The sequence below is a fragment of the Haliotis rubra genome, unplaced genomic scaffold (genome assembly GCF_003918875.1).
Source record: "Haliotis rubra isolate DU_JTF1 unplaced genomic scaffold, ASM391887v1 Scf180, whole genome shotgun sequence".
In the NCBI taxonomy this organism is placed as follows: domain Eukaryota; kingdom Metazoa; phylum Mollusca; class Gastropoda; order Lepetellida; family Haliotidae; genus Haliotis; species Haliotis rubra.
Genome location: NW_025765781.1, coordinates 1091118 through 1163206, shown reverse-complemented (window position 1 = coordinate 1163206; position 72089 = coordinate 1091118). Strand labels below are relative to the sequence as shown.

At 39.9% G+C, this 72089-nt stretch overlaps 1 protein-coding gene across 1 annotated transcript; it reads right to left on the bottom strand.

The window, feature by feature from the left end:
• Positions 1-15838: 15838 nt before the first annotated feature.
• On the bottom strand, positions 15839-48611 carry LOC124273429. The gene is made up of 3 exons (XM_046708697.1): positions 48474-48611; positions 19062-19253; positions 15839-17092 (listed from the first exon to the last, which is right to left on the bottom strand). Exons 1-3 carry the CDS (start codon positions 48544-48546, stop codon positions 16830-16832), a joined length of 528 nt encoding a protein of 175 aa, XP_046564653.1. The 5' UTR covers positions 48547-48611; the 3' UTR covers positions 15839-16829.
• Between the last annotated feature and the right edge of the window lie 23478 nt (positions 48612-72089).

The window sequence follows — 72089 nt, the reverse complement described above, 5'->3', positions numbered from 1 at the left end:
ACTCTGTTGTTATCCCTGTTCCCAAGCCTGGTAAAGATCCATCTCGCCCTGTTTCATACAGACCAATGGCCTTAACGTCTAACCTGTGTAAAATCATGGAAAGGTTGGTCAAAAATCGTTTCATTTTCTACTTAGAATCAAATGAATTATTAACGAGGCTACAGTGTGGGTTTTAGGAAAACTCGTTCTTGCATAGATGACCCAGTTCGACTACAAAATGAAGCACAAAAAGCACTAGGAAACCAAGAGTATATGTTGTGTGTATTTTTAGACATTGAAAAGGCATATGATATGTTATGGAGAAATGGACTTTTTTAGAACTGCAAAGTTTGGGGGTAAAGGGATGAATGCTACAGTGGATAAAGTCCATACAAGTTCGTATTGGGCAATACGTGTCTGACATGCGAATTATTGTAAATGGCACTCCACAGTATTATAAGCCCTTTGCGGTCCATGCAGGTAGCAAAGGTACTGTAAGTCCCCATGGTCCCTAGTATGGTGATCTACCTTCAGTTGTTGGCGATCTACAGCCCAATTTTACTAGTATTGTCCAGAAATAATTTTCTACTTTTAAAAATATATGTTAGCCAGTTTTAATTCAATCTGTGATAATCTAGTGGTTTTACTGTCCTTCGTTGACAGGGTTTTATATATTATATGTATGTATTAGTCACGATATGGCAGACATATTGCCGATGTGACTCTAAATCTTAACTCACTCACTATAAGCCCTTTGCTCTTTAATATAATGATCAATGATTTCTTTTCTGAACTTCCGTTAAACATTGATGCATCACAATTTGCAGATGATGGTGCTTGTTGGAGACGTTTAGGAAACATTGAGTTTGTTCACAAATCTATTCAATTAGCTGGAAATTCTAAAGATCTTTGGTGTTCAAAGTGGGGGTTTAAGGTATCAAATTCTAAATCAGTTGCTATGTTCTTCACAAGAGGTAAAGTTCCCCCAAATCTGAAGCTACACATTGGTGGTCAGGACATAAAATTTGTTTCTGAATTTAATTTTTTGGGTGTAATCTTTGATCAAAACTCACTTGGTCAAACCACATCAACTACATTTCATCAAAAGTACTAAAGCTCTCAATTTACTGAACAGCGTGTCTGCCACAAAGTGGGGTGCTGATAAATCATCCTTGCTTCTTTTGTACAATAAGGTGGGGTAGCCTAGTGGTTAAAGCGTTGCCTCGTCACGCCGAAGACCCGGGTTCGAATCCCCACATGGGTAAAATGTGTGAAGCCCATTTCAGGTGTCCCCTGCCGTGATGTTGCTGAAATATTGCTAAAAGCGACGTAAAACTAAACTCAGTCAGTCTTTTGTACAAAGCACTAATTTTGTCTAGATTAGAATATGGCTGTCAAGTTTTCATGAATGCTGCAAAATGTCATTTGGCTAAACTTGATAGTGTTTAAGCCAAAGGATATGCACTGGTGCCTTTCCTACTACTCCAGTTTCTGCCCTGCAGGTGGAATGCTCAGAACCTCCTTTGCAATATCACCGTCTTAAAAGGCACCCATGAAGGGCCACCTCCTCGTGGTGGGTGCTGGGTCACGCTAAGCGCCTTTCAACCCCCCGTTGTGGACCCGGGGGGATATTTGGTCCACCAACCCGTTTGCCGTGGGTTGCGCCCCTGTGTCGGTGGAGGAAGGGAGTCTGGTGGTTGAGGGCACTGGTTCCAGGAACAGTGTTCCTTTGCCCAATACACCACTTCGACCCTTACTTAGCCTAGACGGGTGGTAGAATGGGCCCGGTTCTACCAATCGGCTGGTCATGTCGAGCCCTGTGCATTAAATTGTATCTGCACAAAATTTATATTATGTATTACATTTTTGACTTTAGGTCTTGACGCATTTTTGTTTATAAATCATCACTTGATTTTGAAATATGTACTATTAAATTGCCTAGAGTCTTATGCCCAGAAGGCGATGGCTCATGGGCCAATCTGGTAGATTGATTACTTGTCTAATCTTTCTGCTTGAGTATATCATCCCAGTATCCTTGGTGCTACAAGTCGGAGGTCCACTTGTATATAGCACCGTCTTTTATGACACTCCGTGGTGGGTGGGGAGCTGGGTTGACGAATCTTTTATACATTAACATGGAACCTGAAACCCCCCTTCGAAAAAAACGTCAGCTTGATAATGATCAAAGCACAAATGATAGTTATAGACCATTGACGCAGGTAGACTACTGGCCAAGATTTCTAGTGATAGAATCTCCAGACAAAAAGCCAATTAAACTCAATCCGTTTGCTGTATCTAAAGCAGTGTATGGTATTGCAGGAGACGTTAAAAATATCAAGCGAATGAGATCTGGGTCGTTGCTCATTGAATGTAGTAAACGACATCAAGCAGCTAACCTGCAGTCAATTGATACGTTGGCTGGATTCCCTGTTTCAGTGTCAATCCATCGTACACTGAATTCAAGTAAAGGCATAATCAGGGATCGGGATCATCTTTTGGAGGACATGACGGAGCTTGACATCATGCTTGAACTCAAAGATCAAGGTGTTACGTACGTGAAACGTTTTACGAGGCGTAAGAATTCAGAAGTGATTCCAACAAACACATATTTGTTTTCATTTGTCTCTCCAACGGCACCAAAATCAATCAAAGCCGGGTATTGCAATCTTCAAGTTGAATTGTATATTCCAAATCCATTGAGGTGTTTTAAATGCCAGAAATTTGGTCATGGGATAAATTCTTGTTCAAACCCTATAACTTGTGCTCATTGTGGGGAGCAATCTCATGTCACAGAAGACTGTACAAACAACTTTAAAAAATGTGTCAATTGTTCAGGACAGCATTCCTCCTCATCAAAAGATTGCCCGGTATGGAAGAGGGAAATGGAAGTCAATAAAATAAAACATTCTCAAAACATCAGCTATGCTGAAGCTAAGAAACTTGTTCCATCTGTTTACCCAAGTAACTCTTATGCTTCTGTTATTAAAAGAACACTCACGACCACAGCCTCAGTTGAATGTCAAACAGAGCTGACATGGATAAAATCTTCTACTCCTGAACCCATCCCAAATCAAGACTTGTTGACACGAGGAGAATCTGCTACCCAGACTGCAGACGTGTTACAAGCTACAGTGACGTCCTCTCAACCTCAGTCTATGCCTTCTTCACAGAAGGATTCTGCTTGTCCAAAGACTCAACCAGATAAAGGGACGTCCTCCGGTACAACCGTTCATTCAAAATCCAAATCAGATTCGTGTCCATCTAAATCTGTCCATGGAACGCAAGTTACGCAAACTGTGAAAGGAAATACAAAACTAAATAGAATCAACCATAGCGATAGAATCGCTAAAGGTTCAAAAGATGACATCCAGCTTTGTAACAAGTATGGGTCTCTCGAAGATATGGATACGTCCGAACTTATCCATCATCGGTCAGGGAGTTCATCGCCTTCTAAATCAAGGCGTGGTAGATCACCAGTAAGTGCACCCAAATCATGAATCATTCACAAAATATATTACAGTGGAATTGTAGAGGGTTAAGGACTAACTTTAATGAATTGCAGCTTTTATTCCAAGATTTGTCACCACGAGCATTTTGTCTGCAGGAAACATATCTGAAACAGACAGATACGTTTAATCTACGTCAGTACGTTGCATATCATTCCTTCTCACCTCCGGGTGATAGAGCCACTGGTGGATCATCAATCCTTGTTAAGCAGAATGTTATTCACAGCCCTGTCCCACTTACAACTAATCTTCAAGCCATTGCAGTGAAACTTACACTTCATGTTGTCTTTACATTATGCTCACTGTACATTCCGCCTTCTTCAACACTTCACCTGACTGATCTTCAAGCTCTCTATGATCAACTTCCGAAACCCTGCATTATCATGGGTGATCTTAATGGCCATAATCCGCTCTGGGGTGGTACAAATACTAACACTAAAGGCAAAATACTGGAAGATTTTATCTCAAATAATGACATGTGCATATTTAATGATGATTCAAGCACGTATCTGCATCCTGCAACAGGCACCTACTCTTCTCTGGATTTGTCTCTTTCCGACTCAAATCTACTTAATGAATTTGATTGGTCAGTACACAACGACCTCTGTGGCAGTGATCACTTTCCCACGACACTATCAGAAACTTATCCAACTGATTCTCCATCTATTACAAGATGGAATTTTTCGAAGGCAGACTGGCCTTTATTTCAAACTTTATGCACATCTAAACTAAGACCCGAATGTTTCAGTGATATTGCTGATCCTATTCAGGTATTTTCTGACGTTTTAAATGTAATAGCTGATGAGTGTATACCAAAGTCCTCTACAACTCCACATGTGCGAAAGCCATGGTTTAATGCAGACTGTAAAAATGCTAGAAAAGCGAGGAAAAAGGCAGAGAAATATTTCCGCCATCACCCAACTGTCCACAACTTAAATCAATTTAAAATGCGCAATGCGAACGCACGTCGCACCTTCAAACAAAATAAACGGCAATCTTGGAGGAACTATGTCTCCAAAATTAACTCACGTACGTCAATGTCTAAGGTATGGAACATGGTTCAAAGAATTAAAGGCAAAGGATCAAAATCTGCTGTTCACCATCTTAAAGATGGTGATAATTTAATTACTGACAAGTCTCAAATTGCAGATAAACTTGGCAAAACTCTTGCCAAAAATTCTTCATCGGCAAATTATGTCCCTGAGTTTCAGAGATATCAGAAACAACAGGAAAAGACCAAAGTTAATTTTGAATCAAATAATGGTGAAGACTATAATGAACTGTTTTCATTACATGAACTATATACAGCTCTTGAGCAAGCTCATGACACTGCAGCGGGTGATGACAACATTCATTACCAGCTACTGAAACACTTGCCTGAGCCATGTCTGATCACACTTTTAGATTTATTTGACCAAAATATGGACGTCGGGAAATTTCCCTCCCTCGTGGCGTAATGCCATTGTAGTCCCCATTCCAAAACCTGGCAAGGATCATACAGATCCGTCGAATTACAGACCAATATCTCTAACTAGCTGTGTCTGTAAAACCATGGAACGTATGGTGAATAATAGATTGACTTGGTATCTTGAAACCAATAACCTTATAACAAATATTCAATGTGGTTTCAGGAAAAATCGTAGTACCATTGATCATTTGGTACGTTTAGAATCCTTTGTATAAAATGCAATAGTTAATAAACAACATGCTGTATCGATTTTCTTTGATCTTGAGAAAACATACGATACCACCTGGAAGCATGGCATTTTGAAGGATTTACATGATTTTGGTTTGAGGGGTCGTTTACCTCTTTTTATATCACAGTTTTTAAAAGACAGACAATTTCAAGTCCGAGTGGGTTCAACCCTGTCTGACCATTATAATCAGGATCAGGGTGTACCACAAGGCAGTATTTTGTCTGTTACATTGTTTAGCATCAAGATAAACAGTTTATCCAAGGTTTTAAATGATTCAATTGATGGATCACTTTTTGTGGATGATTTTAATATTTCTTGTCGCGGTAAGAATATGCATACCATTGAACGGCAATTACAGTTGTGTTTAAATAAAATAAATAAATGGTGTCTTGAAAACCGCTTTAAATTTTCCAAGTCAAAAACCAATTGTCTACACTTTTGTAGAAAATATAAGCCTCATAAGGATCCAGAACTATCTTTAAATGGCACGCCAATCAAAGTTGTAAAGGAGGCCAAGTTCTTGGGCCTTATTTTTGACTCACATTTAACTTTTTTGCCGCATATTAAATTACTTAAAGCCAAATGCCTGAAGGCACTGGATTTATTGAAAGTTGTTTCAAACTCAAAGTGGGGAGGGGATCAAACTACCCTCCTCCACCTATATCGATCATTGGTTCGCTCAAAGCTTGATTATGGTTCTATCGTATATGGTGGCGCCTGCAAAAGCAACCTAAAATTACTTGATTCTGTCCACCACCAAGGTCTACGACTTTGTCTTGGGTCCTTTAGAACCTCTCCTGTCGACAGTATCTACGTCGAGGCTGATGAGCCATCTCTTAAACAACGCCGTATAAAATTGTCCTTGCAATATATAACAAAACTTTATTCTAACGAGTCTAATCCTGCATTTAACTGCGTCTTTACTCCTCTCTATGAGGATTTGTACAACAAAAAGCCTTCTCTTGTTCCGCCTCTTGGTTTAAGAATTAAGCCATTTCTGTTTGCTGCCGGCATTGAGCTGGAAAATATAGCTCCTTCCCGTCTTCTTTCTTCTCCTCCTTGGCAATTGGTGAGGCCTGAAGTTGACCTCACTCTGGCAAGGTTTAAGAAATCTGAAACTAATGACTTACAATATAAACAAGAATATAATCAATTAAAAAATAAATATAATACATACAAATCCTTGTTTACAGATGGGTCCAAGGATGGTGGCGCGGTGGCATGTGCCACTGTCATTGGATCCAGAACAATCTCCTCTCGTTTACCAGATAACAGCTCTATTTTTACAGCTGAAGCAAACGCCATATTAACAGCCTTAAAATATATTAAAAAACACCCCAAATATCAACAATATATCATCCTTTCTGACTCTCTTTCTTGCCTTCAGGCTATTAAAAATATTTCTTGTAAACATCCACTTTTATTAGAAATTATTGAATTATATAATGAGCTTGCTACCGGCCAGTGCGACATCGTCTTTTGTTGGTTACCCAGCCATGTTGGCATTTCTGGGAATACGATGGCCGATCTTGCTGCTAAGGCAGCACTTAACAAATCTGTGACACCACTTCTTATTCCATACTCTGATTACAAAGCTAGCATTAGAACTTTCATCCGTGATCTGATGCAGAAGAAGTGGGACACCCAAGTAGGTATTAATAAATTGCATGAATTAAAACCCAATATCGGTTACACTTACTTGGGTTGTCAGTCCAGATTTGAAGAGGTCATCATGCGACGATGTCGTATTGGCCATACAAGGTATACTCACAAATATTTGTTAAATGGTGAAGATCCTCCGTTTTGTATCCCTTGTGATGAGAGAGTCACAGTCAAGCATCTCCTGCTTGACTGTGTTGAATTCTCCATCATAAGGGATAAATATTTCAATGTTAAAACTGTTAAGGATCTTTTTAATCCTGTTCATCTTCATTTAATTCTTGGTTTTTTAAAAGAAATTGATTTCATTAATGAATTTTGATTAATATCTTCTGTATATAGCTGTGTTTTAATGATTGGTAGTTTGATTAGTAACTTAGATTGTTAGTGGCTGTACTCTCAAGGGGGTTGAAGTATTGTAAAATTATTGTCCCCCTGAGAGGGTACGTAAGTCCCAAAACTTCGAAAGTAAATTTAAACTTACCAGGATTTTTAAACGTAGCATTTTTGTCATTTTAATTGTAGCTAACATTTCTTACAATCGCCAGCAGCTGAAGGGATGGTGTAAATCCAACTAGGGTCCATGCAGGTAGCCAAGGTACTGTAAGTCCCCATGGTCCCTAGTATGGTGATCGACCTTCAGTTGTTGGCGATCTATAGCCTGTTTTTATCTTGTATTGTCCTAATAGTGCTATTAGTTTTAACCTTCCACACTAGTTTTAAATCTAATTGTGATATTCTAGTTGTTTTACTGCCCTTCGTTGGCAGGTGTTTTATATTATACACATATTACATTTCAATATCAAATGTTCTCGTCACGATATGGCTGAAATATTGCCGATGTGACGTTAAATAATAACTCACTCACTCACCGTCTTAAAGTTGCCCTTAAGTACTATTTATCCTTCACAGCTTCATCTAGGTATCAACCAGCAACTGATATATTGTGTGATTGTGTGGAATATGTCATGTGTGATTGGAATCATGGAAAACCACCGTTTGGAGTACTTGTACAACAATTTGCATTACAGTACAAGTTGAACAATATTCAGTTGAATGCTGCTCGATCTCTCCCTAAACACGGTCCCTGGGACTTTAACACTACCTTCGATTTCTCAGGAGTTATCGGAGCGTGTAAACAAACAAATGTCACCAAGTGTTATTAAAATCCTAACCCAAGATTACATTCACACCAAATATAGCAATTTTACTCAAATTTACACTGATGCTTCAAAGGATCTCAGAACTGGTCATGTCGGTGGAGCTTTTTATATTCCCGATCTTGGTTTATCCAAACGATTTAGATTGACTGATCATCTGTCTGTATTTGCAGCAGAACTGACAGCCATACTTAAAGCTTTAAAATGGGTAAAAGATAATGAACACGAAGCAATAATGTTTACTGATTCGTTGTCAGGTGTACAAGGTCCACGCAGTAACATACTTTATGACATCTTGTATCTTGATACTGTTTAAACTCCATGTACATCAGCTGTGATATTGTTTGGATTCCTGCACATGTTGGTGTAGCTGGAAACGAAGTAGTTAACACACTTGCTAAGATGGCTTGCAACAGACCACAGCCAGATATTCATTCAATTAAGCCCATTCCAAGAGATTACTGGTTTGTCATTTCATCTTCAATAAATGCATGTTGGCAAAATAAATGGGATAATGAAACTACAGGTAGACACATGTACTCTACTTGTCCTGTAGTAAACAAACATTTTAAAATTCGTCGGCGTTGTCGCAGAGATGAAGTTGTTTTAACTCGCCTCAGGCTGGGACATTGTGGATTAAAGGCATATAGAAGTATTTTAGATAAAGACCTATCTCCTCTGTGTGAAAGCTGTAACTTACACTGCCCAGAAACAGTTCAGCACTACCTCACTGAATGTCCAGCTCATGAAAACCCACGTAAGGCTCTTAAAGAAACTGTGCTTAACAAAACCCAAAATACTTTTACAATGAACGCAATACTTGGCGATAATTTAATGTATGGTTGCATACAAAGAGCTGTTTTAGACTTTCTCGTTAAAACGGGTAAGTACGACGTAATTTATCTGAACAAAAATATAACAGTTTGTTAAGTGTTGGGCGCATATAGGCCTTTTAAGGCCCAAAGTCGCCCTAAAACCTTCTCTACTCTAGATCAGTTTTTCAAGTCACTCTGATTCGGTGTTGTAGATGAAATCAAAAGTCTCATGGATCCTAAGTACCTCAAGGGGAGGGGAATCACCACGATACACGCTGTTGGCCAAGTGACAGCAAGTATACCAACCATCATCGAACGACTTCGCGAGTTGCACGACGTCACCATTGTTGTTCACGACACTGAGTGTAGTTCTGCTGTTGGAGCTGCCCTTGTGGTGAGGTAGTGAAAGAGTTGAGTTTAGTTTTACGCCGATTGCAGCACTATTCCAGCAATATCATGTCGGAAACACCAGAAATGGGCTTCACACATTGTACCCATGTTGGGAATCGAACCCAGGCCGTCCGCGTGACGGGCGAACCCATTAACCACTAGGCTACCCCCCTCGTTAAGTAATAATAGAAAGTGTGTTTGTATATTAGACGGTATACACTGAAATCAGATTGTGAAAAGAGACACTGACTTTCCAACCCAAACTATAACATATGTTATATTTGGGATTGCACATTCTCAGTAAAGTACAAATTCTAGTACTTTTGTTGGGTTAGCCAAAGTCAGCCGTTTGGCTTCCACACCTTAACCGCGGTGGCTGAGCAGGTTTGGCGGCTGACTTGGTGTGTTGAAGATTAGGTGCCTAACTCGGAGGGTGTGTGTTCGAATCCCGGATGGGACTCAGCCCAACAAAAGTAGTAGAATTGGTACTTTAATAAGAAAGTGTAATCACAAATATAGCATATGTTACATTTGACCACTTTCTAAATGGCACTGTGTATTCACAACCAAAACTACTTTATCTGTCAGTCAAACATTCAATATTCTGGCAAATGACCATCAAAAATAAAAAGATAGGTCAATCTTGTATTGCCTGCGACGGTTTTCTGAACGGAGATATGAACTATAGAATTTTTAAAACAGTCATACTTTACAATGTTTAGACATTGATTTGAAACGACCTCAGTCTTGCGCTGTCCTGCAATTGTGAGAAAATTGTTTCCGTCTTATTGATTTGTTTTTGTGGGGTTTTTAATGCTACACTGAGCAATATTCTCTACGATACTAGGCACTATTTCTCCAGCTAAAAGTAGGTGATATTAAAAATAAAATATGGTCACAGAAATACAAGGAGGCATTATGAGATTGTAGGGATTGAGTGAGAATAAGAAAGTCTAATGTGGGTGACCTGTCAATTTTAGCAATATTATAAACATATCACGGCACCAGAACGTGGATTACCCACTGGGCATCCAAATCCCTAGACTAGATAAAAGTGGACGATACACATAATGATTTTGAAGTGAATTGTATCATTGACAACAGAAAAAAACAGGTGTTTGAAGAAGAGATGATTGAATGAGTTTAGTTTACAACGTTCCAGCAATATCAGGGCGGGTGGCACCAGAAATGGGCTATACACACTGTACAAAAAATGTATCCTTGAGATCTAGTGATCCAATATTTTCTCCAAAATTTGCCCTGTAAGGGCTAATTTCGAGAAACCTGGCCTCTGATTAACGGGTCCTATCATTGTCGTTTACCAAGGCGCTGTCTGTGCACCTTTTTCGTCCGTGCAAATCAAAGAAAGAAACACATTCAACAAAAATGTTGACCACCTCTCGCTTAGTTTTCAAGTCTGCAAATCACAGAACGAAACACATTCAACAAAACTGTTGGCCACCTGTGACAGTGTTTTACCAGTTTGAATCAAGACTGACATTGTAGATAATTCCCAATTTGATTACAAGAACAGCAATTACGCTGGAGCAGAGAGGTTATGTGTTACCGTGGATAGCGAAACTATATAATACCATTTGCCCAGAGCGGTTCAACGACCTTTCATTGAAATCTCAAAATCCAGATTGACCCTGTACCCAAGTGCACGAATCAGTTGCATGTGCCAAGTTTAATGCCGTGGATGAATTGGGGTGTTAGGTTATGATTTGGAAACCTTTTTTCTCACTTGCGGCTACATTACTCTCAGCTGGTCTGTCGCCCGAAGGTACGTCCACAACATTTATCTTTCTTGAGGCCTTTCCTTGGTTAGAGTACATATGGTGGAGATTGAGATCATGGAGTCTGGATGAAACAGTTCATTAAGTATCACCTTGAAAGGAAACGTTAACACATAAAGTTATGTCTTCTCGGAGCAAAAAGCCATCAGGAATCACTGTTTCAAGGTTGTGTTTGTCTGTCTTAGGGGAGGAAAAGTGATTGAACAGATTTATCACACAGGTAAGAAGATGGGAGAAATACCATTGACCCAGTAGTAAGCGACGTGGGCGTAACGCTTACCTTGGATAAGACAGTCCGTGTTCTCTATTACAATAATGGAGATGAGATATGGCAGAAGAGACTGGATGAAGATGAGGATCCCGAATGTCTGGACACTGCAGAATGGTTCAACCCTACGAGGTGTGTCCCACAAGTTTCCACCCTGACCATGATCGGATCTCTTAGTCACAACAAAACTGTTTGTGTATATGGAACAGTACTAAATTATGAAGAAGAAGCATGAAACGCATAAACTGCACAAACTAGAACTGTTTATATATTTCTGTCAAGCTCCACTACCCTCTCCTTTGCTCTCAAAGAGCTGCTCAAAGTGGACAAAACAGAGCGTGGAGCTGGGATCCAATATATTCATTTTAAAAGGTATACTCCCAAGCAAATCTCGAAGACATGACACAAACAATTGGTGATACTTAACCTCATATAGAGCAGTAAAACAGTGGGGTAGACAAATCACTGAAGATGAACCACGTTCTGATCGTCCCTGTAAAGTCAGCACCGAAGATAAAGTCAATGTTCTTCTTGACACAATAATGCAAGACAGGCGTGTGACTATTGGACAGTTAGCTACTGCACATGGCATCAGTAAAACGTCAGTAGAGCGAGTTATTCATCAATATTTGCAAATGAGTAAGGTGGGTACCCAGAATGTTATCAGAGAAACAAAAACGTAAAAGAGTCATGGTTAGTAAACAACTTCTTGATGACTATCGGATAGATGCCCATGATTTTTTGGCTCATCTGGTAATGCAGGATGAAACCCATGTTCAACATTTTGATCCTGAGACGAACATTATGCTGTGGAATCACTTGACCTCACCGACGCCGATAAATTTCAAAAGAACTCCCTACAGTGGCAAGTGTTACGAGAGTGTGTATTTTGTAATTTGTAATAACATTGGTTAGGTGATAATATTTATGAGTCACAATGTTTAAAGTTTTGAGTGTTGGTTGTGGGTCACATTTCGAGTCATATATGTTCAGTGGCAACAGTAATTTTGCGGCACGCCTTTATGATAGCGCTCCAGTGTTACCTCCCTTGACCGGATGTTTATGTGTTGACGTCGTCGTGTCGTATGTTCAACATGTTTTGAGAAAGATCTAAGTGTTTAATGATACAGCCATGCTTTGCTGGAAAGTTCGAGAATCTGTGTCAGTATATATAAAGGCTGGCTGTTGTGTGGTGCGAGGCAAGGACTGACACACGGACTAACACATGGATTTATCATATCACTGGAGTTGTGTTCGTCGTCGTCTGTTCATCAACATCGTCTGACCTACATTCCATGCTGACCGCTCTCTTTGTAAACTACCTTCAATTAGAATATCACTGTGAATGGCAAGACTCTGGTGAGTTAATATTTTATATTTGTGACCCATTACTTTAGATTTGTGACTCAACTGCATTGTACTAGAAATCTGTATTGTGATTCATTGTAGCTTGCTCATTGTTTGTTCAATATATTATTGAATATTTTAGACTTGTCTGTGTTATATTTTGCTGGTTCAAAGAGGGAATCTTAAACCTTTTTGTCACGGCAATTATTTAACCGTAACACAAGATTATGGCCTCCGTTGTCTGGGACTCGGAGCACAATTATCATAGACTATTTACAGAAGGGTGTCACCATAAATGGTGCATATTATGCAGATGAACTGCCTAGGTTACGTGGTAACATCAAAGACAAAGCAGGGGAGTCTGGATGCTTCAAGATAATGCTCCAGTTCATACTGCTCAAATAGCATTCAGCGCTGCACAGGGCTGTGGCTTTAAGATCCTCCCACTTCTGGCCCATTCTCCAGGTCCAGCCCCATCTAACTTCTTCCACTTCCTTTGATTCAAATCTGTCTCAAATTTGAGACAAATGAGCCCGTTACTACTGCCACGGAGGACTTTTTATGGTCACGTTGTTTTCGGATGGGTAACAAATGTAGGAGAAACGTTGGATCAAGTGTATCGAAGTCAAGGGTTACTATGTTGAAAAATAGGTAGAAAGATTTTCATACATATCGTATTTTCATGGTCAGGCCTGGTGCTTCTGGGACACCACTCGTACTCGTACTCGATGGTAGGTTTTCGACAAGACCCATGCTGTAGGCCCTTTGGATGATTGACAGGTTGCACTATGATCTGAAGAGTGAGTGAGTGAATTAATACTTAACGTCACATTGGCAATATTGCAGCCATATCGTGACGAGAACAATTATATCAATATTCGAATCAATAAATGTATAACGTAAAACCCTGTCATCGAAGGACAGTAAAAATACTAGATTATCACAGCTCTTAATTTAAAACTAGTACGCTATCATAAAAATACATCACAATAGACAACCATACAATATTAGATCAGGCTATAGATCACCAGCAACTGAAGGTTGATCACCATACTAAGGACCATGGGGACTTACAGTACCTTTGCTACCTACATGGACCCTAGTTGGATTTAGATAATCCCTTCAGCCTCTCTGGCGAATGTAGTCAAATTTAGCCAGAATTAAATCACAGATATTCTACGCTTTAAATCCTGGTTTGAAAAAAAGTTTGAAATTTACTTTGAGAGTTTTGGGACAATAATTTTACACTACTTTAATACCCCCCTTCAGGGTACAGCCACTAACAATCTAAGGTACTAACTTAAACTTCCAAATGAATCATTAAAAAATATTTTACGACAAACGGTATCAATCAAACTTTATCAATCAGTTCAAGTTTCTTTTAAAAACTTAATAATTAAATAATAATTAAGTTTGTTAAAAAGATCTTTTACCTTCTGAACACTGAAATATTTATCCCTTGTGATTGAAAAAGTCAAGCAGGACAGGCTATAGTCTGAAGAGGACTGTTTCCAGAAATGGTTTGATTTGGGACCAGAAGGAGACTCTGGTTCAAAACATATGTGCATCTTATAGTAACGGTAAAGACAATGACAAAGTTCTGTATACATAATTGGAACAAAACCAGTATGTGTACGTTCTCCAGTAAATATGGTCAGTAATAACGATACTGGACATCAAAAATTCAAAGATACTGATCTATGTGTACAGGGATGTCATGCATAACAACATGTGTAAGAAACTAGTTTTATAAAAGTTTCGTAAATTCAAAAAAAAAATGTGATTGCGATCTATATTCAGTTGGCCACACAAGGTAAACACCGTTAAGCCAGTGTTTGCAGCATTAATATTTCACATCAATACCTTTGAGGATAAACAACCGCCTCTGTGGTGTAGTGGTTAGAGTGTCCGTCCTTTGAATATATTCAACGCCATTAATAGAAAATAAAACGTTAAATCTCCATGACGAGTTTTATAGGGGCGATCTTATTCTTCTGTAAATTTGAATGATCCTGCTGATCACACAATGATCTATTTGACAATATAAACTAGTGATGCGGCGTCTTTGGGCTATTGTCATGAAGTCTGTTAGAAGTCAGCCGCCAGTACGTTTGAAAGTTTCACAGCAGTTATTAGCAGACTATTGAATAGGTACCAATCTTCACACGATCGACTAAGTTCAGGGCATCCCAGGTTAACGTCAAGTGTGCAGAATAGACTGATTTGAAACAAGAATCTACAAAATTGAGCTCAAAGGGGGATTCATATATTGCTGTAACATTTTCACCAGGCAACTAGATAACAAGTCACGGGTCAGGCGGTTTGAAATCCTCTTCATGAAGCTCCCCTATCTGCTCGCCCATCACAGATCAACGGTTTCCAGAGCTTTCGAGGACCCTAACTCCCAGCATGACTTCGAGTTTTTGTGTCTATTTAGCAACATAACTTGAAACAGTTATAAAGGGACATGTGCAAAGAGTATTGTTTTCTTTAATTTGTGAAGAGTATATAGGTGGAGTTAACTCTTATGAATGTGTGAAGAGAAGACGCAGTCAGTGTAAGGCTAATGTTAAAGTTAAAGACGGAGGAGTAGTCGGTCGTCTGCATGATCACACACATCATGCACCTGCTAGCATACAGGCTGGCCATCCCAAAAACGAAACGAAAAGCCTACCGTGACAGTGCCAAAAGACTTGCACGTGTTGTTGAAAATATATCTCTATGGTCATTTTGGAATTTTTAAGAGCCATCTCCCACAATCTGTCCTTTTAAGTGAAGTGAAGTGATATTTTTGAACTTTCTGAAAAATGTGTTCTAAATGAATCTGACGATTGATATGTTGTGTTGCATTATATAGTGCTATAAATATTAAATATATGAAGAAATTTAAAACTATTACGTTACCTTATGTGATTTTGTTATGATGGGGGGCAGTTGTCTGGGGAGCAATTAACCCAGGGGGCAGTTGTCGGGGGGCAGATAGCCAGGGGGCAGTTAGCCTAGACCCATTGATAGTGTTTTGAGATGTCAATGCACACTTGCGTTGTTCAGAGTCAAGAATTCTGAAGGTGGTCCCTTCTCCTTTGAAGATGTTATCAAATGATAATTTAGTCCCAAACCACAGACGATAATGCTCATCCAAGCTATGACTCAAGCTAATGGTTCCGTGTGCCTTAACAAAAATACCTTGACTTTGTTCATAAAGACTGAAAAGAGTTTATTCACTTTTGTAGGTTTTTCTTTCTACGAGATGGAACTACAGGAGACATAGAAACAATAACAAGAAATGATACTACACATAATTCCAATAAATAAGTTCTAAAATTTGCATTTTAAGAATATAAAAAAGTGTATATCACAGAGAAAAGAATAAAACTCACAAAAAGAGATTAAAATCTATATCTTGTCTTAAAACGGTATTCCTTTTTTTTAAATTATATAATCTTTTATTTATGGACTTAAGTAATAAGGGCTTTCAAATTAAAATACACATTAAAACTGTATCCTCACATCCTCATAAAATTAGTTTCACAGTTACCCGACATTGGCAAGGAATGCACATAAGAACATCTTCCCTTTTATTAAGAAAAGCATGTGTCACGTGGAAATGCCCTACTCGCCACCAACGTAACAACATCATTTCTACGGCACGGGATATTGATATTGGTATTATTGATTATTGGCTGAATGTCATTCAGCTTGTTTGTTGTCTGTTCATCCCAATGAAGCAGTGAAGTGTGAGTGCCGCTCCCTATTGCATAACACACTTCAGAAGGAAGGAAACTCGTGACTTTGTATTTGTTGTGTTCAGTATATGCACTAATCAGTCTCATATCCTCAAAGTAGAACCAGTAATACTTGACACAAAGCTGCATTCTCAATTAGTAAAGAGGACTAATGTAGCAATGCTTATGTGCAAAAAAGCTATCCATGCGCAAAAGGGCTTTGATGAGTCAGTTGTAGCAAAAACGAAATTGTCTTCAAATGTGGGTATAAATAATTCCACACTCGTCCTGAAAATGAACTTGTTTCCTTTTTGTCGTGGTAGACATCTAATGGGTTTCAGTAAAAGACTGTCCTAATATTGTATGAGAATCACGAGAGTGTTTCCTGTCGATCACTGAAAACAAACTCCAACATAGGACACGGGACATCAGACAGTGAATGAAAATTTACGTTGCTTGTCCCTGATGGTATATTAGTGTATACACCTTAGGGGGTTTGAAAGTTAAGAGAATACTTTGTTGGTAACACTTTCTGCCAGAGTTTCCTTCCGTACATGTTGTTTCCTCCGTTTCTCCATTTAGGAAGCTTGCATATGTCACACGTGTTGCTCTCAAAGATGAAGTGGGTACACGATGACGACTCTCTGCATGCAATAGCGCAATCGATGTCTGATTCCGCAAGGAAAGACTCCATGATCTCCAGACGGATTGCCTGTGGAGCGTATCGGAAGAGACCATATTCCTTTTCCGCTGAAATACAATTTTTTATACGCTCAGTTACTGAATATTATAGAACAAAGTTCAAGACAGCAAAGACATTGTTATCGTTCGCTATGTTGTAGATTGGTAAGTCACGAACCAAGTGATAAGTCTCTTTATCACCAAAATAGTACAAATGGATTTCTCTCAGAGATTTCAGGCTCCCCCGTGTTTCTAAGGAAATGTAATGAGCGATTGAGTTAAGATTTAAAGTCACATCGGCAATATTTCAGCCATATCGTGACTAAAACTAGTTCTAAATTCATAATAAATACATTTAATATATAAAACCCTGTCAACGAAGGACAGTAAAATTACTAGATTATCACAAAATGGGTTAAAACTAGCTAGCAGATATCTTTGAAAGTAGATAACTAATTTTGAACAATACAATGTAAAAATGGGCTAAAGATCGCCAACAGCTGAAGGTAGATCACCATACTAGGGACCATGGGGACTTACAGTACCTTTGCTATCTGCATGGACACTAGCTGGATTTACATCATCCCTTCAGTCATTGAGGTTTATGCTGAGATTTAGCAATACATTAAAATGACAAAAATACTATGGTTAAAAAATCCTGGTAGACTTAAAGTTACTTGAAATGTTTTGTTACTTAGGTACCCTCTCAGGAGGACAATAGGAAAAGTAATGTAAGACTGACATGACAGTGAGGTCGTCTATAAGCAACAGATTGAAGTTTATCCAACAGTTAAAACTATATTGGCGCTGTGTTCTTGTGGTCATGTGCGTTTGTGTCATTGGCGTCACGTTGATAGTGAGGTCTATCTATAAGCTGTGTTTTCACCGTATGGTGAGATAATATACCCAAAGGAAAAAGTTATTGTGAAATGAAGTTTGCTTTATTAGCGATCTCTTGAATGACATTTTCGATCTGGTCAGAAGAAGAGTGTGTTGAAATGTTTGAAGAACCAAGCCATTGTTGTTCAAACTGCATGAAATTTGCAAGATGGGTGACATATTCGAGAACAATGGCCAGCAGTGTTCGCTGTAAACAACAAGACAACCTGACACTTATCATAATCACTCAATGCAGCTTCACTAAATTCAGAAGTAAAAACAAACACATCTATTCATTGTTATGGAACACCCTATTTAAATTAGCTGTTAAATATGAAAATGACCTGATATTTATGCCATAACTTAAAATTACCATTTTCATACTTGTGATGAATTCGATTGTGGATGAGATCTAAGAAACTTACACACATCCTAATAACAATACAAGTTAGCATTAACGTCTTGTCGAGAGGACATTATAAGTTGTTCTTAGGGCTCAGGGAACATAAACAACATCGAGGGTACATCAACCCATGTCCCCCTCGTGACCAGTGAACAACGTATTTATCTTACCGAACACCTCAATGTTAATTTTGAACTGTTTAAGCACAGGTATCGGATCATAATAAGGTGTACCAGAGTTAGGCAATACCGATAACAGAAAAAACATTACTAACAGTAAGTACCAAATGAATTCCCACCGTTGGGCATTCCACGGTTAACATAGAACATGTTACTCGCTTTTGAGCGGGTAAATGGATTGGCTCAGTTAATCGGAAAACGTCATTTATGTGTGAGGTAAGATAAAGATTATTGTGTGAGAGAGGTCATCTTCTTAGGGACAGCATCGTGTCAAGGGAGAGAGACCATTCTGTCATCCTGTCGATGTGGGGGAGGGGGGAGATGTACACAGACTATCGTGACAGGATGGAAATAGGCAATCGTTTCAAGAAAGACTTCTAGTAATCAGTCAGGAAGAACATATAACATTATGTCAGGGAAGAAATTGGCCATTGTGTCAGAGAGGACATGGACTACCTTGTCGGGGTGGACATAGACCATCGTGCCAGTTCAGGTTGGTTACATGGCGTTACTGAAGACACACTTCAATGCATGTACTGTCAGCAGGTCTAAGAATATAACATTGAGAATAACTTACGAACACAGTGAGGCACATTGACACTAAATCGCGAAAGAAACGTTCCCTTGATGGTACAGCCCACCCATCCATAGCTGCCCATGTTCATATAGCCTGGCTCGCATTTGAAGGACATGGTGTCCATCCAGTGGGGCGTCTGACGGGTAGCTACTGCGTGAGGGTAGAGAAGATTCGGATCGCCGCAGGTTATGTCTGTAAATGTTACCAAAGTTAGGCTTACGAAACGTCTTTTAGTTACGTTAAATATTCAGGCGCATGTGCTTAGAGGTGTGGTGGCTGTGGTTCTTAAGGGGATGTGGATGTGGATGTGACCGTTGGTGTGTGTGAGTGTGGATGTGAGTTTGGGTTTAAGTGCGGTCTTAGTATGCTTGTGTGTGGGGATGTGAATATGATTGTGGTTGTGGACGTTTGTATTGGTGTGAGTGGGTAATAGAGGTATATGAGTATTAATGTGCGAACTGCAAAATATAAGGGACGTGATATAGATTGGCGGAATATAGATGAATTTGTACACCGCCTATACCGGCGGTGTTAATATTTACATCTATAGTGCATTTGCAAGATCATTCATGTGGGATTCTGGGAATATGTAATATGTTGTTGTGCGACATTAGATAGATGAGCAATACAGGAATGAACATGCTTGACATAACTAAAAAAGGACAAGCGTTTGGAATCTAACCATAACAGCAATACCTGTAGTGTTATTATTTATAATGTTAGTGTATCAGAAAGCCCTTGAAAATGCGGTTCTGCCAAGGTATAATGTGCATTCGAGTCACACCTGATAGTCGGGCTCTGCGCGCCGTTATATTTTGCTGAAACCGGATCAAATCTATGATCTGGCGTGCATGCTCCGTCGGCCCGTCGGCGTTATGACAGCTATACTTTATCACAAAAGCCGCCGCTATTGTCACTTAATTAGCTTTATATCACACTCTATATATCACATCTACGTATCATCATTGTTTTTATAACGTCTGTTTGACCTGTCCTCGTGGATTCGTTGTATATACATGCACATCTCTAGCTTCCTGTAAATCTAATTATCACTTCATTAGCTGTCCATCACTCTGCTGTGTTTACTGTTTAGTCTGAGGCGTGGCAGGTGATTTCCGGAGATGTACCACTAATCAGCAAATTTAATTTCGTCACCGTGAAGATATCCTCCTTTTGATAAGCAGCTTTGTGATTTTATAATCTTGTCGCCCGACTGATTTCGGCCATGTGCATAGAATGCTTGGTTTTCATTGGGATGGGCAATTCACACCTTTTGGCGTGCCCTTGCCCCTCCAAATGGACGTCATGCATAGAATGGAGATGGGCAATTCACAATTTCCTCCTCTCCCTTAAAACATCCGACTTGGTCACATGACAGTGACCTTCATCTAAACCATTCCATTGGCTATCTGGCGTGGGGACGTGGTAATATAAGTGAATGCTCACAATATCATCATCACAGACCGAGTGTCTTAGTGGACGAATACCAGTCGGCGTTGACGATCCCTATTGGCAAGTGAACTTTACTTTTATTACCTTTTGCTTGTTTTAATAAGTCATCTACGCTGCTCAATATATCAAACTGATACATAGCATAAATAGGGTTCTTAAAATATCCAAGTACAAAACTGTGACATCAAGGCCCTTTTCTGTAGCTCCCAGAAACATAGTACAGTGAATCTTTGCCAGTATGCCTTCCACAAATGTATCAGTGGTTTGTCAAAAGTGCAAAACATATTACAAAGGCGTTGCGCATTTAAAAAAAAATGTTATCCTAACAGTTCTACTGCTGCTATAAACGCCATTCATGCCCAAAATCGCCGCCAAAGCGAGTCTTATACAGCTACTCAGCTTGTGTCCATGTCGGCTCTATTGGCATTTTGTGGCACATTCACAATAAACAAAAACCAAATCCCTGAGTACATCAGGGTACTAAAACACTTTGGCCACACAATACAAGGAGAGGACGCACCTGTAGCCTCCTTCAAATAATAATCCAATGCCGAGTACCAGTACTGGTTTAACTGGGTCGACCAGAAATGGTACTCGGTATAATTACCAACACAACTCAGTCAGGGCTAATCTAACTAACTCTGGCTTATATGATAGGTTCCCTGAAAGTGAACCCACACTTTCAGGGTTTAAGCAATATTTAACCAATATTCTTAAAAAGCAGGGCGTAATGCTGGGGACACATGTCGCCGCGTTTCTAAGTTGTTCTATTTTATCAAAAAACAGGTATTCCCAAATAGTAATATGGCTTGTATCAATTTTGATATATTTGAGCACGTAGATGAAATACATCATTTCAACATGGTATTTTCGCAAAACGGGGTTTCTGCAGGTGCCATTAAAAATTACATGGCAGCAGTCAAATCCTTTCTCACCTACTGTCAAACATATGTTAAAATGTCACCCAGGGTTTGCGATAATTTGCGTAGGTTTACAAGCGCTACAAATTGTTCATATACAGGTGTAAGTAAACAATATAAACGCGAGGAAGCCCATAAATCTGTTGCAGAATTCAGAGATGAAACCAGGCAACCGCCATCCATTTCCGTTGCTCAAAAGGGATACACAGATCCTGCAACCAGACAGGAGGTGAGGGACATCCTGATCGGGCCAAGGCAGATCGACAATCCGATGACGATCAGCGCCTGGTGATGCGGTACCTGTCCTGTGGGATAATTCAACTTGGTCATCCCCAAAGACCTTCGGTGGCATCCTGTATGAAGTTGGCTGACTTTGATAAGGCACGATCCGTTGGCGGCAGGTACCAAATTTCGTTCATGGACCACAAGACGTCCACGAGCTTCCTGGTCAGCATAACCTTGTGCAAAGAGGAGTACAACATGTTCAGGGATTACCGCCGGTATATACGTGGTGACATGCCTGAAGATGTCCAGCCGGAAAAGTCCCCTTCTTCAGAAAGGTGGACAATGGTACCGAAGTGGGTAACATGTCCCTCGAGTTGGCCCGCTTCCAGGGCGAAAGAGGTTTCTTTAAACCCAACGAGGGAAATAAACGTAAGACATTTACAGCCACGGATGTTCGAAAAGCTTTGGAGACTGAAGTGGCAAGGCAGCATCCCGATGATGCTGCAAAACGTAAGATGGCCAGTGACTATCTTGCACATGGCCCAAAACAGTAGATAAATATTATGCTAAAAACACCCTTTACAGGCTGCTAGTGAGTGTGCATTTGTAGCCGGTGTCATCAAACAAGCAGCTAGTGCATCAAACGACGGTGAGGAACCTGCCTCGGCGTCCATTCCAACAGCGCAGCGCCTTGAGCCCCAGCCCCCAAACCCCAAAGGTAGGGGGAAAGGAAAAGGCAAAAGTAAAGGCAAAGGCAAACTCATCAAGCCCAAAAGGTAATAAATTAGGTGGATAGTGGAAGGTAGGGGGAAGGGAAAGGTAACAGTAACAGGGAAAGATGATCAAACCATAATCAACTATAGGCTAGAAGTAATAGGATATAACCTGTAATTCCATAACCTAATGTCAGTATTGACGCATTAGGTTTATACAACAGTAGTAAAGGGGTTCGCTGTTCGAACTTGCTGTTGTGGGAATGGTGCAGGAAAATGAAAATGGCACTCTTTAAAAGAGCAACCTCCACGTGGTGAGTGCTGGTTAATACGAATAGCTCTTAAAGTTTCTTTTGGGGTGGTTCCGACGAGTTATAAATCACCATTGTGCAACTTATTTGATACGTAGACGTACGTGTATTTCGTAATGTTTATCATTCATTTATATGACAATGTATATATATATATAAGGTCTCTTTTTTTCAGCTATAATGTCTATATGCAAATTCGTGTCTAACGAATCACCCCCACTATCAGCAGGGGTAATAAGTCCTTCATCCGTTGTGCGATCCATAATATCTATAATGCATATGGGCCCTTTCAAATTTGTTTCTAACAACGAATAACACGTACATCTGCGACATTTCCCATCTGGTGTGCCGACGCTATCAGCGAAAATCAGTGCTTGTTTCGTTTGGTAATTATTTCTATATCTGATGTTGGTCCTTGACAGCTATAATATTCATTATGCAATGTTGGATTTTTAATATCTATGACGCATTTGAAAGGCCTTTCCAGTGCCCTTCTAACGATGTATAACATGCACATTTGCGCAGTTGCGCAAAGGTACCAGTGTTGTTCGTGTATAATGGTCATTTCCCGGTCCCATGTGCTATCGGCGGAAGATGTTTTTTGTGCATAAATTCATTATGCAATGTTGGATTCTTAATATCTATAACGCATTTGAAAGGCCTTTCCAGTGCGCTTCTAACGATGTATAACATGCACATTTACGCCGCTGCGCAAAGGTACTTTAGATGTCCGTATATAATGGTAATTTCCGTCTCCAATGTGCTATCGGCGGAAGATGTTTTCCGCATAAATTCATTATGCAATGTTGGATTCTTAATATCTATAACGCATTTGAAAGGCCTTTCCAGTGCGCTTCTAACGATGTATAACATGCACATTTGTGCAGTTGCGCAAAGGTACCAGTGTTGTTCGTGTATAATGGTCATTTCCCGGTCCCATGTGCTATCGGCGGAAGATGTTTTGTGCATAAATTCATTATGCATAATACGATTCTTAATATCTATAACGCATTTGAAAGGCCTTTCCATTGCGCTTCTAACGATGTAAACATGCACACTTACGCCGCTGCGCAAATGTACTTTAGATGCCCGTATATAATGGTAATTTCCATGTCCCTATCAGCGGAAGATGTTTTTGTCATATAAATTCATTATGCATAATACGATTCTTAATAACTACAACGCATTTGAAAGGCCTTTCCAGTGCGCTTCTAACGATGTATCACATGCACATGTGGAGTATTTTGCAACGGTGCTCCACACATCTGAAATTGCCGCCGTCTGTGTTGTTCGTGTCACCTGCGCCATCAGCAGATGTAGTGTTCGGCTATAATTTATATGTCCATGGTCCGATTTTCACTATGTCTAATGCAGTCGAAAGCCCTCGAAAGTACGCTCCTAACGACGTATAACCTCCAGACATGTGCGATGTTCTGCTGAGACGTTACGCACGCCGGTTTATACCGCCGCTGGCACCCATGAAAGGCCACCTCCTCGTGGTGGGTGCTGGGTCACGCTAAGCGCCTTCAACCCCGTTGTGGACCCGGGGCATATTTTGGTCCACCAACCCGTTTGCCGTGGGTTGCGCCCCTGTGTCGGTGGAGGAAGGATTCTGGTGGTTGAGGGCACTGGTTCCAGGAACAGTGTTCCTTTGCCCAACACACCACTTCGGCCCTGACTTCACCTAGACGGGTGGTTGGATGGGCCCGGTTCAACCAATCGGCTGGTCATGCCAAGCCCTGTGTATGTATATTGTGATGCACAAATTTCGGAAACTGTTCAAAATTTATCAGATGTCTTGGCTGCATGATTATATATTTAAATTCAAAATGAGTCACTTCAATTTTGTAATTTGCCTAGAGTCTTATGCGCAGAAGGCGGTGGCTCATGGGGCCAATCCGGTGGAAAAATTATTATTTTAGTTTTTCTGCTTGAGTATATCATCCGAGTATCCTTGGTGCTGCAAGTTGGAGACCCACTTGCTTTTAGCATTGTCCTTTGTGATACTCCGTGGTGGGTGGGGAGCTCGGATGATGAACCTTTAAACACTAACCATGGCTACCGAAACCCCTATTACCAAAAAAGAAACGTCCTCTTGACACAGATCCTGAGGTTAATGACCAACGACCGTCCACTTCTATTGAATACTGGCCACGTTTTCTAGTGCTTGAGACTGTTGACAAGACTCCTTTAAAACTGAACCCTTTGCTGTTTCCAAAAGGCATACAAGGAATTGCAGGTGATGTAAAACAGGTCAAACGTTTACGGACAGGTTCTCTACTTGTTGAATGCAGTAAGAGACATCAGGCAAACAACCTTCTGTCAACTAAATCTTTGTCGGCATTCCCGTATCAGTCTCGGCTCACTGAACGCTTAACACCAGCAAGGGTATTGTGGAGAGACCGAGACCGACTGTTTGGTTGATATGCTAGAAATTGACATTGCATCAGAGATGAAGGAACAAGGTGTGTTTCTACGTGAAACGTTTCACTGTCCGAAAAACAATGAGATCCAACAAACGAACACCTATTTGTTTTCATTCTCCATCCAACTGCTCCTACTTCCATAAAGGCTGGTTACTGTCAAATCAAAGTGGATACGTACATTCCGAATCCACTGAGATGTTTCAAGTGCCAGAAATACGGCCATGGTGTAAATTCTTGCACATTGTCTGTTGTGTGTGCTCACTGTGGTGAGAAGACACACACGACAGAAGATTGTGCAAGTAATTATAAGAAATGCACAAATTGTTCTGGAGACCATTCCTCTTCTCTAAAGACTGCCCAATTTGAAGCTACAGATGGAGATCAATAAGATCAAATTCACTCAAAATATTAGTTTTGCCGAAGCCAAACAGCTTGTCCAAAGATCTGAATTAAAAGAAACGTATGCCTCCAAAACCAGGACTCCATCTGAGGCAACACTTAAAGTAACTACATCATCTTCAAGCTGCCAAAACAAATTTGACTTTGGGTGAACACCACTCTCCACAGATTTCTCCACTGCAGTATCAATTCAAACAGTAGAATCACTTCCTGACAGGTCCGACAGTCAACCAGAGCCAGATCATGATCATGGTACATCATCTCAGTCTACCACAAGGTCTCCATCGCAAGCTCATGTACATCACATTAATCAAGGGAAGAATAAACCTAAGCCTGATTATTCGAAAAAACAAAGTGGCAGAACCCCAAAAGGGTCTGAAAATAAAATTAACCCTTTACAACAAATATGGATCACTTGAGGACATGGACGTGTCCGAAAATGTCCATTCTAGGGCACAAAGCTTGTCGCCCTCCAAAACAGTGCGGGTAGATCCCCAATAAATCCCCCCAAAAGATAGTTGATTCGAACAACATCGTACAGTGGAATTGCAGAGGACTACGGCATAATTATAATGAATTACTGTTATTAGTCCAGGATTGTATGCCGTCAGCATTCTGTTTGCAGGAGACTTATTTAAAGCAGACAGATCCTTTTGACCTACGTTATTTCAATGCTTATCATTCTTTCTCACCTCCGGGTGACAGGGCCACTGGAGGTTCTTCAATCCTAGTCAAACAGAATGTTATCCATAGCCCTATTACACTTACTTCTAATCTTCAAGCAGTTGCAGTGCGACTCACTTTACACGTTGCATTCACATTATGTTCTTTGTATATCTCACCATCTTCAGTCATTCAGAAGACTGATCTTCAAAATTTATATGACCAACTCCCAAAACCTTGTATCATTATGGGAGATTTAAATGGCCACAACCCGCTCTGGGGTGGTACAACAACTAATGCTAAAGGTAAACTATTAGAAGACTTTTGTTCAGACAATGATTTATGCATATATAATGACGGTTCTAGCACATATCTACATCCTGGCACAGGAACTTATTCAGCTCTTGATTTTATCGATTACTACCTCAGACTTATTGAGTGAATTCGAGTGGTCAGTCCACGACGACCTGTGTGGAAGTGACCATTTCCCAACAATTCTCAAACCAGTGAATCCATCTGATGTTCCTCCTCCATCATCAAGATGGAACTTTAAGAAGGCTAACTGGCCTTTATATGAAACTTTCTGTGCTGACATACTCAAACCTGAACTTTTCATGATCTTCCGGATGCCATCAAATGTTTTTCAGATGAGCTCAGACACATAGCTGACAAGTGTATCCCCAAATCCTCTGCAGTTCCTCATGTACGTAAACCATGGTTTAACGCTGAATGCAAACAATTTCGCAAGGCACGGAAGAAAGCTGAACATTATTTCCGTCGCCATCCTATGGTCCACAATTTAAACAAATTTAGAATTTTAAACGCCAAAGCACGGCGTACTTATAAACAAAATAAACGCCAATCTTGGCGAAACTATGTCTCAAACATCAATTCGCGCACGCCAATATCAAAGGTTTGGAACATGATTCAGAAAATAAAAGGTAAGGGCTCTAAATCTAGCATTAAGCATCTAAAAAATGGAGATGAATTATTAACTGATAAATCTGACATAGCAAATAAACTTGGAGAAACTTTGGCCAAACATTCTTCTTCATCAAACTATGTACCTGAATTCCAGAAATATCAAAGACAGCAGGAAAAGAAATCTATTAATTTCAATTCAGACAATGGGGAAGACTACAATGAAACCTTTTCGATACATGAGCTTCATACTGCTCTTGACCAAGCTCACGATACTGCTTCAGGAGCCGATGGTATACATTATCAACTCCTGAAACACTTACCTGAATCATGTTTAGAGACGCTCTTATCTATTTTGATGTCATTTGGACATCTGGACAATTTCCTTCGTCGTGGCGCGATGCTATAATTGTGCCCATCCCTAAACCTGGACGTGATCATACTGATCCTTCCAATTATAGGCCAATTTCATTAACTAGCTGTGTTTGCAAGACCATGGAACGCATGATAAATAATCGACTTGTTTGGTACTTGGAAACCAATAACCTTATAACTAATATACAATGTGGTTTCCGTAAAACCGTAGTACCATCGATCATTTGGTGCGCTTAGAATCTTTTGTGAAAAATGCCATAATTAATAAACAACATGCAGTGTCGATCTTTTTCGATTTTAGAAAAGCATACGACACAACATGGAAACATGGGATTTTAAAAGATTTACATGACTTTGGATTACGAGGCCGTTTGCCTCACTTTATATCCAACTTTTAAATAACAGGCAATTCCAAGTCCGAGTGGGTTCAACCCTGTCTGACCATTATAATCAGGATCAGGAGTCCCGCAAGGCAGTATTTTGTCTGTAACACTGTTTAGCATCAAGATTAACAGTTTATCAAAGGTTTTAAACGATTCAATTGATGGATCACTTTTGTGGATGATTTTAATATTTCTTGTCGCGGTAAGAATATGCATACTATCGAACGGCAAATGCAGCTGTGTTTAAATAAAATACATAAATGGTGTCTTGAAAACGGTTTTAAATTTTCTAAATCCAAAACTAATTGTATACATTTTTGTAGAAAATATAAACCGCATAAAGACCGGAACTGTTTCTCAATGGCACTCCCATCAAAGTTGTAAAGGAGGCCAAGTTCTTGGGTTTAATTTTGACTCGCATCTAACTTTTCTTCCCCATATCAAGTCACTAAAAACTAAATGCTTGAAGGCACTTTGACTTGTTGAAAGTCGTTTCCAATTCTAAGTGGGGAGGGATCAAGCTACCCTCCTACAATTATATCGATCATTGGGCACCCGTGAAGGGCCACCTCCTCGTGGTGGTGCTGGGTCACGCTAAGAGCCCTTCAACCCCCGTTGTGGACCCGGGGCATATTTGGTCCACCAACCTGTTTGCCGTGGGTTGCGCCCCTGTGTCGGTGGAGGACGGGATTCTGGTGGTTGAGGGCACTGGGAGCCAGGAACAGTGTTCCTTTGCCCAACACACCACTTTGACCCTTACTTCACCTAGACGGGTGGTAGAATGGGCCCGGTTCTACCAATCGGCTGGTCACGCCAGGCCCTGTGCATGGAGAGTATTTCTGCATCTATTTAAGATATTATTTGGTCTTGGCTCTTTAAATCGAATCCTATAATTGCATGTATCTATGAAACTGCCTAGAGTCCTATGCCAGAAGGCGGTGGCTCATGGGCCAATCTGGTTATACAGACCTCTGATTTCTGTGTTTCTTTAAGGAAAATGCCATGGGCCGAACCAGCCTGACATTTCTTCTTTTAGTGACTACAGCTTTTCATGTTTCTATTTCTGGAGTATAACACCCCTGTAGCCCTGGTGTTGCAGTGTGGCTTCCCCTGTGACACCGTTTTTGTTGACACTCGATGGCGGGTGGGGAACAGGGGTGCTGAACCATATTAATACTATCATGTCTCAAAACAATTCTTCTGGTTCCGCAAAACAAAACAAACGTCGACATGTTGAGGCTTTGTCATCTGATGATGATGTATCACCTACCGTCGTAGATTCTTGGCCAAAGTTTATTGTCATTGCTCCTGCTGATGGGGACACTCTAAAATTGAACCCTTTTGCTATTTCCAAGGGCATTCAAGGTATATGTGGTGATGTAAAAAATGTCACGCGTCTCCGAGGTGGTTCACTCCTAGTGGAATGTGCACTGCGGCAACAGTCTGTTAACCTGCTGTCCTTAAAACAGTTTGTTAACACCAAAGTTGTTGTGTCGGTGCACAAAACACTGAATTCTACTCGAGGAATTATCAGAGATCGCGCTCGTTGTTTGACTGACATGAGCGAAGAGGAAATCGCTGCTGAATTGAAAAGTCAAGGAGTGACTGCTGTCAAGCGGTTTACAAAGAAACAACATGATGGTACTATCAGCCAAAACTAACACGTATCTCTTCACTTTCTCACTTTCAGTTCTTCCTAAATCTATTAAAGCCGGCTACTTCAACATCAGTGTGGAGGTCTATATACCTAACCCACTCAGGTGTTACAACTGTCAAAAGTTTGGACACGGTTCCAAATTTTGCCGTGGCATTTCAACATAGCCGCTGTGGTGGTGCTCATGAGAGCTCAGAGTGTACAGACAACATGAAGTGTGTCAACTGCGGCGGACAGCACATGGCTTCCTCAAAATCATGTCCAATTTTCCTCCGTGAGACCAGTATCCTGAAGATAAAACACACGAATAACATCACTTATCAAGAAGCTAAAAGTTGGTACCATCTATTGGCCAGAACCTGTCTACAAAACCTATTCAGCTGCAATTTCCTCGCCTGCTCTTGTGACTAAAGTTCCTACTGTCTCAGTTTCCTGCCAAACAGTTATTTCTTGGCTCAAAACAGACCATATTCAGGTTAGTGAACTCACTCAGGTATGCCAGAGTGAGCCGGTTCAGAGGAAAGTAACATCTTCATCTCAGACAGACTCTCAACCCATACAGGAAAAACTCGTGAACTACAGCAAAGAAATGAGAATGACCCTCATGCAGACGGTAAAACTCATTTAACAAGTAAAGAAAAAGCAAGCAAAAAAAGGCGAGGGCACAAAAATTTAGAGATCGCTTCTCCTACAACAACTCAGATAGAGGTTCATAATACATTTGATCCTCTGGAGATGGACGTGAGTCCGTCCCTCCCAATCCATGGGAATAAACCCTCCTGCCCTCCCGATCTCCAATTTCACCTCCATGAGCAGCTCTAATAACATTATTCAGTGGAATTGTAGAGGACTAAATAATAATTTTAATGATATACAGTTACTTATACAAGATTTTAAAACCATCGGCATTTTGTCTACAAGAAACGTTTTTCAAGGAAACGGATCAAATTGATGTAAGACAATATTCTTCATACAACTTCTTTTCTCCTACTGGGCCAAAAGCCACTGGAGGATCTTCCATATTAATCAGGCAGGGTGTAATACACAGTCCTGTTACTCTGAATACAACACTTCAGGCTGTTGCTGTTCGTGTGACCATGCACATTGTTTTTACTTTGTGCTCTCTCTCTATATTCCCCTTCCTCCTCTGTACAGCTTGTTGATCTCCAGGCACTTTTATGACCAACTTCCTAAGCCCTGTATCATCATGGGTGATTTGAATGGCCACAACCCTCTCTGGGAGGTACACATACCAACACAAAAGGGAAAATGTTGGAAGACTTTATTTCTAATAACAATGTATGTATCTTTAATGATAATTCCAACACCTATTTACATCCTGGTACAGGGACATATTCTTCCCTTGATTTATCTATTACCGACTCTAACCTGCTGAATGAGTTTGAATGGTCAGTCCATAACGACCTGTGTGGAAGTGACCATTTTCCTACCATTCTAAAAGCCATAACTCCATCTGATGTTCCTCCAATGTCCAGATTGAACTTTACTAAGGCCAACTGGCCTTTATTTGAAATACTTGCATCAAACAACCTAAAACCGGAACTGTTTATAGATGTTGCTGACCCTGTCCAACTATTCTCTGATGAACTGAATAAAATTGCCGATGAATGTATTCCTAAGTCCTCTACAAACCCACACATACGAAAACCATGGTTTAACACTGATTGCAAAACAAGCTAGGAAGTCACGGAAGAAAGCCGAGCACTATTTCCGTCGTCATCCTATGGTCCACAATTTGGACAAATTTAAAATTTTAAACGCAAAAAGCACGACGTACTTTCAAGCAAAACTAAACGCCACTCTTGGCGAAACTATGTCTCAAAAATCAATTCGCGCACACCTATATCAGAGGGTGTGGAATATGATCCAGAAAATCAAGGGTAAGGGCTCTAAGTCTAGCATTCACCATCTCAAAGATGGGAATCAGTTATTGACTGATAAATCAGATATTGCAAATAAGCTTGGTGAGACATTGGCCAAACATTCTTCCTCATCTAATTATTTACCTGAATTCCAAAAGTATCAAAACAGCAAGAAAAGAAATCTCTTAATTTCAATTCAGATAATGGGGAAGACTACAGTGAAACCTCTTCGATACATGAGCTTCATACTGCTCTTGATCAGGCTCACGATACTGCTTCTGGAGCTGATAACATACATTATCAACTCCTGAAGCACTTACCTGAATCATGTTTAGAGACGCTCTTACATATTTTTGATGACATTTGGACATCTGGAAATTTTCCTTTGTCGTGGCGGGATGCTATTATTGTTCCCATACCTAAACCTGGACGTGATCATACTGATCCCTCTAATTATAGACCAATTTCACTGACTAGCTGCGTTTGCAAAACCATGGAACGTATGATCAACAATCGACTTGTTTGGTACTTGGAAACCAATAACCTTATAACTAATATCCAATGTGGTTTCCGTAAAAACCGTAGTACCATCGATCATTTAGTGCGTTTAGAGTCTTTTGTAAAAAAATGCTATAATTAATAAACAGCATACAGTGTCGATCTTTTCGATTTAGAAAAAAGCATACGACACAACATGGAAACATGGTATTTTAAAGAGATTTACATGACTTTGGATTACGAGGCCGTTTGCCTTACTTTATATCCAACTTTTTAAATGACAGGCAAACTCAAGTCCGAGTGGGTTCTACCCTGTCTGACCATTATAATCAGGATCAGGGTGTTCCACAAGGAAGTATTTTGTCTGTCACATTATTTAGCATTAAGATTAACAGTTTATCCAAGGTTTTAAACGATTCAATTGATGGATCACTTTTGTGGATGATTTTAATATTTCTTGTCGCGGTAAAAATATGCATACTATTGAACGGCAAATGCAGTTGTGTTTAAATAAAATAAATAAATGGTGTCTTGAAAACGGCTTTAAAATTTTCTAAATCCAAAACTAATTGTATACATTTCTGCCGTAAATATAAGCCTCATAAGGACCCAGAACTATCTTTAAATGGCACTCCCATCAAAGTTGTAAAGGAGGCCAAATTCTTGGGCCCTAATTTTCGACTCCCATTTAACATTCCTGCCACATATTAAATCCCTTTAAAGCTAAATGCCTGAAGGCACTCGATTTGTTAAAGGTTGTCTCCAATTCAAAGTGGGAGGGATCAAACTACGCTCCTTCACTTATACCGATCATTGGTACGATCTAAACTTGATTATAGTTCGATCGTATATGGTGGAGCCTGCAAAAGCAACCTTAAACTACTTGATTCTGTTCACCACCAAGGTCTACGACTCTGTCTTGGATCATTCAGAACCTCTCCAGTTGATAGTCTCTATGTTGAGGCAGATGAGCCTTCTCTTTCCCAACGCCGTATTAAATTATCTTTACAATATATTACCAAACTATATTCAAACGAATCTAATCCTGCATTTAACTGTGTCTTCAATCCTCTTTATGAGGATTTGTATAATATAAAAAGCCTTCTCTTGTTCCGCCTCTTGGGCACAGAATTAAACCATTCCTTTCTGCTGCTGGCGTTGAGCTGGAGAATATATCTCCTTCTCGTCTTTCTTCTCCTCCTTGGCAATTGGTGAGGCCAGAAGTTGACTTAACATTAACCACATTTAAAAAATCAGAAACTAATGATTTACAGTATAAACAAGAATTTAATCAATTAAGAAATAAATATAATACCTATAAATCCTTATATACAGATGGATCCAAGGATGGTGGCGCGGTGGCTTGTGCCACTGTCATTGGAGTCCAAAACAATATCTTCCAGACTACCCAATGACAGTTCAATTTTCACAGCAGAAGCCAAACGCAATATTAACAGCTCTTAAATATGTTAATAAACACCGTAAATATAAACAATATATCATCTTTTCAGATTCTCTTTCGTGTCTTCAGGCTATTAAAAATCTTTCTTGCAAACATCCACTTTTATTAGAAATTGTTGAATTGTACAATGCACTTGCTACTGGCCAATGCGACATCGTCTTTTGTTGGTTACCCAGCCACGTTGGCATTTCTGGGAACACAATGGCTGATATTGCTGCTAAGGCAGCACTCAACAAATCTGTGACACCACTTCTGATCCCATACTCTGATTACAAAGCTGCTATAAGATCTTACATCCGTGATCTGATGCAAAAGAAGTGGGACACCCAAGTAGGTATCAATAAATTACATGCAATAAAACCCTATATCGGTTACACTTACTTGGGTTGTCAGTCCAGATTTGAAGAGGTCATTATGCGACGATGTCGTATTGGCCACACTAGATATACTCCATGAGTACCTATTAAAGGAGGGATCCTCCAGTTTTGTATCCCTTGTGATGAAAGAATCACAGTCAAGCATGTCCTGCTTGACTGTGTTGAATATTCCATCACAAGGGATATTTATTTCAACGTAAAACTATGAAGGATCTTTTTAGTCATATAAGTTCTCATTTAATTATTGCCTTTTTAAAAAAATTAGACTTGCTAACTGATTTGTAAATAGATATATATTTTATTATTGGTGGTTTAAATTAGTAACTGATATTGTTCGTGGCTGTACCCTCAAAGGGGGTTGAAGTAGCGTAAAATTATTGTCCTCCTGAGAGGGTACGTAAGTCCCAAAACATTTAGTCAATTTAAGTGTACCAGGTTTTTAATCGTAGAATATGTGTACTTTTAATTTATGGCTAGGTTTCTCTTCTGTCGCCAATGGCTGAAGGGATGGTGTAAATCCAGCTAGGGTCCATGCAGGAAGCAAATGTACTGTAAGTCCCCATGGGCCCTAGTATGGTGATCTACCTTCAGTTGTTGGCGATCAATAGCCTGTTTTTTATATTGTATCGTCTTGTATAGTTCAAATGTTTTAGATTTTTGTTACTAGTTTTATATCTATACCTGTGATACCTAGTTATTTTACTGTCCTTCGTCGGCAGAATTTTATCATTTCACTTAAATTATCGATATATTTATAACTTGCTTTAGTCACGATATGGCTGAAATATTGCCGATGTGACTTAAAATCTTAACTCACTCACTCACTATATCGATCATTGATCCGTTCTAAACTTGATTATGGCTCCATCGTTTATGGTGGAGCCTGCACCAATAATCTAAAACTTTTAGATTCTGTCCACCACCAAGGTCTAAGACTATGTCTTGGTTCCTTTAGAACATCACCTGTTGACAGCCTTTACATCGAGGCTGATGAGCCATCTCTTACACAACGCCGTATCAAATTAACTTTACAGTATATTACAAAACTTTATTCCAATGAGTCAAACCCTGCATATAACTGTGTCTTTAATCCACTATATGAAGATCTGTATAACAAGAAGCCTTCCCTTGTTCCGCCTCTTGGTATAAGAGTGAAACCTTTTCTTTCTGCTGCTGGCATTGAGCTAGAACATATAGCTCCTTCCCGTTTTCTTTCTTCTCCGCCTTGGCAATTGGTTCGACCACAAGTTGACCTTAACATTAACTACATTTAAAAATCAGAAACAAATGAATTACAGTATAAACAAGAATTTAGTCAATTAAGAAATAAATATACTACATACAAATCCTTATTTACAGATGGGTCCAAGGATGGTGGCGCAGTGGCATGTGCCACTGTCGTTGGATCAGAACAATATCTTCTAGAATACCAGATAACAGCTCTATATTTACAGCAGAAGCTAACGCCATCTTAACAGCTCTTAAATATATTAATAAACACCGTAAATATAAACAATATATCATATTTTCCGATTCTCTTTCGTGTCTTCAGGCTATTAAAAATCTTTCTTGCAAACATCCACTTTTATTAGAAACTATTGAATTGTACAATGAACTTGCTACTGGCCAATGCGACATCGTCTTTTGTTGGTTGCCCAGCCACGTTGGCATTTCTGGGAACACGATGGCTGATATTGCTGCTAAGGCAGCACTCAACAAATCTGTGACACCACTTCTTATCCCATACTCTGATTATAAAGCCAACATTAGAACATACATCCGCGATCTAATGCAAAAGAAGTGGGACACCCAAGTAGGTATTAATAAATTACATGCAATAAAACCCTACATTGGTTACACCTACTTGGGTTGTCAGTCCAGATTTGAGGAGGTCATTATGCGACGATGTCGCATTGGCCATACCAGATATACTCATGAATATTTATTGAAAGGCGAAGATCCTCCGTTTTGTATCCCTTGTGATGAAAGGATCACGGTCAAGCATGTCTTGCTTGACTGCATTGAATATTCCATCACAAGGGATATCTATTTCACATCCAAAACACTGAAGGATCTTTTTAATAATGTCAGTTCTCATTTAATTCTTGCATTTTTAAAAAAATTAGATTTGTTGACTGATTTGTAAATAGTTAAATATTTTATTATTGGTAGTTTATATTAGTAACTGAGATTGTTAGTGGCTGTACCCTCAAAGGGGGTTGACGTAGCGTAAAATTATTGTCCTCCTGAGGGGGTACGTAAGTCCCAAAACTTTCAATGTCAATTTAAGTGTACCAGGTTTTTAATCGTAGAATAAGTGTGTTTTTAATTTATGGCTAGATTTCTCTTCTGTCGCCAATGGCTGAAGGGATGGTGTAAATCCAACTAGGGTCCATGCAGGTAGCAAAAGTAATGTAAGTCCCCATGGTTCCTAGTATGGTGATCTACCTTCAGTTGTTGGCGATCTATAGCCCGTTTTAGATTGTATTGTCTTCATAAATAAAATAGTTTTACATGTTCATGCTAGTTTTAGACTCCATCTGTGATACTCTAGTTATTTTACAGTCCTTCGCTGACTGATTCTTTAGCAACTTTAATTTATTATTTATATAAAACATCTCGTCACTATATGGCTGAAATATTGCCGATGTGACGTTAAATATTAACTCACTCACTATACCGCCGCTTCTTGTGTGGTCGGCCTTTCAAATGCGCCCTTGTTCAGTCTTTGCCTTATCGCGTCTTTGTTTGCTTCTAACTCCGTTATACCTATCTGCAACAAACCTGTATTGGTATCATTAGAAAGCTCTTTTGACGTCGGTGACGGTGGTGAACACAGATTGGATCTATCCTGAAAATAAACTATATATTGAACAATTTGTTTGTAAAATCGTCATGTTTTGCTATATTTCCGCAGGAAATCCTATATAACTTTTCTGTCCAAAGACAGAAATCAAATTGGCTTATATTGCCAGAAATCCCATTCAATGGCGGAGGTGCATGCAAAGGGCGTTTGTCAACCCTTCAAATAAAGTATTTATTAACTTTTAAAATGCATAGTACTCTCAGGCGAAAGTCTAACTATCCAACGTATTTACGGGGTATTCTTTATATAGGGGACAAGAGCCAGGTTGGCCACTGGCTCAGAAATTTGCCTATGTTCCCGGGCAAGACGATGCGACGGGCACGGCGATGTGAAAATTGTGACGCTGCCGTCCACGTCTGCCGACGGAGGTCGGAAAGATGGGGGACCCGAGGTAGTGCATAAGCGGGATAATTCCGACCTCCACCATGATCAAGCTTTTCGTTGCCTTGGTGTTTAGCTTGTGTAACGGCGCGCGACGTTGCTCATGCTATTCGTCATTGGTTCTCCCGAAGATGCTCGATGCGGCCACGGTGTAGCAGAACTGAAACACATTGAGTCCCGACAGGGGCTCAGAGGCGACTTGACAGTAAGCAAGCGCAAACGGTGGTTGATTTCTCCTGGAAGCAGGACGAAATGATGGTGTTGCATGGGAGTGAAGGGGCGACCCTTTTAGAGGAGAGGAATTAGCGGCGGAACGGTAGCTAGCGCAGGCAAACCAGTTCGAGTCCCGGCAGGCGCTCAGAGGCGACTTGGCAGTAAGCAAAAGCGCAAACGGTGGTTGATTTCTCCTGGAAGCAAGACAAATGATGGTGTTGCATGGGAGTGAAGGGGCGACCCTTAGAGGAGAGGCATTAGCGGCGGAACGGTAGCTGGCGCAGGCAAACCAGTTCGATCCCGGCAGGCGCTCAGAGGCGACTTGGCAGTAAGCAAGCGCAAACGGTGGTTGATTTCTCCTGGAAGCAGGACGAAATGATGGTGTTGCATGGGAGTGAAGGGGCGACCCTTAGAGGAGAGGCATTAGCGGCGGAACGGTAGCTGGCGCAGGCAAACCAGTTCGAGTCCCGGCAGGCGCTCAGAGGCGATTTGGTGGTAACTGTGCATGATTTGCCGTGTCAAATCTTTGCAATTCCCTAAGGTGTGGCATATGGGAAAGAGAGGTATTTTGCTGTAGTGTCTACAGCTATGTATGCGAGTCACCCAATTGATGGGTAGGCGCAATGGCATTACACGCCAGACGGACATTGACGTTTTCTGACGTTTGTTATGCATGTTGATGTAAATTGTAGTATGTATTGTTCATCACGTGTAGCAGCTCCACTGCCATTGTCAACAGTACCTGAAGAATTCACAGAGATCTGATCTACCACGACGACCTTCCTGCGTAGACTCAACTCGCGCCATCACAGCAATCGGACTTTGAAATCAAAGTTGTATCTTTCCAGGTTTAATGTTTCGTATTATATATTTGTGCTGACATGTTTGAATCATCTGTCCATTATGCAATTGTTAGAGTATTGAATGCGTGAGCTATGGTTATCCATCTGGGTATATGACTGTGATGCACAAATGCTTCGTCATGAAAGTACAAGTTAACACTGTCTCGCTCTAAACTAACACTAACCACAAACCGATGTAACATAAAACTAGCGTGAAAAGGCAATAAGTCATCTAAAACGCTAGCCTAAAACCGACATAAACTTAAAAAAAAAACATAAATGTCTACGAACTAGCCCGGATATTTGTCTTCAATTCCACCTGGTGTGATGGCGAACTGAAAATTTGCTATGTTTGCACTTGGTTTGATGTTGTCTGGAAGGATGAATAAAACGTTTTTCATTGCTGCGCTTAGCCGTGGTATTGTCTTCAATTCCACCTGGTGTGATGGCGAACTGAATTTTTGCTGTGTTTGCACTTGGTTTGATGTTGTCTGGTTTTTCATTGCTGCGCTTAGCCGTGGTATTGTCTTTAATTCCACCTGGTGTGATGGCGAACTGAATTTTTGCTATGTTTGCACTTGGTTTGATGTTGTCTGGAAGGATGAATAAAACGATTTCTTTGCTGCGTTTAGCCTTGGTATTGTCTTTATTTCCATGTGAAGAGAAAACGGAGACACGTTTTTTGTGATATTTAATTCTTATTGTTGGTTACTAAAGGTCACCTTCACACAATTACATTCCTAAAGTAGCTTCCTAGTGAGTTCTTACTCACCTCATTGTCTTCAAATGAGCCTTGATTGGCGTCACGTTTGCAGAGGCACTTGTTGTGGTGGGGCACACAGGCTCTGCTCTGATGTTTTGATTGTAATGCCTAATCCGAGAGTTTCTGAGTGAGACATGGAAGCCAACCAAGTGGCGGGAATTACGACTGAAAGCGCCAATCGTTGATCGGTTGTTTAATCGCATATGTGAATGGGATGAGTGAGTCGTGTCAGGTTTAAGCTACCAACCGGCCTTAATCCATGAATGATTGATTGACTCTGTGACCTCAATGCAGAGCTTAATACAAACACTTTTCAATCGCTTGGGCTATATATACCTAGCAGTCAGATACAAGCATCACGGCACTTGTGCTAACATTGTTTGACACAACACATTGTTGAAGACTTCATTCAAGCCATGGCCTACACACTTTTTAAAGGTCCTGTTTCAAAGCCCGTCCACTTTGCCATCCTGGGACATAGCTTCGTGCGGCGACTTGATCAAGTCTGTCCCCCTCCACGTGGCATCATCACTTCCGTGCGTGGGATAGGAGGGGCGACTGTCGCCGGATGAAAGCAGTGGTGGATGCCCTTGATGCAGGTTTCCAGGGCATTGTTTTCTTTCAAGTGGGAGAGAACGACGTGTCGGCGTCAACTGATCCTCAGAACCTGGTTGAGGACTTGCTGGATCTTCTGGACTACCTTCGGTGGAAACGGCCGGGCTCCAGAGCAGTGATAGGAAGTCTGTTCCCGAGGGTAAAACCAAGGAACATGACGGTCTCTGCCTACAAGCGGAAGGCGGAGGAGACGAATCGGCGCTTGAAGAGGATGTTGCGACGCCGTCTGGATGCCACCTTTTGGGACCACAGCCAGCACATGAGGATGGGACCTGCACTGTTAGGCAAGGATGGCGTCCACTTGACGTCAAAAGCCAATGCCCAGTTCTGGCTTTCCATTCGTAAGTGTATGTGTAGGTACGTTTACGCACATGCCCTGTCCGGTAGATCATCATTTTATCGTAATTCCCAAACTCTATAATTGTCGTTTCGGCCCATTGTGTTGATATACAGCAGTGGCAAAAGGGTTCCGCGTGTGAGACGATCAGTGCAAACGGGACGCACAGATCAGTCAAATCTGAGCGCACGGGGCTTAGCTTGGGATGGCTTTAAGGGTGGGAAAACGTGACGACATCCGCACGTGTCGCACATGACGTGAAAGCTAAGACCCGGGGCTTTCGATCCATAGTAACGACAAAACCCTGTGGTCGATGTACGAAACATGACAAGCATCTGCAGCGTGAAATACGGCCGTAAATCGGGTCAAATCGGGCTTAAGAGCGCCTCGGCTTCGAACCCGTTAAAGACAGGTCACTTCTGATGATACCACCAGTTGGCCCTGGGAACCAGCTTCACGTCGATGTGCAACATGTCAATGGGTTGTGTATATTTGTCGTCCACGCGACGTATAAAAGATGATCGCAGAGCAGGGCTCTTTTCTTGGTAAAAAGACATGTCTGTATCAGATGGCCCAATGGACGTGGACGTCCAACCAGGTGCCCCACGTCCACCCCGTGACGATCCCAGGTGCCTTGTGCACGTGGCAACATTTTCATATATGATATGCGTGCATATGTTTCTTTCTCCGGGTGCGAGACGATTAGTGCAAGCGGGATGCAGAGATCAAACCCCATTTGATATGAAATCTGAGCTGTTTTGGCTCCCGTCACACGCACGGGGCTTAGCTTCGGGGGGCTTTAAGGGTGGGAAAACGTGACGACAATCGCACGTGTCGCACATGACGTGAAAGCTAAGACCCGGGGCTTCCGAGTCATAGTAACGACAAAACCCTGTGGTCGATGTACGAAACATAACAAGCATCTGCAGCGTGAAATACGGCCGTAAATCGGGTCAAATCGGGCTTAAAAGCACCCCGGCTTCGAACCCGTTAAAGACAGGTCACTTCTGATGATACCACCAGTTGGCCCTGGGAACCAGCTTCACGTCGATGTGCAACATGTCAATGGGTTGTGTATTTTTGTCGTCCACGCGACGTATAAAAGATGATCGCAGAGCAAGGCTCTTTTCTCGGTAAAAAGACATGTCTATATCAGATGGCCCAATGGACGTGGACGTCCAACCAGGTGCCCCACGTTGACCCCGTGACGATCCCAGGTGCCTTGTGCACGTGGCAACATTTTCATATATGATATGCGTGCATATGTTTCTTTCTCCGGTGTGAGACGATTAGTGCAAGCGGGATGCAGAGATCAAACCCCATTTGATATGAAATCTGAGCTGTTTTGGCTCCCGTCACACGCACGGGGCTTAGCTTCGGGGGGCTTTAAGGGTGGGAAAACGTGACGACACCCGCACGTGTCGCACATGACGTGAAAGCTAAGACCCGGGGCTTTCGATCCATAGTAACGACAAAACCCTGTGGTCGATGTACGAAACATAACAAGCATCTGCAGCGTGAAATACGGCCGTAAATCGGGTCAAATCGGGCTTAAAAGCGCCTCGGCTTCGAACCCGTTAAAGGCAGGTCACTTCTGATGATACCACCAGTTGGCCCTGGGAACCAGCTTCACGTCGATGTGCAACATGTCAATGGGTTGTGTATATTTGTCGTCCACGCGACGTATAAAGATGATCGGAGAGCAGGGCTCTTTTCTTGGTAAAAGACATGTCTGTATCAGATGGCCCAATGGACGTGGACGTCCAACCAGGTGCCCCACGTCCACCCCGTGACGATCCCAGGTGCCTTGTGCACGTGGCAACATTTTCATATATGATATGCGTGCATATGTTTCTTTCTCCGGGTGCGAGACGATTAGTGCAAGCGGGATGCAGAGATCAAACCCCATTTGATATGAAATCTGAGCTGTTTTGGCTCCCGTCACACGCACGGGGCTTAGCTTCGGGGGGCTTTAAGGGTGGGAAAACGTGACGACAATCGCACGTGTCGCACATGACGTGAAAGCTAAGACCCGGGGCTTCCGAGCCATAGTAACGACAAAACCCTGTGGTCGATGTACGAAACATGACAAGCATCTGCAGCGTGAAATACGGCCGTAAATCGGGTCAAATCGGGCTTAAAAGCGCCCCGGCTTCGAACCCGTTAAAGACAGGTCACTTCTGATGATACCACCAGTTGGCCCTGGGAACCAGCTTCACGTCGATGTGCAACATGTCAATGGGTTGTGTATTTTTGTCGTCCACGCGACGTATAAAAGATGATCGCAGAGGAAGGCTCTTTTCTCGGTAAAAAGACATGTCTATATCAGATGGCCCAATGGACGTGGACGTCCAACCAGGTGCCCCACGTCCACCCCGTGACGATCCCAGGTGCCTTGTGCACGTGGCAACATTTTCATATATGATATGCGTGCTTATGTTTCTTTCTCCGGGTGCGAGACGATTAGTGCAAGCGGGATGCAGAGATCAAACCCCATTTGATATGAAATCTGAGCTGTTTTGGCTCCCGTCACACGCACGGGGCTTAGATTCGGGGGGCTTTAAGGGTGGGAAAACGTGACGACAATCGCACGTGTCGCACATGACGTGAAAGCTAAGACCCGGGGCTTCCGAGTCATAGTAACGACAAAACCCTGTGGTCGATGTACGAAACATAACAAGCATCTGCAGCGTGAAATACGGCCGTAAATCGGGTCAAATCGGGCTTAAAAGCGCCTCGGCTTCGAACCCGTTAAAGGCAGGTCACTTCTGATGATACCACCAGTTGGCCCTGGGAACCAGCTTCACGTCGATGTGCAACATGTCAATGGATTGTGTATAGTCGTCGTCCACGCGACGTTTAAACAACAACACCCACCGTGTCTGGCCCGTGATATAGGGCTTTATCACGCAACCCGCTAAAATCTTTACAACGAGGCCCGGTATTCAAACAGAAATGGCGCAACACTGCTGTGTGCCGACCTGCAGTAACGACTCCCGCTGTCCGTCTGGAAGCAACCTGTCATTCCATAATATCCCAAAGGATCAAAACCTACGCAAACGCTGAATAATAAGTATCAGACGCGATGAAGGGCCATGTTTCTACCATTCTTTCATAAATGATGCAATGTAATTTATGTGAGAATTCAGAATCACTGAAAAAAAACTCTTAAGTCTGCTGTCTAAATTTTATCTTTGACTTATCTTTGTTATTTTTCGTAACAAAGCTAAGACATCATTCATAGCTGTCAGTAAATGGTGTTATCTGTCAAACAACTAAAACCTATTTCTGTTTTTTGAAGACAAGTATCCTACAGTTCACAGAGTTTGAAAAATGTTCACATTTTTCACTTCTACACCAAGTTACTCCTTGTTCATGTAACAGATACAAACAAAGAAGAATTTCAAAGAGACTCCGTTCCTATTCCTAATGCAATACTCCTTGTAACTTTAAGTAGTATCGGTATACATCATTTCTTGTGGCAATACATCGATGTATCGTGGACCCTCATGATATAAATATCCTGATATATTGCCTAAATGTGTTTTGTATCAATGCACACGTTTTGCATAGTTGACTGCAAACATCTATAACAATTAATCGTTACACCACTATTGCACCGTCAGAAAAAGGAACTACACTACATGAAGTATAATGATTAATAATGAAAATAAGGAGCAAATTAGAAACATCCATTTCTGACTTGAACACTAATTTCACCATTGAGGGGAAACTGCACCAATCAACGACAATTTCAATGGTAGAAATTTAATTTAAGTCAGAACATAGGCCCCAGTGCAGTTTCATCGGCACAAACACCTACCCTGTTGGCCTATGAATCATTAAGAATTTGTACTTATCATAGTACATAAATGAGTTTATAAGAATCAATACTTGAGATATCCTGCAGCAATATAATCATAACAAACTTTCTTTTTTGTAATGTGAAGCATAATTATGCACCATTGTATGACATATTTCTCACAATATTAATACTTTTATATTATAATGAATAATGTATTCACTGAATATAAGGAATATAGTAATGACAATAATACACTGAGTCAAAAAGAAACTTCACATTCTTTCTTCAGGGCACTATAAAAGAACAAGAGATGGTAAGATGGTTAAATTGTTATTATTTCATTGCTGAGATCTGTGTGATGTACTCGATACACTGACAGTGCCATAATCAGTTCCATTAGGCTACACCGCCGTTCCAAAGATGGGTATACAGAATGTCAAGTCACAAGAATAAAAATGCGAAATTTCTCAGATGAATATCGTGTATGGCCGCCCCGCGCATTCACCACTGCCAAACACCGTCTCCTCATCGACTGCCTGATGCTTGTGAACACGTGGTTGGGGATTCTCCGCCATTGCTCTTGCAAGGCAGCGCCAATTTCCTGCAAATTCTGAGGTTGGTTCCTAAGACCACGAAGCCTTCTCCCAAGTGCATCCCAAACGTGCTCTATTGGATTAAGGCCAGGGGACCTCGATGGCCAGTCCATGACGTTGATTCCAGCGTTTTGAAGGAAATTTCGTGGCAACATCAAGGTATGCGGCCGAGCATTATCATGCTGGAACTGTAGACCTGGGCTATGAGCCGGAATGAAAGGAACGAGTTCAGGGGTGAGCACCTGGTCGCGGTAAGCAGCAGCTGTGAGGTTTCCACGGATGACCAGAAGTCGGGAACGGTTGTTCCCACAGAAAGCACCCCACACCATGCAACTTCCGCCCCGAATCTGTCGACTTCCTGTACACAACAGTGGGCATACCGTTCACGACGTCGTCTCCAGACTCTATGCCTGCCGTCCGCGAATCTGAGGGTAAACCTGGATTCATCGCTAAAGACGACTCGATTCCAGTCTCTGGGTCCACCGGAGGTGACGTTTGGCCCACAGCAGACGTTGACGTTGAGGAAACGGCGTCAATATTGGCCCACGATATGGACGTCGAGAATGGAGATTGGCAGCCCGCAACCGATTTCGAATGGTCTGTGAGGACAGTCGACCTCTAAACATCTCAGCCCTGGTTCGTGTAGCCAGCAGAAATCTGTGACGTAGGACGATTTGACGGTCTTCTGCTCGTGACGTCACACGTGGACGACCCGACCTTGGGAGATCAGAAGTGGTGTCAGTTTGTTGTAGACGACCTCACAAGTCATACACAGTACGACAGCTGCATCCCATTGCTCTTGCGACGTCAATAACTGATCTTCCCGCTTGCAACATGCCAACGGCACGTTCACGTTGCACATTTGACAATCGTGGCATTTCAAGTACCGTTAGAAATGTGGTTTAAAAGTGTTTTTTCAATTCTTGAGGCCAATGCAAACACGTGCATATGAGGAAAACTTCGATGCGAAGATCATGTGATCGACTGCACGTGCAAAACCTGATTTGGCACTAACATCATTTGCACGACGAATGGATGAGTTTGAGTGGGTTTTGCTAACGTTTTTCTAGAGTCTAAAGATAGGGATCCCATTTCGGATACATAGATGTATCATCAGAGTAAAATTATTCATTACTTTTCAAATTACATTTTGTGAAGTATATTTTTGACTCAGTATATTATGCATACTTTGTCCTTTTTGTACTTGTTAAACCAGTGTTGTGCTTATGAAACACTTTCTCATCACAACACATTTTTCACTGCAAACCCATGAACAGCATTGAATAAACTTGAAACATTTGTTTTTAAATACTGCACTTTCTTTAATATTTTCTTTTATCGTTTTCAATAGTCATATATTTTGATGATTTCAAATCCCATGGAGAGGAGATACATGTCATGTAAACAATAAAATTATTGATAAAATGCCAACTCTGGTCTGTATTCATGTCATCTGTAGATAGACACACACAAGATCACTTACAATTGCAAAGATGTGGCAGGTAATGACTGAAGTAGAAAATGTCTAATGTTATTTTGATATCTTCCCATTTCCCACATTCTCTCAGATGAAAGTCACTTTTAAACATGACAAAAAAGTCACACCACTTAGAACCAGTTAGTGCCATCTGTCCCATGACTTGACAGTAATATTTGTCTGATAATCTGAGTTTGTACACTCCATTCACCAGATGTAAGTACTTCAGTTCTGTGATAGAGTCAACACTTGATGGACATTTTATTTCAAGCAAACCAAATGTTGGATGGGATGTCGGATCATAGACTCTACGGTCTGGTGATGTGCCTAAATTGGGGCAACTTGGATTTATAACAAAACCACATTTGAAAACATTATTGTTAGTCCTTTCAGCATTACACTTTGCTGCAGTTTGCTCTTGTTCAATTCCATACTTCATAGCATCTGTCACAATATTTTTCCTCTTCGTTTGACACTTTCTTCGGACAAAGTCTGTCAGTAAGCTTGTGAAAGTCACCTTTTCTGGAATAAACAGGTTTGAAATTTGAAGATGTCAATTTATCTGAGTGCAAATCATGCCACATGTCACTGTCAGATTCCAACTTCTATTTCAACTGAATCTTCCTTTGAAATGTTCAATCCATCAAAAACATCTTGCTGACCATGTGTCAAAACTGTTGATATATTTCATACAACATCTGGCAATGTGAACGTAGGAGCATCCTTAATGTGTGGATGATTGGAAATAATGTCAGATTCCATGTTAATTTCTACAGGAGGTTGGTATTACAGAAAACATCCCTTAGGAACTGGACCAAGTTCACTGTCAACCATTTGTATCTCTGCAGATGGTAAACATGATCTAATTTGAGCTGATGAGTTCACATTTTCCAAATTTTGAGAAAGTGTTGAAGTAAATTCTTGACATGGTAATTGTGACATTATAGGATTATAAAATGTGGAATGTACTGCTTGAATTCTTCTCACGTTGGCTGGTTTTGATGTTGGAAATTTAACTTTTTTTATCTTTATGTCACTTATTTTCTTCGGCACAATTCCTTTAGTTCTTGGAACATGCCAGGCTTGATGTAAAGATGTTTTGCTGATTATTGAGGGGAGAGTCGTGAATCCGGACATATTGTGTAATGGTGAAGAAGATATAACAAACCATGTATGTGGTTGCAGTCCCCTGCACCAGCCTTACATGAACATGAACAGTTACTAATAGTAATACCATCACAATCTTCATGCTGGGTAATCTTAATATTCAGTGTATGAGGGAAATCATTCTTCTTCATTGATTTCAAACACTTGGCTCTAATGAAGCTTCCATCACATGCTGTCCGCACTGCAATTAATAAAGAGAGTTGGTTAATAAATCTAAAAAAAAAATTTGTCAAGTGAAAATTACATAGCTTTTTGAATCACTGGATAATCATCTTAACATCTTGATGAATTTACCACAGCCTGAGTAAAACTGATTGTTCGGTTTAGGTATTTAAGTGTAGATATTTTATATGATAAATGAAAAAATTGAGCATAGCTTCCGCGTGCCTGGTTACCTGCTCAGTTGATGGAACATAACTGTTCAGAGAGTTTAATTAATTTTTTGTACCATCATCAATAAAAAAACTGAGCATGGCTTCCGCATGCCGGGCTACCTGCCCTGTCGAGGGAACATAACAAATTTGGTTCAGTATAATACATGTATATATGTAGTGGGCTACCTCTCATATCACTCTTACCATGGCTCTAAGATAAATGATGTGTTTCATGAAAAATCACAAATTATGATAATTTCCTGTAAAGAAGATGTTTCATTAAATGTATATATTCGGGATATTTAACAATATATAAGAAAAATGAAAGGTGATATGTCATCAAGCTGTTGTCACATGAATTGAATCTGACATAATAATTTGAACTGCATTTATCCATGTAAATATTGTTTATCATAATTAGGCCTTTCAAAGTATATCCTTATGTATAATCAATATGTAATATTCCACATCGGTTTCGCAGAAATGATGAAAAAAAACACGGTACTTGCACTTCAAACAGGCATATTACTATTGTTACGAGTACACCAAACATGAAATGTCAAAAATTCTCTCACAGTGTTTACCTTCAACATCGTGAATGTAAGATTCAACAAAATTGCTGTAAGCTTTCTTGTGGATAGCTGTTGGAATGCAGCAGTTCGTCGTCCATGCTTCAATGTCGGAATATTCGACAGCTGGTAGAGATTTCAGACTTCTTGTCCACTGTGGCAGTGACGTGCCGTAAGATGACATTTCTCTAGCAGACGATGGATCCACGGGGCGGAAATACCAGTAAACATTGTGTATACCGAGCTTCGTTTTCGCAAGTAATGGCCGACGCGTGAGAAAGGAGTATAGAGGAGCATGGAGTCTAGCAAGTCATATTTCTGTGCGAATAAAGGTGTAGGGTGTGATGAGATCAGGTATGGCAATTTCTTCCAAATTGCCCCTCAATGGTGTATCCCAGAACCCCATCGTATGATTATGAGTATGATGAGAGTAAAGTATGTGTGAGGGATAGGTTGGCATTGACTGAGTTTAATGTTCGAGACACTATGCAACATTTCACTCCCTGGTTTAGAAACGTTTTGGGGCACTGATATTGCATTTGAAGCCCAAAACCGCTGAACCAGTGTCCTCTGTTGTACAATATAACAAACTGGAAATGTACTGCATACAAAGAGTCAATAAACAAAAAAGGGCAAGTTTCGCCATACAGATTTACTGGGGATATAATTTAACTAGTATAATATACACCTGCATAATCTACAATGTATGTTGCAAGATCTCAATTAAGGGAAACCGAAGGCTACTCACTGGCTCTGAGGGAGCAGGTGTAAGGGCAGATAATTTCCCGGATGTTGGCGTTCATTTCACATCGTCCTGTCATGGCATACCGACCGCAGAAACAGTCAGACTCTCCAGATTCTCCTTCAAATATGTTTGTTTTAATATAATAATACATGGATGACATCGAGTGAGTGAATGAGTTAAAATTTAAAGTCACATCGGCAATATTTCAGCCATATCGTGAATAAAAACAAGTAATAATTCTAGAATACACATAGGTAAATGTATTAAAAAACCTGTACACGAGGGACAGTAAAACCAACAAGAACATCACAGATATGAATATAAAACTAGTATGTAAATCTAAAACAGCTTAATTTCAGAAGACAATACAATATAAAAACATACCACATATTGCCAACAACTGAAGGTAGATCACCATACTAGGGGCCATGGGAACTTACAATACATTTGCTTCCTGCAAGGAGGGATGACATCGAGCTCCTTGCCAGAGGAGATGCCAATTTGAAAGAACAGGTTCTCCTTCTCGATTCCTTTTCTAATGATATTGGCATGACATTTGGTCTCGGCAAATGTAATACTCTTCATGTGAAACGTGGCAAGGTTATTAATGATGGATTCGATTAAGTTACAGGAGGGAGGAGTTATTGAGCATCTTGTGGAAGCTCAGGCCTACACCTATCTTGGAATGCAAGTTCTAGACAAGCTCCAGAATGCCCAAATTCAAGAAAAACTTCGGGCCGAGTATAAATAGTGTTTAAAGAAAATCTGGAATTCAGAGCTAAATGCTCGAAACAAGGTCAAAGCCACCAATATTTGTGTTGTGCCAGTCCTTTCCTATTCCTTTGGAGTAGTTGATTGGACGAAACAAGACATCCAGAGTCTTGACCGCCTGACCAGAAGGATCATGTCTGATAACAGAGCCCACCACCCTCGTTCCTCTCTTAACCGTTTATACATGCCAATCAATTCTGGAGGTCGGGGTTTGATTAATGTATCGGATTAATTAATTAATCGGATGATCCTCTGGTGATGCATGTGAAGACTCATGGTGAAAGCAAGGAATTCCACAGCTATTTTAAGCGTGCTAAGGTTGTTGGACAGAATCTGAAATTCGAGGTTGAGTTTGTTGATGGAAATGTACTGCTTGACGGTACAGCAATGGGAGTAAACTTGGTGAAGACCTTCACCAAGTCTGCCCAGAGCCGGTCATTTGTGGAGAAGCTTCCTGAGAAACCATTCCATCGTGTATACATGCAGTGTGTGGAACAGAATAGTAATCCAACCGACTCCAACGCCTGGATGAAGTCGGCTGGTCTCAGATGTAAAACTGATGGCTTTTCGCTGCTCAGGACCAGTCACTTCCCACTCGTAATCGCCAAAATGTGATTCCTAAAGAAAATATTATCATGAAATGCCGACTGTGTAATGAATGGCCTTCCTTGGTACAAACAGCATATCTTAAACGACATGATGGCAAGGCTCACTCCTTTTACTATCGTCTTCGCCATGCCTGTGGATTTGACTCCAAGGTACATCCATGGTACGACCCTGAACATGTCCACGGCGTCATGGAAAATGATGCTTTCAATGTTTTGTGGTATAGTCCTATATAGAGCCTTAGAAGAATTCCAGCCAACAAATTTCATATTGTCCTTTTTGATGAGGCCCATGAATTTATTTATATATCATTGAATTTTCTATCCCTTTTTGCCAGTAATGTGATTGGCAAGATTCAGGAAAAGCATGCTAAATATGCGGACCTCGCCTTTGAAATGTCTCGCTTGCATCCCAAGTACACTGTCGTCAGGCTCCCCATTGTTCTTGGTGCCCTTGGTTTAGTACCTCCTGATATCTTTGCGCAGATCAGGAGAGTCAAGAGATCAGGATAGTGCCTGGATTGTCCACTGGGAGCACAGCCCTTCGGACACTCTGGGTAATGCAGAAAGTTGCAGTGTTGGGGAGTCTACATTTTCTCCGGAATGTTCTTGGTGGGTTCAGCAAGGCAGCGTTTCCTTGGAGAAGTCTCACTCGCTGTCTGGGCTGCGTGTAGAAGGGGCAAGGGCCCTGAGCCTTACCAGCCTAGCTCTGCCAGCATCACCCGAACCCTCTCTGCTGCATTTTCATCTTACTGTGTAAAACATAATAGTTCATTTATATAGCACCAATGTGACTAGTTGCTCACTGGACGCTGTAATCAGAATCTGATTATTATTATTACCCCAGATAACCCAAGCTGCCTGTTAGGCGCTAGAAGGTTATAGTCACATGACTTTATCCAACCACGTACCCTTTTTGTGCTGAGTGTACAGAGGCTGGGTTTGCAGACTGAACATGGTATATGGTGTTTACATTCTATCCAGTTCTCCCTTGAAGAGGTCGTATTCGCTGGTATTGCTATGTCTACAAAGTGTAAAGGACCTTGAGGTGATGGTGACTCCCATAATAACATCTGCATGTGTCTGTGAATCAGTTAATCCCCTTTATGGATATCTATAACATAAAGAGTCTACTCTTACTCAACCCTTGGAATACGAAATGTGCTTATATATCTGCCGCTAATATCAAACTTATCTTCTTTCCTCCTACTTTCTACTCCTCCTTGGCATATTGGTGAGACCACAGGTAGATCTCACATTAACAAATCTAATGAAATTAGAAACTAACCAACTTATTTATCAACAACAATGTAATAAATTAAGAAACACTCAGGATACTTATAAATCTATCCAAGGATTGTGGCGCAGGTGCTAGTGCCACTGTGACTGGATCCAAAACAGTTTCTTCTAGGTTGCCAAACGGCAGCTCCATCTTTACAGCCGATGCAAACTCCAAATTTGTCTGCACTTGAATGTATCAATCTAATTATAAGCAATACCTACTATTTTCAGATTCTCTTTCTTGCCTGCAGGCCATCAGGAACGCCATATAGACATCTATGTCAGATATGAAGCATCTTCTAAATAATGTAAGTTTTTTATGTGGGTCTATTTTAAGATATGCATCAATACACATATCTGTTGTAAACAGACATCTCGTACAAACGTGGAAGTGCTTGTATATAACTAAGATTGGCTATAACCTCGGGGAGGGAGGGATGTTATGATGTGTGACGTTCCATACATTGTGACGTATGTCTATGCACACTCACATATCACAATTAATTGTTAGCATAGAATGAGTTAAAATTTATCGTCACACTGGCATTTCACATTTACACGAGAATACAATATAAAAAACAGGCAACAGATCGCAACAACTGAAGGTCGTCACAATACTAGTGACCATGGGGACATTTGCTTCCTGCATGGTCCCTAATTAAACTGTTAGAGGGTCCTCACCTTCAAAAGGTATTCATGAGTATATCTTGTGAGGCCAATACGACATCGCCGTAGGATGACCTCTTCAAATCTGGACTGACAACCCAAGTAGGTGTAACCAATATAGGTTTATTATTGCATGTAAGTTCTGTTATATACCAACTTGGGTGTCCCACTTCTTCTGCATCAGATCATCAAAAGGATGTAGTTTCTAATGCTAGCTTGTGCCAATCAGAGTATGGAATAAGAAATGGTGACAACCCCAAGATTAAACCAATTGAGTTGCATGTAATTTTTTTAGCAGCAAAAGATCGGCCATTGTATTCCCAGAAATTCCAACGTGGCTGGGTATCTAACAAAAGACAATGTCGCATTGGCCAGTGGCAAGGTCATTATATAATTCAATAATTTCTATTAAAAGTGGATGTTTGCAAGAAAGATTTTTAATAGCCCGAAGGCAAGAAAGAGAGTCTGAAAAGATTATATATTGTTTATATTTTGGGTGTCTATTTATATATTTTGAGGCTGTTACTATGGCATTTGCTTCCACTGTAAAGATAGAGTTGTTATCAGGTAATCGGGAAGATATTGTTCTGGATCAAATGACAGTGGCACAAGCAACCGCGCCACCATCCTTGGATCCATCTGTAAATAACGATTTGAACGTTTTATATGTATCTCTTAACTGATTATATTCTTGTCTGTATTGTAATTCATTCGTTTCAGATTCCTTTAATATGGTCAGTGTTAGGTCTACTTATGGCCTCACCAACTGCCAAGGAGGAGAAGACAACAGGCAGGAAGGAGATGTAATATTTAAGTTAATGTTAGAAGCAGAAAGAATCGGTTTTAGTCTCATTCCAAGAGGTGGAATAAGAGAAGATTTTTTACTGTACAGATCCTCATAAAGAGGATTAAACACACAGTTATGAGCAGGGTTGGACAGATAAGAAAAAAAGTTGAGTGACACTGAAAAGATAATTTGATACGACGATGATTTAAGGATGGCACATAGGCCTCCACATATTGATTTTCAATTGGAGAAGTACAAAAGATCCAAGACAAAGTCTCAGAGCTTTGATGATGGATAAAATCTAAAATTGTAAGGTTGCTTTTGCAGGCTCCACCATAGATGATGGATCTGTATTTCAATTTGAAGCGGATAAGCATCGGTACAGTTTTCCGATCTCCTCCCCACTTTGTATTAGAGACAACTTTTAGCAAATCAAGGGCCTTCAGGCATTTATTTTTTAAATATTTAACATGAGGTCGAAAGGTCAAGTGATCATCGAAAATTTAACCCAGGAATTTGGTTCTTTTTTTTACTACTTTAATAAGTGTATTATCTGAATATAAGTCTGAGTCGTGTAGATGTTTGTATTTGCAACAAAAATAATACAATTAGTTTTGGATTTTGAAAATTTAAATCCATATCCATTTTCCAAACACCAGTTATTAATCTTGTTTAAACAAAGGTGCAGCTGCCTTTCAATAGTATGCATATTTTTCTCATGACAAGAAATGTTAAAATCATCCACGAAATGTGACCCATCAATTAAAGCATTTAAAACTCTTGCTAAACCGTTGATTTTAATGCTAAATAAAGTGACAGACGAAATACTGCCTTGTGAGACAGCTTCCTTGGACTCATCTGTAGATAAGGATTTGTATGTATTATATTGAGTTTTTAATTGATTATATCCTTTATATCCTTGTCTATATTGTAATTCATTAGTTTCGGATTTTTTGAAGGCGGGAAGGAGATATGTTTTCTAGCTCAATACTAGCAACAGAAAGGAAAGGTTGGACTCTTAATCCAAGAGGTGGAACAAGAGAAGACTTTTTGTTGTACAGATCCTCATAAAGAGGATTGAAGACACAATTAAATGCAAGATCTGACTTATTTGAAAATAGTTTTGTTACATACTGTAGTAAAATTTTATACGGCGTTTGATAAGAGATGGCTCATCGGCCGCGACGTAGATACTGTCAACAGGAGAAGTTCTAAAGAATCCACGACAAAGTCTTAGACCTTGGTGATGAACAGAATCTAATAGTTTTAGGTTGCTCTTGCAGGCTCCACCATATATGATGAAGCCATAATCAAGTTTGGAACGGACCAATGATCGATATAGCTGTAGGAGGGTAATTTGATCCCCTCCCCACTTGGAATTGGAAGCGACTTTCAATAAGTCAAGTGCCTTCAGACATTTATTTTTGAGATATTTAATATGCGGAAGAAAAGTTAAGTGGGGGTAAAAAAATAGACCCAAGAACTTGGCCTCCTTGACAGCTTTGATAGGAGTGCCATTTGAAAATAGTTCTGGGTTATTGTGCGGCTTATGTTTTCTAAAGAAGTGTAAACAGTTAGTTTTCGACTTTAAAATTTAAAGCCGTTTTCAAGACACCAGTTATTATTTTGTTTAAACATAACTGAAGTTGCCGTTCAATAGTATGCATATTTTTACTGGGACAAGAAATATTAAAATCATCCACAAAAAAGTGATCCATCAATTGAATAAATAACCTTGGATAAACTGTTGATCTTTATACTAAACTAAGTGGCAGACATAATACTGCCTTGCGGGACACCCTGATCCTGATTATAATGGTCAGATGGGGTTGAGCCCACTTGGACTTGAAATTGCCTGTCTGTTAAAAACTGTGATATAAAAAGAGGTAAACGACCCCTCAAACCAAAATCATGTAAATCCTTCAAAATGCCATGCTCCGTGTGGTATCGTATGCTTTCTCGAGAACAAAGAATATCGATACAGCATGTTGTTTTATTTACTATCGCATTTTTAACAAAGGATTCTAAACGTACCAAATGATCAATGGTACTACGGTTTTTCCTGAAACTAATATAAGGTTATTGGATCGAGATACCAAGGTAATCTATTGTTTACCATTCGTTCCATGGTTTTACAGACACACCTCGTTAAAGAGATTGGTCTGTAATTTGATGGATCAGTATGATCCCGGCCAGGCTTTGGAATAGGCACGACAATGGCATTATGCCACCAAATGATCAATGGTACTACGGTTTTTCCTGAAACTAATATAAGGTTATTGGATCGAGATACCAAGGTAATCTATTGTTTACCATTCGTTCCATGGTTTTACAGACACACCTCGTTAAAGAGATTGGTCTGTAATTTGATGTATCAGTATGATCCCGGCCAGGCTTTGGAATAGGCACGACAATGGCATTATGCCACGAAGGTGGGAAGTTCCCTAAAGTCTATATGTGATCGAATATTTCCAAAAGGATTTCTAGAGATGAATCAGGCAAATGCTTCAAAAGCATATCAGCCCCTGTTACTGTATCATGAGTTTGCTCAAGGGCAGTATGAAGCTCATGTAACAAAAAATAATTCATTATAATCTTTGCCATTATCCGATTTAAAATTAAGTCTTTTCTGATCCTCTTGTTTCTGGTATTTTTGAAACTCGGGGACATAATTTGACGAAAAAGAATGCTTGGCGAGGGTTTCATCAAGTTAATTTGCTTTATCAGTTAATAAATTGTCACTGTCTTTAAGAGGATGAACAGTAGATTTTGAGCCTTTGCCTATTTATTCTTTGAACCATGTTCCACACCTTTGAAATTGGTGTGTGGGAATTAATTTTGTTTAAATGTGCGTCGAGCCTTGGTATTTATAATTTAACTTTATCTAAATTATGGACTGTAGGACGTCGTCGAAAATATTTTTCAGCTTTTTACCTACTCTTTCTGGTCTGTTTACAATCATCAGTAAACCATGATTTACGAATATGTTGAATTGCAGAGGACTTTGGTACAGTTTGGTCAGCAATGTTGTTTAGAATAGCTGAAGACAGCTGAATAGGATCTTCGCTGTTCGCAAAAACATGTTTTAAGTGTCCTGCGCATAGTGCTTTTATATAACGACCAATCAGCCCTGGCGAAGCTCCTTCTTGAAAAAGGTGGATCATCACCAGGACTGATTGTTTTGAGAATGGTGGGAAAGTGATCACTCCCACATAGGTCATCATGGACCACCCATTCAAATTCATTATATAAGCAGGAATCGGTGAGTGCCAGATCTAGGGCAGAATATGTGGACTTTTCCCAAAAGCGGGTTGTGTCCGTTGAGGTCACCCATCATAATACATGTTTTGGAAGCTGATCATACAGATTATGTAGGTCTGGTTGTCGAATATCAGAAGATGGAGGGATATACAAACTGCACAATGTCAAAGCAAGGTGCAGAGTCAGACGAATAGCAACAGTTTGAAGATTTGTATTTAGAGTAACAGGGCTATGTATTACGCTCTGATGAACCAAAATAGAAGCGCCTCCAGTTGCTCATCTCCCAGAGGAGAGCAAGAATGATAATCATTGTACGGTCTCAAATTAAAGGTATCAGTAGTTTTTTAGATATGTCTCTTGGAGAAATTTATTGTTTATGTAAAACATGTCTCGTCACTATATGGCTGAAATATTGCCGAGGTGACGTTAAATTTTAACTCACTCACTCGTGGAGACATAAAGATGATGGCTGAAAGTCCTGTATCAGCAATTGTACCTCATTGAAATTATTTTTCAGTCCTCTACAATTCCATTGCAGTATATGTGACAACTGAGTCATGGTGGACCAATTGGTGATCTTTCACGTGAATGAGAGGAGGGACTATTCCTCCCCTGTCCTGTGAGGACAGTGTCACCTCCATGTCGACAGGAGTTTTCTAGAGGAACCTCTGAAGGTGAAAGGATGGAAGAGGGCTGTTTTCGGTTTAATCTTGTTCCTTAGTTGAGTGAACAGTATCAGGCTGGTTTTCAGACGTTTGTGAACTGGACTCAGGCTGTTTCTCAGTCTGTGATGCAGACGTTGACTGACTTGCTGTCGCTTTTAAATCTCATTACTTTCGACTCTTTTTTGCAAGACGGGGCAGGATTTGGAAGATGTGGGCCATGGCAGTTAGCGCAGCTAAACTCTTTGTCGCATTCTGTGGTTTCATAGCCCTCACCTCAACGGTAACAGATTGCAGAGCCACGGCAAGAGTTTGACCAAATTTTTGGCATTTGTAACACCGGAGTTGACTGGGCACATACATGTCCACTCCGATGTTAAAATATCCTGCTTTTATTGACTGTGGGAGTGATGCACGTGCAAACGTCAGGAGATAAGTGTTAGTTTTTGTAATGATACCTTCTTTCTTGACGGTGAAACGTATTATAGCCGTGTTACACCCTGACCTACAAGCTCTGCAGCAATATCCTTTTCTGACATGTCATATAAACAACGGGCCCTGTCTCGTATGATTCCACGGCAAGAATTGACAGTTCTGTGCACGGATACAGCAACTTCAATATTGGCAAACGTTTTAATAGACAAAAGACTTAGAGATTGCTGCTCCACCAGCAGTGAACCACTACTGAGACGGGTGACGTTTATAACTTCCCTGCAAATCCCAGAAACAGCCTAAGAGATCGCAAACGGGTTTAATTTGATGGGAAGAAAGTCAGTTGCCTGGATGACAAGAAAACGAGCCCATGAAGCATTATCAGAAGAGTGAGTGAGTTAAGATTTAGAGTCACGTCGGCAGTATAACAATATATACTGTAATTATATATATAAGTTATTTTGTACAATCTGTCAACAAAGGACAGTAAAACAACTAGGCTATCACAGATAGAAAGTTAAATCTAGCATGTAAGCATAAAATATGTATTACAATCCAGGGCAATACAATAGAAAAGCCGTATGTCTATGCACACTCACAATCGCAAATGAGTGAGTGAATGAGTTAAAATTTATCGTCACACTGGCATTATTTCAGCCATATCGTGACGACAACAATTAATTGTTATACATAGTAATCAATTGTAAATTATAAAAAACCTGTCGACGAAAGACAGTAAGACAACGAAATTATCACATATATGAATTTAAAACTAGTAATTATATGAATTTAAAACTAGTAATTAAATCGAAAACAGTTTAACTATACACGAGAATACAATATAAAAACAGGCAACAGATCGCCAACAACTGAAGGTAGATCACCATACTAGGGACCATGGGGACTTACAGTACCTTGGCTACCTACATGGACCCTAGCTGGTTTTACATCATTCCTTCAGATGTTGGTGATGTTTACACAATTTAACCGTACATTAAAAAATACATATATAATACGATTAAAATCACGGACAATGAAAAATACTGTGAATGAAATGGGACTTACATTCCCTCTCCGGGGGACAATAATTTTACGCTACTTCAACGCCCTCTGAAGGTTGTTACGAGAGTGTTTTTTTTTGTAATTTGTAATAACATTGGTTAGGTGATAATAATTATGAGTCACAATGTTTAATGTTTTGAGTGTTGGTTGTGTGGTCACATTTTGAGTCATATATGTTCAGTGGCAACAGTATTTTAGCGGCACGCCTTTATGATAGCGCTCCAGAATTACCTCCCTTGACTGGATGTTTATGTGTTGACATCGTCATGTCGCATGTTCAACACGTTTCGAGAAAGATATAAGTGGTTAATGATACAGCCATGCTTTGCTGGAAAGTTCGAGAATCTGTGTCAGTATAAATAAAGGCTGGCTGTTGTGTTGTGCGACACACAAGGACTGACACACGGACTAACACACGGAATTACACGGGACTTTGATATCACTGGAGTTGCCCATCGTTGTTTGCCTCGGCTTCGTCCTTCGTCACATCGCCATCGTCTGACCCTGACACTTCGTGCCTGACTGCTTTCATTTGTAAACAAGCTCCATTTACAATATCTGATCTCACTGTGATTACCAAAACTCTGGTGAGTTAATATTTTACATATGTGACCCATAACTTTAGATTTGTGACTCAATTGCATTGTATTAGAAATCTGTATTGTGATTTATTGTAGCTTGCTCATTGTTTGATCAATATTTTTGAATATTTTAGACTTGTCTGTGTTATATTTTGCTGGTTCAAAGGGGATTCTTAAACCTTTTGTCACGGCAATTAATTAATAATTGCCCGTGGAGTCAAAAATAAAGCCAAGGGGGGCAACTCTGGAGTGCTATCAAAAAGGCATACCGCTAAAAAAATTGTATTGCCATTGAACATACATGTTGCGAGATGTGAGACGCAACCCACACTCAACACTTTGTGACCCATAATAACTATCACTTGATCAATGTTAATACAAACTTTAAAAAAAACACCTCTCGTAACAGGTGGAACAAGTGAAGATTATTTGTCATACAGATCCTCGTAAGGAGAAATAAACACGCATTTGTGAGCAGGATTGGATTCATTAGAATATAACTTTGTGATATATTGTAAAGCCAATTTGATCCGGCGAAGTTTTAAAGATGGCTCATCGGCCTCGACGGACGGAGAGACTGTCAATGGGAGAAGTTCTGAAAGATCCAAGACAAAGTCTTAGACCCTGGTGATGGACAGAATCAAGTAGTTTGAGGTTGTTTTTAAAGGCCCCACCATATACGATGAAGCCGTAATCATGTTTCGATCGGACCAGTGATCTATACAACAAGTCGAGTGCCTTCAGACATTTGGCTTTTAGATGTTTGATATGTGGCAGAAAGGTTAAATGCGAGTCACAGATGACACCAAGGAATTTAGCTTCCTTGACAACTTTGATGGGTGTGCCATTGCATGATAATTCAGGTTCTTTATGGGGTTTGTATTTCCTACAAACATTTATACAGTTAGTCTTGGATTTAGAAAATTTAAACCCGTTTTCCAGACACCATCTATGAATTTTGTTGAGACAAATTTGTAATTGTCTCTCAATGTTCGCATATTTTTACCACGACAAGAAATATTAAAATCATCCACGAAAAGGGATCCATCGATTGAATCACTTAAAACCTTTGAATGACTATTTTAATACTAATTAGCGTGACAGACAAAATACTGCCTTGTGAGACACCCTGATCCTGATTGTAATGATGAGACAGGGTTGAACCCACACGGACCTGAAACTGCCTGTCGGTTTATCTTCCAGAATTTTACCTTTTGAGTTACTGTTTGTACCACCCCAGATCGGGTTATGGCCATTGAGATCACCCATTATAAGACACGGTTAAAATTAAACGAACAGTAGTTTGTAGACCAATTGCTGACGGTGGGCTTGGCATGATCAACATATATGCCTATGTCGATGCCCTGAAAGTAACATGGATTAGAAAACTACTACAACAAAACTACGATAGAAAGTGGAAACACCTACTGATAGAAACACTCCCACAATATTTAAACCTTACACTGTTTGGTAGCGACTTTCCACACAAGCTTTCAAAATCTATACAGAATATTTTCTGGAAAGATACTCTGAATGCGTTTGCCTATTATAGCTATAAAAATAAGCCAAACACCTATAAAGATTTTCTTAGGGAACCCCTTTTGTATAACAGAAACATAATTATAGACGAAAAACATTTCAAGAACATGACATTATTAATATTCATTGTCTACTGAATGATGGTGGTAACTTTATGACGCTTGTACAGTTTTGTCATAAATTCTACAATATAAATTTTACTGAATTTCACGGAATTCTAAAAGCAGTTAATAAGTACCTCAAAGCTACAGGGATTAAAAAAACCTCAAATGTGATGTTAGATAACCTTATAAACATTAATATGAATAATCTTTTCTCATGTAAAAAAGGATCAAAGAGCTACTATTTTACAATCACTGAAGGTGAAGAAAAATTGAAGAACATTGAAAAATGGGAAGATGAAACTCTGATTAATATAAATTGGAGCGATATCTTTATAAAACCCTTTAAGACAAGTCCCGATCCCAAATTAAGGTGGATGCAATATAGGTTGCTTCATAGAATATTTCCAGTAAATACATACTTGATTAAAATGAATATTGTTGATAATAATCTGTGCACATTCTGTGGGAGTGAACCTGAAACTATACTTCACCTTTTCTGGAACTGTAGAATAAGTAAACATTTCTGGCAAATGCTTTCTTAGTGGATTGAACTAAACTGCTCACACACAGGTATTATTAATTTCCAGGTTGATCTGATCCTTTTTGGCTGTTCATCCACTTTCCAAACTGATGATATTTTTCATCTCATTTTGCTACTTGCCAAGTATCATATATATAGATGCAAGCTGCAAAAGAAATCACCAACCCTATCCCTTTTTAAGAAAGAATTAAGATACTATTATTTTATAGAAAAAGCTAGACATTGTAAAAAAGCTATGCTTAATGACTTTGAAAGGAAATGGGCCATTTATCGAAACTTAATTAATGAAGAAATATCTATTCAATAATTTTGTGTGTATGTTTTGGTGTGAATGTGTGAATGAATGAAGTACTATTATTAAGCTAGGCACTCTCTTATTTAGTTATTCATTACATAGGGGGTTTTTTTCTTTCTTTTTTTGTTTTGTTTGTTTGGGTTTTTTTTGTTTTTTTCCTACCTTTATTTATTTATTTAATTTATTTATTTAGTTATTTTTTCTCATACCTATTTATTAAAATACATATACATATATATGTATATGTGTTTGTATGTATGTCTGTATATGTATATGCATGTATATATGTGTATGTATGTACGTGTGTGTGTGTATGTGTATAAATCATGCCACCATGGTTACCATGCAACTAAAAACATGCAACATTCTAGATGTGGTACCCTCGATTATTTACAGCTCGGTCATATAGCATGAAGGATGCTGAATGGTATTGACATGAAATATTCTGTTGAAAACTTAGACAGCGAGGAGTCATTGCACAGCTGATCTTGGCAGAAAGTTAGTTATTATACCCTGACTTGGAGTCCACAACAGTTCATAGTCCAGTTTGATGTATTTTAATGTTGCTGATAACATTCAGCTACAATGTAGTATGATATTATTGACCATTTCCCATGTGTTGTGTAACAATGCTTACTACAGGCTATGTTAACAACTGATACTGCCCACTTCAATGTTACACACTGATAACATTGTCATATTGTCCACTACAAACAGCACTGCACGAGCTGTTAGGTGCCTGCATCAGTGATATAGATGTATAATGTGTACATTACTATTACTATCTACATGCTGCTCTGATGTTATGTGAAATAAATGACTGTATACCATGGTGAGGCAGTGTAATAAAAAAAAGACACGGTTTAGGAAGTTGGTCATAGAGAGCTTGAAGATCAGACTCCTGGAGTGTTGAAGAAGGCGGAATATGCAGAGAGCATAATGTAAAGGTAACGTGGAGAGTAAGTCCTACTGCAATGGCTTGGAGATTAGTTCTGAGTGTTACAGGACTAAGGATAAGGCCGTCCGTATTTTTTACTGTGTTTCTCATCTCCCGACCAACCCAAATTTTCCTTCCGACGAACAAAAATGCCGCCGACAGCAATAATTTCAGCCCGATCAAACGAAAAAAATGTGTCTTAAAAGTCAAATTTGAAAAAAATAGATTTTGAAAAGTCTTTCAAGCATCTAAATGGGCGACCTCTTTGAATTTATTTTACCTTCACTAATCTGCTTGGAGCGTTGATCCGGACAGCCCAACCTTAAACTGAGAGCGCATGTCCTAGGCGGAATGGGAGCTGTTGTTGTTACTAAACACTTAGAGACAGTTAACCAGTACAGCCTTCACCATCACCGTTAACATTATCGCTGGTGCATATGAACAGTATATCTTTTCCCTTGACCGATGATATATCAAGTGTGATATCCTTGAATATGTGTTATGTGATCCCATGATACACTGGGGATAGCCATGACTGCTTATATTGCATTAATGAATCGCAAAATGGCCATTCGAAGGGAGGCGGTGGAATCAGCTGATCGTTTTCAGGTCATATTTTATCATTTTGTTGACGTTTTGCAATCGGTAATTCAAATTTTGCACTAGATGTCTGAATATCACTCTTTTAAGCCTGCAGTGTATTTGTGCATTTGTACTCAAATTTATATCGTATTAAGCCGATTAGGCTACATTCATGTCATTCAGTACGGTCGGGAGCTGATATGTGTAAAACATTGTTATGCAACGTGTGAATTTTATCTGATATTTTTGTATGATGGTGCGTGTGTAATTTAATATTACATTACACATGCATGCCTTTATTCATTATTCATTGTACATAAGTATTATCTGTTATATTTGTAAAAAAATAAATAATGCATACACATATCTACATGGAATTTATGTCATCAAAAAACATTTGATTTTAGGCACATTTTCCATGTTACTTCCTAGCAAACAGACATAACACTAAAGTTTTCTTCAGAACCACTGAATGAAAATCAGAATATAGAGCTATAGCTAGATAGTATATGGTCTATCACGTGAAATATTTTATCAACATAATGTTACTAAAACAAGAAGATACATATGTCATTCTATACACATATAATTCTATCATACACATCCTCTTGGGTGGTCAGAATGATCCGTTGTTTGTTGAGACAAATCTCTGTAAATGAGTACTTATGTTTAGAGGTTGAATGGCGTTAATATTTTGTAAGAAATGGATCAATGAATTAACATACATACTGACTCAAAGCACTGACTGATGGGCACATTTTATGAGGGCTTAACCTTTTATTTCAAACTATGATGACTGGTATTTATGCTGCAACCGACCAACTGGATAATAGGTGTATGGTACATTAAGTCTGCGTCAGCAACATAGTGTCAGAATATAAAAGCAAAATGAAATGTGTGAAGGACTGCTGATCAAAACGTACTATTCATATTTATAATTAAAGGTTACATTCTACACAGATTTGCGATAAAGGTCTTCCAGGGGATACAGGTCCGTTGATTTGAGGTGTATCTCCGATTCTTTTTACATTGAGGTCCGTGGTAGTATGAGAACTATTTGTTAAATTTGAATGCGGCAATAGTTGAAGAATTGCCGTCGGAGATAACATAAGTACTGATATATAAAGTGAATGTACAATATTTCACAGATGCTATGACACCCGAGACTTACACTGTCTCGTGTTCTGTCGTAGGAAATGCCGTGACAATATAACGATATTTCATGGCGTTTTCCCGCTATCTTCTATCGTGTCAATTCGTATTGCGCTTGGAAAATACACAAACTGTGGACCTGCAACCAGTGAGCTACCAGTGTACGACAGCCTTTGACTGGTGGCCAAAAAACCTCCAAAAACTGGACAAATCTCTCCAAAAAAAAAGAAAGTGCCAATTTTGAAGAACTGACTTTGTTGCATTCTGATCCAATTGACATTTAAAGAGGCTTTATTAAAAGTTTGTAGTATAACTATTCCATATAGTTTCCTTATGTTTAATGATATATGAACTGTCTAAAATTGAGAAAAAAGGATTCTCACAATAAGAAAAGCCTCTTTTTATGGTCTGGGTACTGTAGGAGGGTCATTTTCTGTCACCAGCTTGAAAAGGAGATGGCAAACTGCTTCTTCTTCTTTTTTCTTTTATTTTTTGGCCTGCCCGCCCCTCATCAGCACCAGTTTGGAGATGAGAAACATACAAAAAAATGCGGATGGCTTAACATCCTGCTTAACGAGTTTTGAAGACCATCCAGTGGCCCTGTCAGCCGGAGGTGAAGAAGAATGATATGCAACGAACTGACGTAAATTAACAGTATCTGTCTGCTTCAGATAAGTTTCCTGCGGACAGAAAGCTGATAGTGCAAAATCTTGGACTAATAGCTGTAACTCATTAAAATTAGTCCTTAATCCTCTACGATTCCACTGGACTATATTTTAAAAATGGAATATCCTTTAGGTGGGTTGATTGGGGATCTACCCCGCACTTTCTTTGAGGGCGACAAACTATGGGTGTGATCAGATACATCCATTTCCTCCAGTGATCCAAACTTGTTAAAGAATTTATTTTATTATCTGACCCTTTAGGTGTTCGATTTGCTTTGGAAGTTTCTGTTCTTGTCTTGAATTTCGATTTTGCAGTTTGTTTTTCATTTCTATCAGACTGTTCAGGAGTGTTAGTTGTAGGAGATACAATCTGCTCGGTAGAAACTGATGTCTGAGTAGACTGTTCAGGAGAGATAGACTGGGGAGTATCTGTATTCACCAATGTCCGGTTAGTCTGACATGAGTTTGACGAAGTCATTACTGGTGAAGTTGTTCCTTTTGAGAATGTTTCAGGTGTTTAGGTGACGGAGGCATACGTTTCAGTGTGTTCAGTAGATTGGACAATCTCTTTTGCTTCAGCAAAACTAACAGTCCTGGACAATTTGATTTTATTAATTTTCCATTTGCGTTTTCCAAATTGGGCATCTTCAGAAAAGGACGAATGACTTCCAGAACAGTTTGCACATTTTTGTAATTACTGTCACAATCTTACATGTGTATTCTCAGCACACTGAGCACATGTAACAGGCAATGTGCAAGTATTAACACCATGTCCGTATCTTTGACACTTAAAGAAGCGAAGAGGATTTAGAATATACAAATCAACGTTCAGATTGCAATAACCTGCCTTGATTGACTTTGGAAAATTTGGAGCTGCAAATGAAAAGAGATCAGTATTTCAGTGGACAGTCTCATTATTTTTCCGGGTTGTAAAACGTTTGACGTAAGATACTCCATGATCTTTCATCTCGGATACAATATCGAACTCAGTCTTGTCTGCTAGAAGATGCTCACGGTCTTGAACAATACCTTTGCTGGTATTCCGCGTTCTGTGAGCAGAAACTGACACTGGGACTCCGATAAACATATCTGTTGAAAACAGGTTGGTAGCTTGTTGTTTTCTGTTACACTCAATTAACAGCGATCCTGAGCGCAAGTCTTGTCAAGAGTCTTGATAACCAAATAACGTGGCCAATAATTAATGAGTATAGAGGGTCGTTGCTGATCATCATTTTTCAGTGGACTTTTTTTTGTATTTTTTGGTTGGGGTTTGGTATTCCATGATTGTTGGTATATTGGTTCGTCATCCAAGCTCCCCAACCTCCACGGAGTATCATATAGACAATGCTAATAACAAGTGGATTTCCAACTTGCAGCACCAAGGATACTCGGATGATACACCCCAACAGAATTATTGTAAATAATTACTCCACCAGTCTGGCCAATGAGCCACCGCCTTCTGGGCATAGGACTCTAAGCAAATTACAAAACTGAAATATTTTCGAATTTGAATATATATAAGTCAAGTCATCTGACAAAACATTAAAAAAATGTCTAAAACTTCTGTATCAAAATGTTCAAACACAGGGCTTGGCATGACCAGCAGATTGGTTGAACCGTGCCCATTCAGTAAGGGGCGAAATGGTGTGTTGAGCAAAGGAACACTGTTCCTAGAACCAGTGCCCTCAACCACCAGACTCCCGTCCTCCACCGACACAGGGGCGCAACCCACGACAAACAGGTTGGTGGACCAAATATACCCCCGGGTCCACACAGGAGGTTGAGCTCTTAGCGTTACAAACCACGAGGATGTGGCTCTTCACGGGTGCCCATTATCAGAAGAAGTATTTTTGGTTAATTGATCAACAGTTTCCAAACGTCTCTTCTTGTCATTTCTCAGTGAACCAGATGGTTGAAGTGACATGGTGAAAGGACAAAGTTTCAGCACCCCCGCTCCCCACCCACCACTTAGTGTCAACAGGGGCAGTGCTGACACCAGGCATACAGGGGTGTTATACTCCAGAGAAAGCGACACAAATAGCCGTCTACCAATTTCATGCACGACTGGTTCGGTCCAAGACGAGAAATTAGAGACATACATCATTTGGAGGTCATTTTCACCAGATTGGCCCATGAGCCACTGCCTTCTGGCATAGCAAATATATATCATATAATTTTGAATTATAACATTTAATATCAGTAGTTCCAGCTAGTAGGGTCCATGCAGATAACAAAAGAACTGTAACTCCCCATGGTCACTAGTATGGTGATCTATACCTTCAGTTTCAGGTGACTAACAGCCCGGTTTTTTCATATTGTTCATTCCTGTATTACAGTACATGTTAACTGCTTTGTTTTAAATTTCTATCTGTGATAACCTAGTTGTTTTACTGTCTTTTGTAAACATATTTTTATGATGTAACTTTATATATTATATATTTATATATTAACCATATATTGTTTGAGAGACAATGTGACTCTAACTCACGCGCCCACTCACTTTGCAGATGAATGGAGTTCTGTACGTATGTGTGTTTACTCTTATTTTACCTCTTGTAATATTAATGAATACAACACAGCAATGTATTTCGTATTTAGCGATCATTTTATGGAAGGATAATGATGTACTAGAACTATAAGTATCTACTTTACTGGTGACCTCAAACTATCAAACGTGCCTTAAGATATATTAGAGGAAACTGTCGTAACCTAATGTGACAGATGGCTGGCGTATCACACGTCCGGCCACATCTATACCAGTCCCAATGGGGGTAGAACAGACAGTTCGTTGACCTAACTGATGGACACGACTTGTCACTGTTCAGACAGGAAACTGGAAAAGAAGTGATGGAATGAAAGCGCTCGTACATGATCGTAGCTGTATGTAACCTTGGATTTTCTTGTTCTTTGTCTTGAAAGTTACATGACGTTGACTGATCTTTCCTAATTACACTTTCAAAAATTGCATTCAATATCGCTTTCATATCACTACATCAAATATAACTTCATTAATCTCTAAAGAACATTTCAGGAACAGTTAGTGAATCTAGAGATGTTTAATTCCTTGCGTACTTTGCTATTTCATTGTGAAGTGAGTGCAGTTTGTGCCTTTACCATTTATATGGATCTGTACCCGAAACCAACGAATTTGTGTCACTGCCATTTATCATTTTCCACAATTTGAAAAGAGATCAGATACGAAGAGCATGTTGACATATTTCCATAGTAGCCCCAGGTGATATTTGTTTATGTTTAGCCTCTATGTATTGCTTCCATCTAACGTCAGTGTTAAAATCAACAACGCGATGCAGTTTTGTTGCATTGATACAGACTTACAGTCACTTGCAGAGTCCGGCAAAAAGTATCTTGCTGGTAATTTTGCCCATTTATTCATTGCTGTAGACGGAGACATGGAAATCTATCACAACTCCATTATGTGTGATAAGAATAATTTACATATGTGGTAAGAATGTCATTTATTGTATGATAAGATTAGAGCCAAAGTGAGATGTGTACGTAGATTATACGAGGAATGTTCATACTTGCCTACCTGAACAGTTTGGTAATGTAACTTCATCCCGGGTGCCGTCATGTTTACACTCTGAGTCTCCCCAGGTGTCTTGTCCATTGCATCCTTGGCAGGTGAAATACACTGACTGGTTGTACTTCAAACTTCCCCTCATCTTGTACCCAGCTGGCACATCCAATGGACACTCCAACGTTGTCACATTAACTGAACAGATATGAAAATTGATGCATCGAAATGATATGTATAACAGTCATATAAAGCCTCTATATTAAGGTTAATGGGTATGCAAGGTGTAAACAATGAGATGTTAAAAGCTGTTTATTGTTACCCTGCCTGCAGGATTGCCTGGCTTTCCCTGAAAATATATCGCTAAAATTTTACGTTTTGACAACGCTAGGTGGCTCCATTCACTAATATTCAGATCTTTTAGACAGTTGGTGGACATTTCCAAATCTAACATTACAGTGACCAAAATGGTTTCCCACACAATTTACTATTTGACTCAGTTTCATAGTGGGGGGGGTGGTCGGGAAGCCTAATGGCAAGTTTTTGCTCGTCACCCTGAAGACTCGTGTTTGATTCGCCACATGGTCACAACGTGTGAACCCCATTGCTAGTGACTTCTACCAATACTGCCAAACTATTGCCGCAAACCTTATTCACCCACTCTTTAGGGTATGAGACAATATCAGTTAATTCATTCTAAAGTCATTCAGGTTTTGATTCCCACTGATATACAAACATCATTAATGTGATCACACAAACTGAACTCATCTCTCCTCTGGTTTAACATGAGGTAGAAGATCAGAAGAGGGGATGTAATTGAATGAATGGATGAATGAATAAGAATCAGTGGTGAAAACAGTTGTTTTTAGAAATATAAGAAGGTCCTGTCGTACCGCGAAATGTGTAAGCATGTCTTGTCCTATCAGCAGAAAGAACAGTAGTCAGAGGTTTGGTTGACCAAATCAGCAGTAAGATACAACGTTTTGGCAACAAGGAAAGGTAATCAGCTGATTCTGGAGTAATGAAACAATGAGTAAATGTATAAACTCACCGGTGTTGTGTGCATCGGCTTGAGTCGAGATACATCGTAGCAGACAAACTGAGAGAACAGCACCCACACACGACAGAGATCCCATCATCCAGACCTATGAGTTACATTCTCATTCACTTGCTTCATGCTATCGGTGTTAATAATTCACAGCTAACCCATACATCACTTAAATCCAAAACTAATTGTATTCATTTCTGTCGTAAATACAAACCTCATAAAGACCCAGAACTATCTTTGGATGGCACTCCCATCAAAGTTGTTAAGGAGGCCAAGTTCTTGGGTGTAACTTTTGACTCCCATCTAACATTTCTGCCGCATATTAAATCCCTAAAAACTAAATGCCTGAAGGCACTTGACTTGATGAAAGTCGTTTCAAATTCTAAGTGGGGAGGGGATCAAGCTACCCTCTTACATCTGTATCGATCATTGGTCCGTTCCAAACTTGATTATGGCTCCATTGTATATGGTGGAGCCTGCAAAAGCAACCTACAACTTTTAGATTCTGTCCACCACCAAGGCCTGAGACTTTGTCTTGGGTCCTTTCGAACTTCTCCTGTTGACAGTCTCTACGTCGAGGCAGATGAGCCATCTCTTGCACAACGCCGTATAAAATTATCTTTACAATATATTACTAAACTATATTCTAATGAGGCTAACCCTGCATATAACTGTGTCTTTCATCCCCTCTATGAGGATTTATACAACAAAAAACCTTCTCTTGTTCCGCCTCTTGGGCACCGAATTAAGCCATTCCTGTCTGCTGCCGGCATTGAGCTGGAAAATATAGCTCCTTTCTTTCTTCTCCTCCTTGGCAACTGGTTAGGCCTGAAGTTGACCTAACTCTGACAAAGTTTAAACAAGAAAAAATTGTGTCCAGGGACACGGATGCCCCCGCTGACATTCATAAGACATATAAAGATCAATAATTGAACAAAATTCACGAACAAGTTCAATAAACATCTATGCAACTATGACATGCACACCTTTCGAGTCTCAATGAAACACATGTATAAGCTTAATCAATTCTGTTGAGCAGTTTTGGTGGACTTCATCCCCTATAACACTATATTCAGAGAGAAATTCAACAAAATTTATGCAAGTTTAAACTGCATTAAAATTGGAAAAATAAAAAAAATTAAAAATCAAAATATGAGATGCACACCTTTAGAGTCCCTATAAAGCACATGTGTAATCTAAATGAATTCCATAAAGTAGTTTTTGAGAAGTGGAAAACGTACACCCCCTGTTGTATGGGACAAACTGGATGAATAGAACCAAATTCAACTAAGTTCAAACATCTGTAGAAGTGACAAAATTAAGAAATTGGATGAACAAGGTATGAGATGCACACCTTAAGAGTTCCAATGAAACACACGTAGAAGTTCATTCAATTCTGTTGAGCAGCTTTTATGGAGAAGTGGATAGACTTCACCCCCTATAACACTATATTCAGAGAGAATTTCAACAAAATTGATCTAAGTTCAAACGGCATTAAAATTGGAAAAATAAATAAAATACAAAATCAAAATATGAGATGCACACCTTTAGTGTCCCTATAAAGCACATGTGTAATCTAAAAGAATTCCATAAAGTAGTTTTTGAGGAGAAGTGGATAACGTACACCCCCTGTTGTATGGGACAAACTGGATGAATAGAACCAAATTCAACTAAGTTCAAACATCTGTAGAAGTGACAAAATTAAGAAATTGGATGAACAAGGTATGAGATGCCCACTTTAAGAGTTCCAATGAAACACACGTAGAAGCTCAATCAATTCTGTTGAGCAGCTTTTGTGGAGAAGTGGATATACTTCACCCCCTACAACACTATATTCTGAGAGAAATTCAACAAAATTGATCTAAGTTCAAACGGCATTAAAATTGGAAAAATAAATAAAATACAAAATCAAAATATGGGATGCACGTCTTTAGTGTCCCTATAAAGCACATGTGTAATCTAAAAGAATTCCATTAAGTAGTTTTTGAGGAGAAGTGGATAACGTACACCCCATGTTGGATGGAACGAACACTGGCTGAATAGAACCAAATTCAACTAAGTTCAAACATCTGTAAAAGTGACAAAAGTAAGAAATTGCATAAAAAATTATGAAATGCACACCTTTAGAGTCCCTACAAAAGACATGTAGAAGTTCATTCAATTCTGTTGAGCAGTTTTTGTGGAGAAGTGGATAGACTTCATCCCGTATTACACTATCATCATAGAGAAATTCCGCAAAATGTACCTAAGTTCAAATGTCTCTAAACTTAAAAAAAAATAAAATAAAAAAACAAAATATGAGATGCACACCATTAGAGTCCCAAGAAAGCCCATGTATAAGTTCATTGAATTCCCACCATCTCAAAGATGGAAACGAATTACTTACTAATAAATCTGATATTGCTAATAAACTTGGTGAGACGTTGGTTAAACATTCTTCCTCATCTAATTATGTACCTGAATTCCAAAAATATCAAAACAGCAAGAAAAGAAAGCTATTAATTTTAATTCTGATAATGGGGAAGACTACAATGAGACCTTTTCGATACATGAGCTACATACTGCTCTTGATCAGGCTCGATGATACTGCTTCAGGGGCTGATAACATACATTATCAACTCCTGAAGCACTTACCTGAATCATGTTTAGAGACGCTCTTACACATTTTGACGACATTTGGACATCTGGAAATTTTCCTTCGTCGTGGCGGGATGCTATTATTGTTCCCATACCTAACCTGACGGGATCATACAGATCCCCAAATTATAGACCAATTTCACTCACTAGTTGCGTTTGGTAAAACCATGGAACGCATGATCAACAATCGACTTGTTTGGTACTTGGAAACCAATAACCTTATAACTAATATACAATGTGGTTTCCGTAAAACCGTAGTACCATCGACCATTTAGTGCGTTTAGAATCTTTTGTAAAAATGCCATAATTATTAAACAACATGCAGTGTCAATCTTTTGATTTAGAAAAGCATATGACACTACATGGAAACATGGTATTTTAAGAGATTTACACGATTTTGGATTGAGAGGCCGTTTGCCTCAATTTATATCCAAGTTTTTAGCTGACAGGCAATTTCAAGTCCGCGTGGGTTCAAC

Excerpts from the sequence above, each read along its gene's own strand:
- LOC124273429 (XM_046708697.1), bottom strand. The coding sequence starts at position 48,546 with ATGACAGGACGATGTGAAATGAACGCCAACATCCGGGAAATTATCTGC. Across the intron at positions 19,254-48,473 it reads CACCTGCTCCCTCAGAGCCA|ACATAACCTGCGGCGATCCG; the intron begins GTGAGTAGCCTT and ends TAACATTTACAG. Across the intron at positions 17,093-19,061 it reads CAATGTGCCTCACTGTGTTC|CGGAAAAGGAATATGGTCTC; the intron begins GTAAGTTATTCT and ends ATTGTATTTCAG.